The 72,089-nt window shown below is 39.3% G+C and overlaps 3 protein-coding genes and 1 long non-coding RNA gene across 7 annotated transcripts; 3 read left to right on the top strand and 1 right to left on the bottom strand.

Annotated features, from left to right (window-relative positions):
* Positions 1-194: 194 nt before the first annotated feature.
* Positions 195-1,714, top strand: LOC118480852. Of its 2 annotated transcripts, XR_004863866.1 has the most exons (3): positions 195-973; positions 1,044-1,419; positions 1,498-1,714. XR_004863866.1 is itself a non-coding variant. In XM_035975791.1 (2 exons), exons 1-2 carry the CDS (start codon positions 211-213, stop codon positions 1,259-1,261), a joined length of 981 nt encoding a protein of 326 aa, XP_035831684.1. In that variant the 5' UTR covers positions 195-210; the 3' UTR covers positions 1,262-1,714. The 2 variants fall into 2 exon arrangements, 1 of the variants encoding a protein (XP_035831684.1); XM_035975791.1 differs by having other exon boundaries at positions 1,044-1,714.
* A 28,788-nt stretch (positions 1,715-30,502) lies between these two features.
* Positions 30,503-33,742, top strand: LOC110886747. 3 transcript variants are annotated; one of them, XR_002562968.2, is made up of 6 exons: positions 30,503-30,808; positions 30,903-31,339; positions 31,774-31,834; positions 31,927-32,035; positions 32,154-32,921; positions 33,236-33,742. It is a non-coding gene; the product is annotated as an uncharacterized LOC110886747 (long non-coding RNA). The 3 variants fall into 3 exon arrangements; XR_004863865.1 differs by adding an exon at positions 33,027-33,139 and having other exon boundaries at positions 31,927-32,921; XR_004863864.1 differs by having other exon boundaries at positions 31,927-32,921.
* Positions 33,743-44,682: 10,940 nt separating this feature from the next.
* On the top strand, positions 44,683-48,942 carry LOC110886746 (calnexin homolog). The gene is made up of 6 exons (XM_022134582.2): positions 44,683-45,043; positions 45,130-45,199; positions 46,705-47,831; positions 47,918-47,989; positions 48,067-48,180; positions 48,592-48,942. The coding sequence occupies exons 1-6, from the start codon at positions 44,945-44,947 to the stop codon at positions 48,739-48,741; spliced, it is 1,632 nt and encodes a 543-aa protein (XP_021990274.1). The 5' UTR covers positions 44,683-44,944; the 3' UTR covers positions 48,742-48,942.
* Positions 48,943-58,929: 9,987 nt separating this feature from the next.
* LOC110886745 (respiratory burst oxidase homolog protein C) lies at positions 58,930-64,350 on the bottom strand. Its single transcript, XM_022134581.2, has 12 exons — positions 63,339-64,350; positions 62,789-62,951; positions 62,628-62,676; positions 62,216-62,329; positions 61,663-62,085; positions 61,194-61,577; positions 61,015-61,110; positions 60,683-60,798; positions 60,498-60,600; positions 60,049-60,113; positions 59,406-59,950; positions 58,930-59,225 (listed from the first exon to the last, which is right to left on the bottom strand). The coding sequence occupies exons 1-12, from the start codon at positions 63,910-63,912 to the stop codon at positions 59,116-59,118; spliced, it is 2,742 nt and encodes a 913-aa protein (XP_021990273.1). The 5' UTR covers positions 63,913-64,350; the 3' UTR covers positions 58,930-59,115.
* Between the last annotated feature and the right edge of the window lie 7,739 nt (positions 64,351-72,089).

The following is a 72,089-nucleotide window of genomic DNA, read 5'->3' as shown; positions in this document are numbered from 1 at the left end:
AACGTGATGATTTGCTTTCTCCCTCCGCATTAATTGCGATGGGTATATAAGGGGATAACCGTTTGTGGTTTCCTCTCACTTTGTCGAAAATTCAAAAAATTTGCCGTTTGAGAGAAAGTTGTCATCTGTCTTCTCCGACAATTTTTTCTGAATTTCTGGTGAGGTTTCTAGTGTTTCTGTTCATCATCTTCCGTTTCTTTGACATTTTTGATGGCTGAACCATCGAATCCACACAATGTGGAGGGTGAAAACCCTGAACAGCCGATAGTGGCTGAGGAAGAAGACGAGGATGATGATGTGAATGTTCCCGGTGGTGGGTTACCGGTGTTGAAGTGGACAAAAGGTAGTTTTAAAACCCTGATGGCCACTGTTCAGATGGCCAAAGACTGGAATGCTACTTTCCCACAAGTGGGGGACACCGGTGCCGATGCTCCGGCCGGTTATATAACCTTGTGGGCGGATTTTTTCACCCACGGTAACCTTAGGTTGCCGGTGACGGTGTTTGTGGCGGAGGTATTGGAGTATTATCACCTCCATATCTCCCAGCTTAGTCCTTTCGGAATGTTCCGAATTCGGAATTTTGAGTACACATTCCGTGCCCATGGCCTGCCCATTTCAGTGGAGAATTTCCGGCGTTTCTACCAGTTGACGGTGAACACCGGTTTTTTCTCGTTCACTCAAAGGCATGGGAGTCTGAAGTTGATGACACCCCCTAAGGGTGTGACAGGCTGGAAGAAGAGGTTCTTCTACGTGAAAGCCTGTGCGGTCTATGCTAACATGTCTTTCAGGAACGTCGATGTTGGAGTTTCCGATGAAGATATTCCTGTTGCTTCCGCAAAGACCGCGGACTGGTTCTCTAGGCTGCGGCCTATTGAACTCAAGAAGTTGGATAATGACCAACTATGGATATTGCGGATGATGCTCTCTAGACCGGATAGGAAGGAAAGACCCGTGTTGCGGGAACAGGGTGGTGGTAAGTTCGTTACCCTTTGTTATTTTCCTTATTTTCTAAGCCTTTGTGATAACCTGCATGCATGTATCAGCGGATGCGGTTGGCTTGTGGAGGATGTTTGAGCCTGATTTCAAGGGCCAGGTTGAACTGATCGCGGTTGAGCTGAAGAAAGGTTTCAACCTTGAAATTCTGAAGAACTTCCGCGTACCATCAAAAGCGGTGCTGGAAGCCCCGGTTCCGGGGGACGCAAGAGGTACGTCTTACGTGGCATTAGTTTTTTCAGTTTATCTTTTTGACTGGTTCTGTTGATTGTGTGAATCCAGGTGTCCTTGCGGATTTGGGGAAGTTTGAGAAACGCGTCCCCAAAAAGACTGTGGAGAAGAAAACGGTAAAAAAGACCGTGCGGGGTCGTGGTAAGGGGAGTGTTGAAGGCTCAGCTGCCCCTTCTTCCGTTTTCGAAGCCGCAGGTACCTATCAATCTTGTTCTCGGGGATATACCGATTACGTCGTAGTATCTGACACCCTTGAGGGTTTGGGTGTTATAGGTAGTGGTGCGGCCGCGGGTGGAACTGGTGTGGTTCCCCCCGTTGTTGGAGAGAAAAGGGGGCCAGAGCAGAAAGCTGCTGGTGGTGGTGAACCGAAGAGGCGGAGACTGCCGACCAGGAGAGTTGCTCCGGTGCAGAAGAAACCTGCAGTTGCTGCTGGTAAGTATATCCCTTTTCTTTGTTTTGTATGTACCATGGGTGGTAATACTCATTGAATACTCTTTGGATTGCAGAATCCCGAGATGCGGGGTATTCTTATGTTGACATTCCTGCGTCTCCTCCGCACACCGCTGCCGCGGGTGCGGGTGTATTGAAGGAGAAGGTCGCGCCTAAGGAGCCTGCGGCCCCTTTTGCTGGGCCAGTTCGTGACCCCCCTTTGGAGAAGACGGTGGAGGCGACTGCTGACCGGATTTTTGACACTGTGGACTCCTCGGACAATCTGATCTCTCCTGATGAGGGTGACGGATTGAACTTGAGGTTTTCAGATACCGGTAAGCAGAAGTCTGATGCTGAGGTGCGGCAGCAGGATGCTGAGCCGCAGAAGTCTCCTGCTGGGGAGAAAGGTAGCGGCTCGTCTGCCGATGGTGCGGGTTATGACGGGCCTCCAATTCAGCCTGGAGAGTCTGAATTGGAGTATTATTACCGCACCTACTCCCCGGGTCGCAGTATGGTGTACCACCGACCCCCCTGGACTGTTATGCAGGGGGATGATATTTCTAACGACCCTGCGGCATGTAGGGAGATTTTGGGTGGCCTGGGGACCCCGTTTGAAGTCGAGCGTGCCCGTGCCGCGCCCCGAGAGCTGCGTATTAACCAGCTTTCATCGATGCTGGTGGGGACTTCCATTGTGGCTAATGCCATTTTGGAAGATTATAAGGTGCTGGGCCGCCGCGAGGAAGATGCTGCTCGCATGCGGGCAGAAGCGGAAAAGTTAATCGAGGCTGCTCGTGTGGGTGCGGAGCGGCTCGAGAAAGACAAGGCTGCTTTTGAAAAGCAGCAACAGACTTCTGAGTGGGCTGCCACTGCCCAGCTGAAACAGGTGCGTACCCTTGCTAAACTCCTTGCTGATGAGCGCAAGAGTTGGAATGAAAAGTTGTCCAATGAGCGCAAGAAATGGAATGAATCTTGGGCTAAGCAGAATAACGTTCTGTTTCATACTCGGCAGGAGTTGGCGAATGCCAAGGCAGCGAATGCTACCTTGAGCCAAGAGAAGGCTGCGGCTGAGGCCATTTCTGTGAAGGCGCTGCAGGCGAAGGCCGATGCCTTGAAGGCCCTTGAAGAGGCCAAAGAAGCCGGGGCTCGTGCCTCAAAGGCCTATGAAGAGGCCGCAGAGAAGGAGAGCCGTGCTTCTAAGGCTCTTGAAGAGGCGAATGCGGAGCGCATTCGTTTAGGCAAAGTTGTTGAAAGCCTGCAGGTACGTTTCGTTACCTTCGTTTTATATTTCCTTTATTGTTTTGAAAATATTTATCGGGTGAACCGTTTGCTGTTCTTGTAACAGGCTGAGGTGCAGGCGCGGGAGGTCGCGGTTACGGACCTTACTGCCCGCGTGTCTGCTGCGGAGCAGCGGGCCGACGCTGCTACTGAGGCCAAGGATGCCTTGGTGTCCTCTTTTAACCAACTGGAAGCTGACCGTGAGTGGTTGCGGACTCACGGCATCGCGCGTGTAAGTATCCTTTGCCTTTACATTTGCTTGGATTAGCACGCAAGACTTATGATCTTTTTACTGCAGATTGTCGAGGCCATAATGAATGCCCCTGAGACCTCATCAGGTTTGGACCTGGTTAAGGAACGTGCGCGCGATGCTGGCTTCAAGGCTGGTTTTAACCGCTGCATTGGGCATATCAATGTATTATCCGCAGGCGGTTATACTGATCAGGCATCCGGGTTCCGGGATGTAGATACCGAGGGTCGCCTGAAAGCGGTCGTAGCCTCCTTTTATGACACGCCCCTTGCCTGTGTAGGGGAGCTGGACGAGTGTTTGGAGGTTGCGGACTATGTTAACCGCTTGCGGATGCTTTACCCTGATGTGGAAGAGGAAGAACCCGCTGGTGACGTCGGAGGCGACGCGGGGACCAGTGGTTCAAAATAGGGTTTAGGTTGGCTAGTGTGCCTCCTTTTTTGTATTCCTCTTGTGTAGAATAGGAACTTTATGTAAATTCCGTAAGCATCATGTAGATACTTGAATTTTTGAATATAAAGTTTCTTTGTTCAGTTTGTACAAGTGTTTTTAATTCTTGCATGTCTGAACGCGTGTATGCGTAATCTTTACCCATTTATGAACGGGGTCAAGTATACTCCATACTTTTGTTGTATGTGTATGCATCAATTCTGTTAATTACCGTGTGAGGGTTTTTAGAATTGCTTAAGCTTTGTAAAAGCTTGTATTACCGGAACTCTACCCATTTGTGAATGGGGTCGAGTGTACTCCATACCTTTGTCGTATGAGTCCGCGTCAATTCCATTGTTTGCCTTTTTGGGGCTCAGGAATTGTGTTTAACAAAAACTTGTGTATCCGGCCGGATAAAACATGCAAGTCTGTTTGTCTTTTGCTGGCTTATTACAATATTTGTGTGTGGTTACCACTTTGTATGGGTATCATGAATGAAGATTTTGCCAATCTGTTTTCGGGATACCGCAAAGTGGAACACGCATTTGTAATAGTAATAACAAACAATAATGTAGAAAATTGCTTATTTATTTATTTGCAAATGGCCTGCGGCCCAATAGGTTACATAGAGAGTGTAGGAACATAGCTTACATATAGCAGCGTCTAAGCTGTTGTGCGTTCCATGTTCTGGCGATAGGTTCGCCCTCTAGTGTTTGTAACCTGTATGCGCCCTTCCCTAAGACCTCGCTGATGAGGTAGGGTCCTTCCCACTTGGGGGCAAGTTTTCTTGGGCGCTCGGCGTTAGATGCCTCGTTGTCACGTAGGACGTAGTCCCCTGGAGTGAAAGTACAAACGCGGACTCGCGCGTTGTAATACTTTTCCAGTTTGGATTTGTATTTGGCCTCGTTGATGGCGGCGTTCTCGCGCCTTTCTTCTAGGAGGTCCAAATCGATCCTACGTTCCCTGTTGTTGTCTAGCTTTTCGATAGCCAACATTCTAGGAGATGGGAGGCCCATTTCCGCGGGTATCACCGCTTCAGACCCGTAGACGAGGCTGAAAGGTGTTTCCCCATTGCTTGTTTTTGGGCTCGTGCGGTGAGCCCATAAGATGCTTGGGAGCTCATCGACCCAGCCACGCCTGGCTGTTCCCAATCGTGCTTTGATTCCGTCGACTAGGCCTTTATTTATACTCTCGACTTGGCCGTTCCCTTGCGGGTGTGCGACTGACGAGAATATGTGTTTGATGTTCAGCTCTTCTAGCCATTTTTGGAATTCGTCGGCAGCGAAGTTGGTGCCGTTGTCGGTAACAATGTACATTGGTAAACCGAAACGGCAGATGATGTGCTCCCAAATGAACTTTCTTGTTATCATAGCAGTGGTTGAAGCGAGTGGTTTCGCCTCTACCCATTTTGTGAAGTAATCAACCGCCACTATGATAAATTTAACTGCACCTGGTGCGTCCGGGAATGGTCCCACTACGTCGATCGCCCATTTTTGAAAAGGCCATGCAGTAGTGACGGGGACCAGATTGTTTTTTGGCCGCAAAGTTTTTGGTGCATGGCGCTGGCAGTCCATGCATTTGCGTAATTCTTTGACGGCGTCCAGGTGCATGCCGGGCCAGTAATACCCGGCATTCATGATTTTTGCCACGACCATGCGTGGTCCGGCATGTATGCCGCATATGCCCTCATGTATCTCTCGGATAAGGTATGTGGCATCTTGTGGATTAACGCATCGGAGGAGCGGTCCGAGGTATGACTTTCGGTATAAGATACCGTCTCCCATTTGATAGTGGCACGCTTTGTATTGCAACTTACGTGCCTCTGTTTTGCTCTCGGGAGTCACACCTGACTGAAGGTATGCGATAATTGGTGTCATCCATGACGTTGTTCCGTATTGGATGACACTGACCTGGCGTAGAGGAACCGAAGGATTTTGCAAAATCTCGATACGTACCTCCTTTGCCAAGTGTTGGAAGCTGGTGGATGCAAGTTTTGATAGTGCATCCGCAGATTTGTTTTCGCTTCGATTAATGTGTCGAATATTGAATGAAGCGAATTTGGATTTTAGCTGCAGGGCTTGCTCGAGGTAGAGGATCATGATATCCCCTTTGGCGGCATAGTCGCCGCGTACCTGGCCCGCAACTAACAAGGAATCGACGTGCGCTTCCAGATGTTGCACGCCGATTTTGACTGCTAAACGTAGCCCGGCTAATAGTGCTTCATATTCTGCCTCGTTGTTGGTGCTTTTAAAATCGAGGCGTATGGCATATGTAAGCTCTTGGCCGTCAGGGCTGACGAGTCGCAGACCTGCGCCCGCGCCGTCCTCGTTGGATGCACCATCGGTAAATAGTGCCCATACTTCTGAGGAGGGTGGTGGGGGCGCAGGATTTTGGGATTCTTCGCATTCTTGGATGCGATCCGCTGGTACTTCAGCGGCGAAATCAGCTAAGATTTGGCCTTTGATGGCAGGGCGCGGTTTGTAATGTATTGTATGTGCGCCCAGCTCAATTGCCCATTTTGCTAATCTCCCAGAGATGTCGGGTTTGGACAGGATCGGGCCGATCCTGTAATTGGTTAGCACTGTGATGATGTGGTTTACGAAGTAGCGTCGTAACCGTCTTGAAGCATGTACCAGTGCAAGTACCAATTTTTCCATTATTGAGTACCTCGTTTCCGGGTCGTTGAGCATTTTGCTGATATAATAGATGGGTGTTTGAACCCCCGCTCGTTCCACTATTAATACCGCGCCCACTGCGTTGTCCGCAGCGGATAGGTATAAGATGAGTGGCTCATCTTTGCATGGTGCGGTTAGTGTTGGGAGTTGTATCAAACACTCCTTCATTTCCTGGAAGGCCTTTTCGGCCTCTGTGGTCCACTGGAATTGTTCTTTCTTTGAACAGCTTCGCAGGGTCTTGATGAAAGGGTATGACTTGGCTGCGTGGTTAGCCAAGAACCTGTTGAGTGCCGCCAGCCTTCCGGCCAGGCGTTGCATATCTTTCATCGATGCAGGTGATGGCATGCGCTCGATCGCCTGCACTTTTTCCGGGTTTACCTTGAATCCATCTTTGGTGACGATGAACCCAAGGAATTTGTCTTCTTCCATTCCAAACGAGCATTTCCCTGGATTGAGCTTCATGTTGACGCTTCGCAGAGTTTGGAATGTTCTTTCTATATCAGTGAGCATGGTATCTTCCTCCATGCTCATGACGACCAGGTCGTCCATATAGATTTCGACACTTTTGCTTATTTGACCACGGAAAGTGTCGTTCATCAGTTTCTGGTAGGTTGAGCCCGCGTTGCGCAACCCAAACGGCATTTTTGTATAGCAGTAATTTCCGGTTGGGGTCCGGAATGCCGTTTTGTCTTCATCCTCAAGTGCCATTTGTACCTGGTGGTACCCTTTGTAGCAATCGAGGAAACACTTCCACCTAAATGGTGCGAGGTTATCGACCTTTTCGTCGATTTCCGGAAGCGCGTAACAATCCTTGGGGCAGGCCTTGTTAAGGTCCTTGTAATCGACGCACATGCGCCAGCCCCCGGATGGTTTTTCTACCATGACAGGGTTGGATAACCAAGTCTGGTACTTGACTTCCCGCAGTATACCTGCGGAGAGCAGTTCTTCGATCTGCTCTTGCATCGCCTGATTTTTAGCTGACCCAAGGTGGCGTTGGCCTTGGATCACTGGTTTGATACCTGGTTTGGTATTCAAATAGTGCTGCGCTATTTCGCGTGGGACCCCTGTCATGTCTGCGGGAGTCCACGCGAAGATGTCTTGGTTCCTGAAGAGGAGCTCCTTCAGGTGCGCTCTGGTGGTCGAGGATAAGGCGTGACCCAATGTGACCTTCTGTTCCGGATGCGTTGGGTTGAGAACCCATTTTTCCGGTTGGTCGACGGGGGTGGGCCTTGCGACCTTTGTCGGACGTGCTTCGTCCGTCATCATGACGTCCTTGCGGGCGTAGATGATTGCAACCCCCGATGCGGTTGGGAAACCAACCGCGGAGTGGGGGACGGATGTGATCATATTGAAATCTCCTTGGGATTCTCTCCCAAGGAGGACGTCGTAGTTGGAGGTGTGGGGTAAAACCATGAAGTTAACCTCCTCTGTCCGCGTGTGTTTACCATTGGTAAGACGCACGGGAAATGTAATTTGGCCTAGGGGAAAGACTGTTTCCCCTGCGAATCCGGCCAGCGGGTAATCTACGGCTTGCAACCGATCTTTGTCCTCTTGGTCAAATTGATTGAAGCATTGCTCGTAGATTATATCGGATGTACTGCCCGGGTCGATGAACAGACGCTCGGTGCAGTAATGGGCCAGCTGGCCTGAAATGACGACGGCGCGTCTGTCACGCGGTCCGCCTCGGACTTTTGGGAAGACGACTTGCTCGTCTTTCCAATCATTGTCCGGTCTTCGTGCCGCTTTTCGCGGCCTACCCTTGCCTCCGTAGATCATGTGGGTGGAAGCCACGTACATGGCTTTCTTTCCGGAGGAGGTACCTTCGTTGTGAGGGGTGATATGCTTGGTGGGCTTTTGTCCACCTGGTAAAAGGTGTTGCAGTTTCCCCTCTTTCAACGCCCGCTCAATCTCCAGCCGGAGACTGATGCAGTTGTTGGTGGTATGGCCCGAGTCCTTGTGGTACTCACAGTATAGTGTGAGGTCCTGACTTTTCTTGGACTTCATTGGTTGGGCCGGTCGCAAGAATTGTGGGTCCGCGAGGAGGACCTCTCTTGGCGACTGGTTGATCTCGGTCCATTTGCGGTCCCGAGATTCTTTTCTTGGTGCCCGAGTGTCTCGGGCCGGGTTGTAGCATTGTGGGTCAAACGTGTTGGGTTGCGGGAAATACGGTTTAGTAATATCCCGATTGCCCGCATCCCGGTTTCGTTTGTTGTTACGTTTGGACCCTTGATGGGATGTTTCGGCTTGGGGTTTTGCCTTTTTGACGTGCGGTTCGAGCGACCGCTGTGTCTGGGCATATGTCTTGACTGCGGTCATGACATCCTCCCATTTTTTAGGCAAACCCTCCTTGCCAGAGATGGTCATGACCATCTCTCTGTGTTTGACGGCCCGAATAAAATGGTTTCGCGCCATTTGGTCCGCCACGTCGCCTATCTCTAGGCATTCTTTATTGTAACGGATGACGAATGCCTCGAGCGATTCGTCATCTCTTCGCCAGATGTTCATGACGTCCAGCGAATCGCGTTCGTGGCGTCGCTGCTGGCTGAAATGGGCGAGGAACTTGGCGCGCAAGTCCTCGAAAGAATCCAGTGATCCCACTGGCAGAGAATCAAACCATGCCCTCGCCAGACCGATAAGGGTCTGGGGGAAAAAATTGCACCAGGTGGGTTCGTCCCACCTGCCATTGACGCCTGCGCCTGTGAAGATGTTCATGTGGTCGTCCGGGTCGGTCGAGCCACTGTATTTCCCAATGTTGACTGGGAATTTTGTCGTTGTGATATCGGCGTTGGCGATGTGCGGGACGAATTTTGAATTTTCGGCCGCGGCCCTTGGCCTGTATGGTTCGTGCACAGGGCGCTTTGCCGCCCTGAGGTATGTAGTGCGGGGGTGACTGGGAGGAACATAGTTGCGTCCCCCCGGTCTGCTGTTGGTGTCGTGAGACTCCCCGCGGTAGGTTTGATCGTCAGGGTCGGTATGACCGTACCCTTCCGTGGAAGGTTGCGGGCCCAGTCGGCTCTGGATGCCTGGGCCGCGCCTAGAGGCTGACCGCCTCCTATCTTCCCCATAGGGGCCCAGGCGGGTATGCACTGGCCCTCTGGAGCGGGATTCATATGAGGAAGTATCCTCATTGAGTGTATGGACCGAACAGTAAGATGATCCACGGTCGTCATGTCGGCTTCTGGAAGCCGGACGTGAGTGTAACCTGCCATCGTATTGGAGTATACGGTTGGCAGGTGTGTGTTGTATTGGAGTAGGCCCAGCTTGTACGTTTGCTTCCGTACAAGCGCGGTTGTAAGCCGCTATCAGCAGGTCAGTCTGCTGTTGGTACCAGGAGTGTAAGTCCACGCCTGGTGGAAGCACAGTTGGGGCCTGTGATAAGTCATGTCCGAAGGCAAAGGATGGGATCCTTTGGGTGGACGTGCCAATGTGTCCGGGTTGGGGGGTCGAAGGGTGGACCCCTGTTGGGACCGGGGGATTTGGGTTATCCGCATTGGTGTTTTGGTTATCAGTCATGATCTTGAGAGGGAGAGGGATGGATTAAAAAGTGCTAAGAGTAGCGGTGGGCGCCAATGATGAAACAATGGTTAACCGGGCAGGGTTAACACACTGGTCTCGTCAAGAAGGGTTAATCCCTTCCTCTCGGAGATCGCTGGCTGGGTCACCGGTGGATGATCTCCTGCACAAGGAAACAAGCCGTGACTCGTAACAAGGAGGATGGGGTGGGGGGTGCTCCTTGTTACCACTCTCCGGCGTGAGAATCAGTAGTTTGCTTGGGAAGCAAAGCAAGATTATAGTAGTAGTTAGAGAGTTGTGAAGAGATACCTCAAACCTGGTTTGGGGTCGGTATTTATAGCCGAGGAGTGAAGGAGGAGATTGATGGATGGGCTGACGACGAGCTGCACCGTTGCAGGTGTGTCAGTCTCGCCGGCCGTGGGGGTTACGCCACGTCAGCCCATTGCTTTAATAGCTCTGACAGGGGACTGTCGCCGGCGCCACTTGCCTCGTGGTGTCAGCCACTTGCCTGGCGTGTCAGTCCACTTGTTGGATATGCAGGGTGCGGTGCGAGCCGCATCGCTGCATGCGGTAACGTCTGAAGTTACCGCGTCTCCTACTTGTGATCAAGAAATACGCGAGATGCGGTGTTGGCCGCATCATCGTATGTGGAGACTATTTGCTCGCTTCCCTTGTCGTGACGAAAATGGCCATATGATGCGGTGCCAGCCGCATCGATATGTTCATCTTCTTTCGTACTTGGGTCAAGCTATTCATCTTCGAACCGAATGGGTTCGAAGGATGTGACCGCATGGGTGCGGTTTGCTTACTGGTAGGGGTTTGTTTGATGCGGGTAATGGTCGTTTTGGGACCATACCCCTTCAACAACCAATATAGTAAAACTTAAATTGAATACTTTAAAACTTTACTTATGTTATGGGTGAGAAAAAACTATTTAGCAAGAGTTAACTTTTGTTTTGCTCCCTTTAGTTTGGTCATTTTAACGGTTTTGCTCCAATAGTTTAAAATAGTTAATTTCCTCCCTGATTTTTCGAGTTTGTCGTCAGTTTGCTCCTTGGCTCTAACTTAGTTAAAACATTCAATTAAAAGTAGGGGTATTTCGATAGTATACTCCCTGGCTCTAACTCAATTAAAACGTTTAGTTAAAAGTAGCGGTAATCGTGATCGATAGGTGGTAGTTGCAGGTGGTGGTGGATGGTTGTGGATGGTGGTGATCGGTAGAAAGAGTGGCTAGAAAGATAGGAGATCAGAAAAGAATTACTTATATACATGTAAATAAACAAGTTATAAGTTTATTTAGGTAAAAAAACTTATATGCCCTTGTTTTTATCTATAAAATTACCAAAATGCCCTTCTAGTTAATGGATTTTTTTGATGGACTTAGAGACGGGGAGCAAAATGACGATAAGTTAGAAAAATTAGGGATGAAAATGGCTATTTTAAACTATTGGGGTAAGACCGTTAAAATGATCAAATCACAGGAAGCATAATGGAAGTTAACTCTAATAGAAATTTGGTAAAATCCAATTCGTACACACTAGTATGACATAATTTATATTTAAGCAAAAGTTAAATCTCATAGATCTTGGAGACACTTCATAAATCACATATCATAATAGGGGCTATCTTGGAGACAGTTCACAAATCAAATATCATAATCAAGGGCCATAAATTAAAAGGTCGGAGTCTTTCGTATTTCGAATAACAAGTTATTGATGTAACTCATATCATATCAATCTTATCATAAGTTTAATGTAAACGACAATATCAATCTCATCATAAGCTTAATTAATGTGAATGATAGACCAAAACTTGTACACAAGCAATATCATAAAGTAATTTAATTCAGTCTCAGCACTTCAGCAGAGGCTTAATGCCATAAAATATATAAACAACTCAACTCCATCGTCCCTCTCTCATGGTTTCCTATCGACTCTGCGTGAGCAATGCGAATTGCCACCCATTTATAAGAATGGATCTCGCAACCACAAAATTGAGCCATCTTCGATCATCCTAAATCGAGGTTACTGGTGCGTTCGATGTTTATCGAAATGGTAATTTCCTCTCGACTCTACGTGAGGAATGTGAATTGCCATCCGTTTATAGGAATGGATCTTGCTACCACAAAACTGAGCCATCTTCACCCATTGATCACCCTAAATCGACGTTACCGGTGCGTTCGATGTTTATCGAAAATACACGTCAATCAACCTACTAGGAGCGGTGTTTCTCACTCAATATATGTCCAGTCAGCATGAACGTTAACCCATCACACCATGTTTTAGATTATAGAGTAAACTACCATTTTGGTCCTTAGGTTTGTTCACTTTTGCCACTTTATTCCAAATTTCAAACCTTTTGCATCTGGGTCCCTGTAATTTCAGTTTTGTTGCCATTTTGGTCCAAAAGTGAAATCAGGTCAGATTTCTCAAATTAAATCTTGATGTTTTGTCCTTTTCCTTAGGGGTAATTTGGTCGTTATAAATTTACTATAACTCATTATTAATTAAATTATTAAATTAATAAAACTAAATTAAACCTACCCTATAAAAGAACATATATGTCTTCATCTTCCCCAAACCCAACACCAGCAAATACCCTAATATAGCCTCTCTCCATCGCCTCCTCCTCCTCCTCCTCATTCCTCCACCGCCGCTCCTCCACCGAAGACACCACCACAATCACCGTCGAAACCAGCCACAACTGCGAACCTTCGTCGAGATCCGTGGATACAACTCCTAAAGAGCTCATGAGCTTCTTCACTGATATGGCACTCATGCGCCGTATGGAGATCACCGCTGACTCGCTTTACAAATCAAAACTTATCCGAGGGTTTTGCTATTTGTACGATGGATAGGAAGCTGTGTGTATAGGTATTATTAGATCATATATTGTAATTATTAGATCATTGCTGTATAGAAGCTCTGTTTGTCCGATTTGCCGGTGCCGCGAACGGATCTGAGGTTGCAGATGAGTTTGAGTGTTGTTAGAGGATTGTGGCTCCATGCAAGATCTAGACGGTTGATTAGGTGTTCCGGTGGTGTGTTAGGTACGGTGTGGAAGAAGTCGAGGCAGGGGTTTTGAGAGGTTAGGTAGGTGGCGGATGAGTTCTCGGTGACGGTTATTAGAGGCTGGTTGTTGAGAGAGAAAGTGGTTATTAGAGGCTGGGTGAAGAAAGGTGCGGCGGAGCTTAGTGGTAGTGGTGGCTGTGGGTGGTGGTGGTGGAGAGGGAGTGAGGGTTTGGAGGCATCCGGGGAAGAAGAAGATTGTTCAGTTCTTTTATAGGGTTTAGTTTTATTTAGTGTTTAATAATTAATAATTTGTTATAATAACTCATAAAATGACCAATTTGCCCCTAAGGGAAAGGATAAAAAACCAGGGTTTTTTTTTTTTGAAAAATCTGAGTTGATTTAATTTTTGGACCAAAATGGCAACAAAACTAAAACCACAGGGACCCAGATGCAAAAGGTTTGAAATTTGGACTAAAGTGGCAAAACTGACCAAACCTCAGGGACCAAAATGACAGTTTACTCTAGATTATATAATCGGCTTGATTAATTCAACATATAAAATATAAGTTTATTGACAAAATTAGAATAAAAAAGGTATTATTAACAAGCGTTGGTCTATTAGGCGATCTAAAAGTTATAAAAATGTTCTCCAACAAATCCCCTTTTATCTATACACAGAGTTGAGATCCTGTAAAAATAGTGGTAACTATACAAAAAGTAAGAACAAATCTAAATCATCCTAATATTAAATCAAGGGTTGGTATTGATTACAATTAAAACCCTTATACTTAATTACTAGCGGTAAGACCCATGTGCAAACACGGGTCGTTTCTTACAAAACCATGCATAACACATTTTGACATAGTTAAAAAAAATAATTAGTGTATACTTACAAAATTGATATAAATTAATGATCAATAGGTTTATTCAACAGCAATTCCATTATGTTGATAGCAAACTACTGTTGTCTATTAACTGTTAAAAACCTCTGCTGTCCCACATTAAACATGAAGTGGCAAAAGTGCTATTTAGTAGAAGTTAATTGAAAAAAATTAAAACCCCACTAAACCTGCGAACTTCCTGGTTGTCCCACATTAAACATGAATAACCGTCATCTCTTGTTTAATAAACCCAACAACTCACGCAACACCTTATATCTTCATCGACGTATGTGATGCTATTATATAAACATCAGAAGTAGAGACTCAAAACTAGGGATGGGATTGGTATCATACCAGTACTGATACCGAAAATACCGATACCGAAATTGAGGAAAAGTGGATACCGAATACCGTACCACACATATCGGTTTGGTACCGGTACGGTACCGATATCGGTACTGGCTTTTTTGGTACTTTACCGCATTGGTACCGTTTGGTGTTTTTCATTCTTTTACCCAGTGTTGTAAAAGTCGGATTCCAAGGTCTTGTACTCGACGAGTAGTCAGTCCTCAGAATCTCTCCGAGGCGATTTTCTCCTAGGGGGACTCAATTAGTCGTCGACGGTCAACATCAGAATGTAGTCGGTTTAGTCAGGACTAGTCGGGCATAGTCAATAACAACCCTCCTAGAACCCTTAACGTAACCCTATAATGTTCCTAAATATATTCCGTACGCGAGAAACGAACCCGAAACAACCCTATACTTAGAAAAATCAACAAAAACAAAGTTCAGGGGTCTCTCGCGGGGTGCAACTCCCTTGACCCTTGCCTTCGCGGGCCGCGACTAGCCTTGTGTGTTGGTCAAGTAACACTGCCACGTGGCAGGTGACTCAGCAGGCCTATATGTTGACTCGACTAAGCTATAAACAACACGCACTCTCTCGCGGGCCGCGAGAGAGTTAGCCTAGGTTTACGCGGGCCGCGAGCCGCCCTTGAATCTGCCTATAAATAGAGGTCGACGAGTTCATTTGAATTCGTTCAATTTCTAAAACTCTCTCAAACTTTCTGTAGGCTATTACTATACCCGGGCATAATACCCACTATAAGCGAAGCTCTGCCTCGTTATAATAATCAGGAGAATCACCAGGAAGCCATAGTAGTATCACCTAAGCCAACAATGTAAGTACATTCACTTTTTCTCACTATTTGAGAGTACATTTTTGTGAGTCAAAATGTTTTACCAAAACCTCAAATGTTTTCAAATACGATTACAGTGATTAAGTTTTTGAAATTCTACAATTGCTGCTAGTATTATGGGGTTTGTATACATTACTTGATAACCTTCACAATTGGGCATGGGTATCCAATGTGTGATATGACCATAGTCACAGATCCGTCGAGTGACACGTACTGACCGAGTAATTGTGTAGATATAAACATTGTAATCACCCTTAATACTGTAATGTGTAAACAACTGATGCTTTACTAAAATGGAATGCACTTGCCAGTATTTCTTGCTGATAAAATGTTTTCAAAACACGTTTCAGGTAACACAATGTGAAAGCCAAATAGAAGCCAGCTGGAGAGCACTGAAGGCTTGAAAAAGTGACTATAAAAGTTACCTAAATAAACAAGACGTTTTATTTTCAATAATTAGGGTTTATCCCTGCAAATGTATTGTCAAATGAACTTGGGTTTTACCCCAATAAATTATTATTATAATTGTTGGTGTTTTACTCTAATAAACATATTTCCTAACTACGGTCCTGATGTATTCCGCTGCCAAATAAATAAACAACGATACCAGTGAAACTGACCGCTCGCGGCGCCCGCTCCCGGGGTAGGCGTCGGGGGCTGCGACAGAGAGTGGTATCAGAGCTACAGCCACTGGTTTAAGCCAAAGAAGTGTTCTGCTGACACTGAAATTTTAAAATTTTGTGTTAGGAAATAACTTATGTGATTATGTGTTTTGTGTTATTTGACTATTTGTTAGTTTACAGTATGAGTGAGCAAGGAACTTCAGACGCTTATCGTCATTTAGATAGTTCATCAAAGGATGAGGGAACATCATCTCAACCTAATCCCTCAGGATACTCAGCCGATACCAAAGAAGGAATATTTATATTTAAGGCACAGTCGGAGGAACCCTTTACTACTAAGAAAAGAGGTTAGTTTAATAGAGGAGCTCATGAGAGAAGAAAAAGAATGAAGAAGTTACAACAACAGAGGGCGATAGTCAGGGACAATAGGGAAGCAGATGCACAGATTCAGGAGACAGTCAATAGGCCACCTTGGGAAGAGGAACTAGATAGACAGCTGGCCAATTTTCATATGTTAGCCACTACAGCAGTAGATGCTAACCTAAACCAAGTAGCCGAACCGCCACTGTTACCCTTTTTCCCAGACCAACAGATGCTAGAACCCAACCAAGGAAACTAATTCCCAATACCTGCATTTGACCCCAACGTGTTACCTAGAATCCCAACCCCATAGCCTTTACAATATGATCCATGGTTTGATGACAATAGGTTATACTCGACCCTATACCCTCCCGAAGAACCAATGCCTTTAGAGCGTGATCCGTGGCAGGATACTGATAGAATATTTTTTGAGATGAATAGCGCAGACCCTTGCGAGGAACCCGTACCTCAACCTAAACCATTAGATCCCCCAATGAGTCGAAAACAAGTGCAGGAACTCCATTAGTATGGAGAAGATTTAGTGAATGAGGGGAATAGAATCTGACAAATAGGAGAGAAACTAGTTTGGAAATATGATGAACGAGAAATGCAGTACTGGATAAACGACACTTAGAAAATACCTAGATATATGTGTAATTCTGTATTTTGATAATATATATATGTATAGATACGGATGCATAGTTTGATATTTGCTTGTTATGATTATGGTACCCGTTTTAGCTTGTTTTAAAAATATCAAAACTAACTTTTAAGTTGGTTTTGAATGTAGGTGAACATAGTTTGCATCCAGATGATGGTCAAGCCAAGTGTCAAGAACGGAACACTCATCTTTTGAAGCTTCCGCAATGACGTTGTTTATTTATGAATAAAACGACTTATGTAGACAAATGATACTATCTTTTGGAATGTTTAAATATGTAAGTATAATAACTCTTAAAAGTTTTTGAATGGACGCATTTTCATGTAAAATGCTTAGTTTATTATTATAATCTCAATTAAATAAAAGACGGGTGTTACATATACAACCAAGTTCATCACCGTGGGGAGCACCGGTGTTGTTCGTCAAGAAGAAAGATGGATCAATACGTATGTGCATTGATTATCAAGAATTGTACAAGGTTACGGTTAAGAATCGGTACCCATTACCGAGAATCGATGATCTGTTCGATCAACTTCAAGGAGCTCGATTCTTTTCTAAGATCGACTTACGCTCAGGATATCATCAACTGAAAGTATAGGAAGAGGACATTCCTAAAACTGCTTTCAGAACGAGATATGGTCATTATGAATTTACCGTCATGTCATTTGGTTTGACCAACGCCCCAGCCGCATTTATGGACATGATGAACAGGATATGTAAACCATACCTTGATAAATTCATAACTGTCTTTATAGATGACATTCTAATTTACTCTAAGAGTAAAGAGGAACATGCAGCGCATCTGCATACACTTCTGACATTGTTGAGAAAAGAGAATCTTTATGCTAAATTCTTAAAATGTGAATTTTGGTTATAAGAAGTGCAATTCCTTGGACATCTGGTTAATCATGAAGGAATTCATGTGGATCCCACAAAAATCGAGGTGATTATTAAGTGGAAAGTCCCTGAATCACCAACGGAAGTACGAAGTTTTCTTGGACTGGCAGGATATTATAGACGATTTATCCGAGATTTCTCTAGAATAGCCATTCCATTAACTAAACTGACCTGCAAATCAGTTAAGTTTGAATGGGACCAAAACAGGAAGAAGCCTTTAGGATTCTTAAGCAAAGATTAACCAACGCACCGATACTCGCATTACCAGAAGGAACTGGAGACTTTATAGTCTATTGTGATGCGTCTAAGCTAGGAAATGGATGTGTGTTGATGCAACGTCAAAAGGTTATAGCTTATGCCTCTAGATAGCTTAAGAAACATGAAGAGAATTACACAACCCATGATCTAGAATTAGGAGCCATAGTTTTTGCCCTTAAGATTTAGAGACACTATTTATATGGAAATAAATTTGTTGTCTTCACCGATCATAAGAGTTTAATGTATATATTTGGGCAAAAAGAATTAAATGTGAGACAGAGACGCTGGATGGAAATCCTTAGTGATTACGATTGTGATATCCAGTATCATGCTGGGAAAGCTAATATAGTAGCTGATGCTTTAAGTCGAAAGTATCATGAAAAGCCGAAAAGAGTACGTTCTCTCAGATTAAATCTACAAGTAGATTTAAATGAGCAAATCAGAAAAGTACAGGAATCAGCAATCAAGGACGATGCTGAAAAATTAAAAGGAATGATTAAGGAGTTAGAACAAGTAACGGATGGAATTTGGAAGTTCCATAAGAAAAGGATGTGGATACGTGAACAAGGAAACCTGCGCCATAGAATTCTAGAAGAATTTCTAACGAAGAATTTCTGGTGGATAGGAATGAAAAAGGATATAGCAAATTATGTTGCTAAATGTCTAACTTGTTCACAAGTTAAAGTTGGGCATCAGAAACCCTCAGGATTATTGCAACAGTTAGAGATGTCAATATGGAGATGGGAATTGATAACAATGGACTTTGTTACCAAATTACCCAAGACAAGAAAAGGAAATGATACAATCTGGGTGCTTGTAGACAGATTAACCAAATCTACTTATCTCTTACCCATGAAAGAAATTTTCAGTATGGAACAGTTAGCCAAGCTGTATGTAAATAAAATAGTTTCATTACATGGAATTACTCTTTCTATCGTATCCGATAGAGATAGCCATTTTACTTCTCATTTTTGGACAAGTTTCCAAAAAGCAATGGGAACCAGGTTAAATCTAAGCACAGCTTATCATCCACATACGGACGGACAAAGCGAAAGGACAATTCAGACGATGGAAGATATGCTTAGAGCCTATGTAATTGATTTTGGAGGAAATTGGGACTACCATTTACCATTAATAGAATTTTCCTACAATAACAGTTATCATACTAGCATTAATGTTGCACCATTTGAAGCACTTTATGGACGAAAGTGCAGAACTCCATTCTGTTGGGCAGAAATTGGAGAAAGGCAATTATCTGGACTAGAGATAGTGCAGGAAATGACAGATAAGATAATTCAAGTCAAGGAAAGACTAAAAGCAGCACGAGATCGTCAAAAGAGTTATGCAGATAACAGACGAAAACCTTTAGAATTTCAAGTAGGAGATAAGGTACTATTAAAAGTTTCTCCATGGAAATGAGTAGTCAGATTCATTAAGAGGGGAAAGCTAAGCCCCAGGTATGTTGGACCTTTCGAGATTATTAGAAGAATAGGACCTGTAGCCTATCAGCTACAACTGCTAGAAGAAATGGCAGGAATACATGATGTGTTTCATGTATGTAATCTCAAAAAGTGTTTAGCGGACGAATCATTAGTAATACCTCTTAAGGACATAGAGATAAACAAAAAACTTAAGTTTATCGAGAAACCCGTTCAGATTGAAGATAGGAAGATCAAGAATCTCAAACACAAGAGACTAGTTCTGGTCAAAGTGAAATGGGATTCCAAGAGAGGACCAGAATACACTTGGGAACTCGAGTTAGAGATGCAAAAGAAATACCCACATCTATTCCAGTAGATCTCGAGGACGAGATCCAAAACAAGGTGGGGAGGATATAACAACCCTCCTAGAACCCTTAACGTAACCCCAAAACGTTCCTAAATATATCCCGTACGCGAGAAACGGACCCGAAACAACCCTATACTTAGAATAATCAACAAAAACAAAGTTCAAAGGTCTATCGCGGGGCGCGACTCCCTTGACCCTTGCCTTCGCGGGCCGTAACTGGCCTTGTGTGCCGGTCAAGTAACACCGCCACGTGGCAGGTGACTCGGCAGGCCTATATGTTGACTCGACTAAGCTATAAACGACACGCACTCTCTCGCGGGCCGCGAGAGAGTTAGCCTAGGTTTACGCGGGCTGCGAGCCGCCCTTGAATCTGCCTATAAATAGAGGTCGACAAGTTCATTTGAATTCGTTCAATTTCTAAAACTCTCTCAAACTTTCTGTAGGCTATTACTATACCCGGGCATAATACCCACTATAAGCGAAGCTCTGCCTCGTTATAATAATCAGGAGAATAACCAGGAAGCCATAGTAGTATCACCTAAGCAAACAATGTAAGCACATTCACTTTTTCTCACTATTTGAGAGTACATTTTTGTAAGTCAAAATGTTTTACCAAAACCTCAAATGTTTTCAAATACAATTACAGTGATTAAGTTTTTGTAATTCTACAATTATTGCCTGTATTATGGGGTTTATATACATTACTTGATAACCTTCACAATTGGGCACGGGTATCCAATGTGTGATATGACCATAGTTACAGATCCGTCGAGTGACACGTACTGACCAAGTAATTGTGTAGATATAAACATAGTAATCACCCTTAATACTGTAATGTGTAAACAACTGATGCTTTACAAAAATGGAATGTACTTGCCAGTATTTCTTGCTGATAAAATGTTTTCAAAACGCGTTTCAGGTGACACAATGTGAAAGCCAAATAGAAGCCAGCTGGAGAGTACTGAAGGCTTGGAAAAGTGGCTATAAAAGTTACCTAAATAAACAAGACGTTTTGTTTTCAATAATTAGGGTTTATCCCTGCAAATGTATTGTCAAATGAACTTGGGTTTTACCCCAATAAATTATTATTATTATAAAAGTTGGTGTTTTACTCTGATAAACATATTTTCTAACTACGGTCCTGATGTATTCCGCTGCCAAATAAATAAACACCGATACCACTGATATTGCCCGCTCGCGGTGCCCGCTCCCGGGGTAGGGGTCGGGGGCTGCGACATAGTCGATCAACCTCGTTTGTTGACTTTTCGGAGAGTAGTCGGTCTAATTGGGACCAGTTAGGCATAGTCGGCCTAGTCGGTCAACCTCGTTTGTTTACTTTTCAGAGAGTAGTCGGGACTAGTCGGGCGTAGTTAGCCTAGCAGGTCAACCTCATTTGTTGACTTTTTATATTATGCTTATTTTGACTTGGATTATGCTCATTTTGACTTGAATTATGCTCATTTTGACATATATATATATATATACATATAAAATATCCAATAATTAATTTTCTTTATATTTACCTTGTCCGAGTACTCCCCGAGTACTCCGAGTATACCCAACTCCCCTGTTGGCCGACTAGGGTCTGCCTAGCGACTTTTGCAACACTGGTTTTACCTAATCTCCATAATTGATGGATATGAATCATTGTATTACAAATAAGTTTAAATTATCATACTAGAAGATTGTAGGAATGAGTACACTTAAGCCATGCTTTTTACTGATGATTAAGATGCCATGAACAACTTAGAAGAAAAACTGTGGAGATAGGATATTGGTTTGGAATTCAGATCTAAATAGAGAAGTACAATATAATGAAAATTTCATAATGAATGAGTACATGATAATCTAGCACCTATGCATAACTTGTTTTAATCAGTCGACTCTGTCATGCAACTACTATCCAGTTTTACCTATTGTTCATTTCATAAACAATTCAAACACTTATATGTTTAGTTTACAAAAACAATAAATAACTAAATTGATTATAAACAAATATTTAACTGGTTTATAAGAAAAGGTACACTACCTAAGTTAACCCATCTACCATTATTTTAAATATAAATTAAAGGCGCTGTCCTTTTGGCCAAAAGTTTATAGGTGGTGTCCTTAACCTTTCAAAATCTTGCACGTTTTGTCCTTTAAGCCAAACTTGGTTAGAAATCTCAGTTAAAAACTGTCACGTGCAATGCACATGAGGGTAAAATGGTAATTTTCCTCTCAACCCTTACACTTTCCTTTCTTCTTGAATGATTTAAACCTGCAACAAAACTAAAATCCACTTACACGGATTTCATAACATCACAACCCCTCAATCCCTCACCAATCAAAATCTGAATCAAGCTCGTAAATTAGATCATTATTCAGAAACAATCTGAAATTTAGAGAGAGAATCAGAGCTGTTTATAGAGAGAGAAAGCTCTGGCGACCACTCCGTATTTCAAGCGACCACTCCGTCTTTGTAGAGATCGAAGTTTAGTTGCATCATATTGTTGTTTGTGAAATGAAAAAGTGAAAATCTGTCGTTATTGTTTGTTGCTGTTTGAACAAAGAATAACAACCTATCAACTTCTACAACATCTCAAAAGTCGTCATCTCAAGAGTCTTCATAACTCTTTATAATTATTTCATTTACTATCATTTATGTTCTTATTAATTCTTCATTATTTCATTGTCCTTAGGCTAGAGGGTATGGTGATGGTCCTCCAAGGGAGGGTGATCCGCCACGTAGGCGCCACGTCATAGTCCTCCCAAGGATGGTCCATCCCACAAAAGTAGAGGGTATGGAGGATGATCCTAGATGATCCTACCCCACCATTTTTATGTTTTTTTTTATTTTTTTAATCTTCTACTTTTTTTAACATTTACAAATAAACTAACAAAATATTTTCATTAATATTAAAATCCATTACATAAACTTAAAAAAATGAAGTTTTCAAAGAAACAAGGAAACCCAACTGTGGATCAAATTTTACACATAGTTACAATTTTTAATACCTAAATGACACTATTAATTTGTTAAGGACAAAATCTTGAATTTCTTATAGGTTTACGTAAACCACACTATTATAATTATATAGTTCCTTTAAATTTAAATTATATATGTACCATCAAACAAGTATTAATATGATATGATATTAACAAATATTAAAATAATCCCTTAGATATCTCTGTACTTTTTTCTAAAACCATGTAAAAGTTTCCGGCAACTCCGATTCAACCCACAACTCAATCTGATTCCGAATTTTTTTTTAACAGTCAAAAATGAAGGGGGCCCACCAAAAACGGACCGTCGCCAACGTCTTGAGCAGGACGGATAGGACGGGGATGCGGGGTGGGCGGGATGGGTTGCCGGCGTCGCCGGTCCTCGACGGGGGTGGGGACGAACCCCATACCCTGTAGCCTTATATATGTACCCATTGTAATTTGTTGAGATATAGTGAGAGTTATCATTTCCTACATGGTATAGAGCCAAAACCGATCCACCCTCCCTCCCCCATTCTTCATCATCGGTGCTATGGCTGCCTCTTCTTCCGAATCCACCCCCCTCCCTCACTCTCTTGCTAATCTCATCCCTATCAAACTCTCATCCTCCAACTACCTAATTTGGAAATCCCAAATGGAGCCTCTTCTTTCCCTTCAAGGTCTCATATCACATGTTGATGGCTCAGTTGATTCCCCAATTCCCACTTTTACCACTAATGATAAAACCTCCCCTAATCCTGAGTATGTTTCATGGCTTGCTGCTGATCAACGCACTATTATGCTCATCAATGCCATGCTATCGGAGGAAGCGATGACCGTAGTGGTCGGCCAGGCCACCGCTCGTCAAAGGTGGTAGTCTCTTGAAGCTGCCTATGGTAACATTTCTATTGAACGGGTCCAGAACCTCCGTGATCAGCTTCGCACTCTTCTAAAAGGGTCTAAATCTGTGGCTGATTTTGGTTGACAATTCAAGGGTTTGTTGGACCAACTGGCGGCAATCGGATATCCGGTTAATCGGGATAACCAGACTCGCTGGTTCTTTTGTGGTCTAGGACCCTCTTTTGAGTCATTTTCTGCCATCATCAAATCGGTTCAACCCCCCGCCATCTCTTCAGGATCTTATTTCCAAAGCCGAAAGTCATGAAATGTTTTTTCGGTCGTTACATGCAAACAATCAGCCTCCATTTGCTTTCACAGCCCAAGCCGATCGCACATCCACTCCTGTTCGTGGTCGTCGTTCTTCTCGTTTCGCTGGATCCGGTAACCGTGGTGGTCGCAATGGTGGTCGTGGTTATAACAGGCGACTGCCCCATTGCCAATTGTGCCGTCAATCGGGCCATTATGCTTCTGCATGCCCCTCGTTGTCCACTTTTGCTAATCGGCACAATTCGGTTGATGAGAGCATTGCTAATGCTTTCTTATCAAAATGTGTTGTTAATGAATCTCGTCCCGATTGGTTTGCTGATTCGGGAGCAGCGGACCACATGACTCCCAATGATCAAAATGTCGTCAATACAACACCATCTTCAGGTACTCAATCGGTTATGTTTGGGAACGGTCACTCGCTACCGGTTGCCCGAACAGGTTCCTCTACTCTCTCTAATTCATTAAAATTAAATAATGTTCTTGTTGTGCCACATCTTACGCGCAATCTTCTTTCAATTAGCAAACTTACTATGGATAATCCTGTTGATGTCCTATTTTCTTATCCTTCTTTCTTTATTCAGGATCGCAAAACAAGACAGGTTCTGGCTCGCGGTCAATGTGAAGGTGGTCTTTATGTTTTGAAGCCCACTCCTCATGCTTGCTTTTTTACGTCTTCGTTTTCCACTGCTTCTTTTGAACTTTGGCACCCCCGTTTGGGACATGCCCATTTTGATGTTATTCATAATCTAAATAAACGTGGTTGTTTGTCCGTTTCTGCTTTATTACCTAAACCTCAATTATGTCAATCATGTCAAATAGCCAAATCTAAAAGGTTACCGTTTGAGTCAAATAATAATAGGGCTACTAAGCCTCTTGATCTTATCCATTGTGACCTTTGGGGTCCATCACCGGTTTACTCAAATGATAACTTTAGATATTATGTCATATTTGTGGACGATTACTCTCGTTTTTGTTGGTTCTATCCTCTTCGTCTAAAATCGGATTTCTATCATACATTAGACATTTTTTTAAAACTCGTACAAAACCAATTTTCATCAAAGGTTAAAGTGTTTCAAAGTGACGGTGGCATAGAATTTGTTAACCATAAAGTTCGGTCTCTATTTGAACAAAATGGCACCCTACATCGTCTCTCATGTCCATATACACCACAACAAAATGGACGTGTCGAGCGCAAACATCGACATGTGGTTGAAACAGGTTTGGCCATGATGTTCAATGCTCAACTTCCCACGTCTTTTTGGGTTGATGCCTTTTTATCCGCTGTTTACATTATTAATCGTTTACCCACTCAAACTTTAGAAGGTGCATCTCCATATGAGCTTTTATTTCACAAAACATCAAATTACAACACTCTTCGTGCCTATGGGTGTCATCTGTTCCCGTACCTTCGGGATTATGCCGACCACAAATTAGCACCTAGGAGCCTTCCATGTGTGTTCATTGGGTACAGTCCGATACACAAAGGGTACCGTTGCCTTGATCCTAGTACCAATCGTGTATATATCTCTCGTCATGCGTGTTTTGATGAATCCATTTTCCTGTTTCAAGGTAGTTCGGCCACACCAAACCTTTCACAGCTTGATCTTGTTGCATTTCAGGATGATGCTCCTACTCCCACTCCATTGGCCACTCCCACCATGCCTTCGGCTACCTCTCCACCAGTTGATCAACATCAACTGTCTGTTGATGTGATATCTCACACTTCTACCCCACCAATCTCCACACCACTTCCGGTGCACCCGTTTCCGTCGCCACCTCCTTCCCCGGCTCCATCGTTTTCATCTGAAGACACATCTTTGTCCCCTTCTTCTGTGACTCCTCCGTCTGCCGTCAGTCCGCCCTCGGCGGTCTCGTCGGTTCCTACACCGCCACCCTTACCATCTCATCCGATGATTACTCGGGCCAAAGCCGGCATCTTTAAACCTCGCCATTTTGCTGACTTCTCACATTTGGTTAATCAGCCACTCCATCATGCCTTGCATGTGGCTAGTGACCCTAAAACTCATAAATCTGTGATTAAAGACCCTAAATGGCTGGATGCTATGAACAAAGAGCTCGATGCGCTTCATAAAAATCAAACCTGGTCCCTCGTTCCTCGTCCTACTAATCGCCGCATAGTTGGCTCCAAGTGGCTTTTTCGGACAAAATATCTCTCTGATGGCACTATTGATCGTCATAAAGCCCGCCTCGTTGCTCAAGGTTTTTCTCAATACCCGAGACTTGATTACTCTCACAGTTTTAGTCCAGTTGTCAAAGCGTATACAATTCGTATTATTATGACAGCATCCTGTCTTGAATAATTGGAAGTTACACCAACTTGATGTTAATAACGCTTTTCTACATGGGAACTTAAGTGAATCTATTTATATGGAACGACCACCAGGATTTCTTGACCCGCAGTTTCCAGATCATGTTTGTAAACTGAACAAAGCTCTTTATGGGTTAAAACAAGCTCCACGGGCCTGGTTTCGTAGACTAAGTGACTTTCTTGTTCGTAGTGGGTTTACCTGCTCTCGGGCTGACCCGTCTTTGTTTATTTTTAACAAAGGCTCATGTGCTATGTATGTTCTTGTATATGTTGATGATGTTATTGTGACAGGTAATCAAGGACACAAACTACAGGAATTTATTAAAGCTCTCAACACTGAGTTTGCACTTAAAGATTTGGGTGAACTTAGTTACTTTCTTGGCCTTGAGGTTGTTCACATGCATCAAGGTTTGTTTATACATCAAGCAAAATACGCTACTGAAGTGCTTGAACGAGCTCGTATGATGGATGCAAAACCGGCGGCTACACCTCTCTCATCCACGGTCTCGTTTACTTCAACGGGTGACCCGTACCACGATCCGACTTTTTATCAATCTATAGTTGGTGCTCTACAATACTTAACTATCACTCGTCCTGATCTTTCATATGCCGTGAATCAAGTGAGTCAATTTTTACATGCTCCAACAACACAACATTTTCAAGAAGTCAAACACATCTTAGATATGTTAAAGGAACGATATCATATGGGCTCAATTTTACCAAACCAACCAATGTTAACATACTTGGGTTCTCTGATGTGGATTGGGCCAAGTGTCTAGAAACAAGGAGGTCCACTTATGGTTATTCTATCTTCTTCGGAGGTAATCTTGTGTCTTGGAGTTCAAAGAAACAACCAACTGTGTCCCGCTCAAGTTGTGAATCTGAGTATCGGGCCATGGCTAATACGTCGGCAGAAATTATTGGTATAACTCATCTTCTAAGTGAACTTGGTGTCCTACCTACAAAGTGTCCAACGCTTCTATGTGATAACCAGAGTGCACTCTTTATAACTCAGAATCCAGTTGCTCACAAACGGGTTAAACACTTGGAACTTGACTATCACTTCATTAGAGAGCTTGTTGCTTCGGGTAAGTTACTCACCAAGTTCATTTCCATCCAAGCTTCAGGTGGCAGACATTTTTACAAAAAGCTTACCAAAACCGCAATTCAAAAGTTTCCGCTCATTGCTTCGGATCAGTCTACCACCGTCTCACTTGAGGGGGGATAACAACCTATCACCTTCTACAACATCTCAAGAGTCGTCATCTCAAGAGTCTTCATAACTTTTTATAATTATTTCATTTACTATCATTTATGTTGTTATTAATTCTTCATTATTTCATTGTCCTTATATATGTACCCATTGTAATTTGTTGAGATATAGTGAGAGTTATCATTTCCTACAAAGAAGACAAAAATTGCAGATTTTCAGTTTGATATTGTTGATTTGTTGAAAAAGGTTAGTTGTTGGTTTACGAACAAAATAATTGCAGGTTTTTTAAGAAGAATAGTTGTTGTTAAGTAGAGGGTTAGAGTTCGTATAGATTGTATAGATTGGAGAAGAAAGATATTAGATTGTGATTTGATAATTGAAGTTTAGATCATAGTCTACAGGTTATTAGTTGCTGAGTTGAATAGTTATTTGAATCTAATCGATATAAAAAAGAAAAAGGGTTTATTTTTGTTTAGCGGCTTTTGTAGTGAAGAAATTGTTTTGAAATTAACGAATCGATTAAATAAAAATAAAAAAACTTGCAGATTGTGGTTCCAAAATCTGAATAGCTTGTTGTGAAATTGGGTTTGCTGATAAATGGGGTGGAGGTGGAATTCAAAGGTGTGATGTTGTGGAGGCTGTTTATTAGGTGGTGTTTGTTTTTTAGAAAAAGTACTTCACAACCTCTTTTGTCTTCTCCACGCAGACCACGCGCAGACGTAGAGGTCTGCAGCCTGTTTGTTTTTTTGAAGAGGTTTCATTAAAAAAAAACCTCTTCCCCATCACTTCCTCGTGCAGACAAGGCTCAACATCTTCATTCCTCTTCTCCAATCTTTCCCTTTTCTAAACACTGAACCCTAGCACCCCATCTCTTTCTTGCTACCACAACAACAACAACAACAGCAGCACCACAACCCTCAGATCTGACACGAGTAACTTCCAACGAGTCAAAGGGACAACGACAACGAGCGGGTAGTGTAGGGTTTGGACAGAGAGAGTAGAGATGGAGCAAATGGTGATTGGAAAATGAGGGTTTTCTTGTGATGGTTACACGGAGAGAGTGGTTTGGACAGAGGATGGAGCAGATGGTGGTTGGCAGATGCGGGTTTTTGTGGAGGCGGAGAGGGAGGATTGCGGTGGTGGAGGGGCGGCAGAAGGGGGGGTGGTAATGGTGGTGGTGATTAGAGTAATCCGTCCGGCTACGATGGACGTGGTTACCGGTTTTAACGACCTCAAGAGAGGTGTGGGTTTTGTGGAGGCGGAGAGGGAGGATTGCGGTGGTGGAGGGGCGGCGGAACGAGGGGTAATGGTGGTGGTGATTGGAGTAATCCTGACGAACATGGTTACCGGCGATGGTGTAGCGGAAGTATGTAACGGGGAAGATGATGCTGTTGCGGCCGGTGGCAGTGGTGGAGTTTCTAACAGCACTGCTGATTCTTCAGGTTGCTAGGTTTTTGATTTTATTATTTTTTTATCATACTTTTCATCATCATCCTCTATGTTCTTTAAGTTCATTTTTCATGTTCTTATTGCTTGATTTTCATGCTTTACTAGTTGAAATTTGGCGTAAATGCACACCAGTTGTTCGACGATTTGTTTGCTAATTGATTGCTAAATTTGCTGCTATTGAAGATGATTTGTTAATTTTGGTGTTACGCATGCCTGTTATGTTGTTTGATTATGATATTCATCGTGTTAAAATGGTAATTAGAATTTGTATGATGTTCAGCAGCTTGCAGAGGTTAAAAACAAACAGTCTTCTTCTGGCAGACTGAAGAGGTTTGGTCCACCTCTTCTGCTGCAGATGTCTACAGATGTGGTCCGCAGACTGCAGACATTTTACCTCTGAAAAAACAAACAGCACCTTAGTGATTTTGAAATTGTGTGATGTTATGAAATCCGTGTAAGGGGATTTTGGTTTTGTTGCAGGTTTAAATCATTGAATAAGGCTGGAGGGTGTGGGGCGCCACCCCCGCCACCTCACCATGTATAGCGCCCATATGGGCTCCATCACCACACCCTCCAAGTGAAGAGAGGGGCGCCATGGCTTGGGCTCCATGGTGGTAACGCCAAAGTTGAAGCATTCAGGTGGGGCCCACTAGTTTTAAACCAATCAAATGTTTTTTTTTTAATTTTGTTTGATAGGGGCTCCATCCACACCATGTAAATTAAAGGGGGCTCCATAGGTGAGGTGGATCCTAGGTGGAGCTTAGGTGGACTTGATAAAGCCACATGGGGCTCCAACCACACCCTATAGCCTAAGAAGGGAAAGTGTAAGGGTTAAGAGGGAAATTACCATTTTACCCTCATGTGCATTGCACATGATAGTTTTTAACTGAGATTTTTAACCAGGTTTGGTCTAAAAGACAAAACGTGCAAGATTTTGAAAAGTTAAGAACACCGTCTGTAAACTTTTGGCCAAAAGGACAACGCCTACAATTTGATGTAAACATAAAGGACAAAACTTGTAATTTACTCATTAATTAAATAGTGGCAAAAAAAATCCTTGAAATTCCTTAGTAAAATTTGGTACCGGTACCGTTACCGTTATTTACCGATATCGAAATTTGAAAAATCTAATATCGATACTGGTACGGTAAGGTACCGGTATGGTACAGGTATTTCGGTAAAAAGATCTCATCCCTACTCAAAACAAGGAAACAAATAATCACTTTCGTGTGCTACCAAAGTGAACGTATTCAAGTTGATCGAACCGTTGACTCAAAGCTAATCTGTGTTGCGATTCAAGTGCTGATTGTTCAAACTTCAGATTTGGTGACTCTCCAACTATTAATCGTTTTTTTCTTTTGGGGTCTTTTTTGCTGATTGATGAAGCTAGAGGTTAATTGTGGGTCTTTTGGTGCGTTGTGGTGAAATGGGGGGTGGGGGGGGGCATCAACATGTTATGATTGATAAAGCTAGAGGTTAATTGTGGGTCTTTTGGTGCGTTATAACAACACATCTTGTTGTGCTAATTGAAAGGTATACTAGGAAGCGAAAAAATTTATAAGAGAATAAATGATCACACAAATAATCATATATCCAGATCTAAATGAGCACATTGGTTATGATATTAGCACATCCGGTTATGCTAAATGAAAGATTACCATATTGCAAAAAGAAAATAAAATGGATAAAACCATCATACAAAGTCAGCATAATAATTTATATCTCCAGATTGTATCAGCACATTATATAATACTCTAATTTGCAACATTTTGTTGCATTAGAGGTTGTACCACATGCATAATTGGTTTTTGTTGCATTAGAGGTTGTACCACATGCATAATTGGTGTTTCTTTATGAGGATACATTGTTTGCCACGTTAGTCTGGTTTTTCTATCACTTCCTCCTTTTTATCATTTTACCCTAAACTCATAAACACACATTTAGAGAGACAAAGAGAGACGGAGAGAGAACGACATGACAGAGAGCCGATCACCCCAACCCGATGAAGGTGATGATGGTGACGACTCCGACAACCAGATTGGCAACGATGGCAGCTAGGGTTCCAGTTTGGGGGTTTTGAAACCAGATCGTCAAGGTGTTCAGGATGTCTGCAATCTGGTTGTCCAATTTGGGGGTTTTGAAACACGCAGCCGGAATTAACAGTTCATGACTCATTTCGCCGTTGCCAAAGTCGCTCAAGAATCAAATCTTCAATTGAGGTATTATTGGCCCTAAATGCAACTCAAACTTTTCCATTCCCTTCATGTTATTATATGGTTTTCGGGTCTAATAAACGTTTAATTTTGTGAACAGATATGCTGTGTTTTCAAGGACTATTCTTCTGTCCCGAAGTAGCTTCATTGCTCCTTCATAATTTCTGCATTTATCACATCGGTCCACCTGGCTGTGAACGTGCTATTTTGTATTTACGGTTTAATTATGACCACATAATATTCAATAATCAAGTTCTGATATTCATATGTTTTGAATGTTTGAGAGATCATGTTTATTATGGAGGATATTAACTTTTATGTGCCCCTTTAAAATTAATAATCAAATAATCACATGTTTTGAGTGTTTGACAAATTAAAATAAAAAAATTTAAAATTATATTATTAACGTAAAAATTCTCTTCTGGGATTTGTACAAGAGTCGTTGCAGCTAGGAGCAGCAGCCATATGTCCCGATGATCCGGTTCTGTCTGTGGAGGATCTTTGTGATCAGATTCTCGAGGTCCTTAACTATTTTAGGTAAGACGTTTATAGTTGATCTTGGTATTTAATGTTTTTTTTTAATTTAGAGTAAAATGCCATTTCCGTCCATGATTTGGCCAGTTTTGCGACTTTTGTCCAAAGGTTTGTATTTCCGCATCTCGATCCAAAGGGCAATTCGGTCTTTTTCAGGGGTATTCGGTCTATTTACATAAAGTATAAAAAGCCCAAATTACCCTTTAAGTTAGTAAAAAAGGCGGAAATACACTTGGCTTAACGGAGAAAAATGGATAGAGTTAACAAGCCAGATGAAAATAGCAAGATTTCAAACCTTTTAGACCCAGATGCGGAAATACAAACTTTTGGACGAAAGTCGCAAGACTGGCCAAACCTCAGGGACAAAAATGGCATTTCACTCCTTTAATTATCTTAAAATTAATGAAATTTTATTAATCTTATTTCGTTTAATTTAGGCTCGGTGCAGTGATGTGCATGGGGGCAATGGCGGGTGCCTACATTCTTACGCTCTTTGAGGTTAGACTATTCGTTGACCCGTTTTTTAAAATAATCTAGGCTTAAAATTGAGTTTTTTTCATTGTTTAACAAATTATGGTTTTATATTACAGACAAAGCATAGAACGATATGATGCATATATGAATTCAGTGTGAAGATGGGGAATAAGAGAATTATTGTTGATAGCATCAATCACTCACATAAATGAGACATGCCCACTGGTGATATATTGGTTTAGCTAAATTATATAATATCTTGCTAATTGTTAATGTGTTAAAATCTTTTGTACAAAAAGGATGTTCTTTTATCTTAACTTTAGTTTTGGTATGTTTTGTTCAGTACGTTCGTGGACTGGCAGCATGAGGAGTTCTTTTTCATCATCCAGAACTAATTCTTTAAGATACCATGTTCATTCTGCTTACTGTACGCATAACTTAAGGTTAAAACTTGTGATTACGTCAGTTATGTGTGTTAATAGTTATCAGTGTAACGGGTTGATGGCAAGTTATTGGGTCTTACGGCTTACATGCTCAAGGCCGAATTGGGGCCAAATGTCTTAGTGTTGTAGGGAATAAAGTTTTTGATGATTATATTTGTAATCCTTTGGATTTTAGGAACATGGGCAGGAGAGAGCATACGTTAGTGAGAGCGTATTCATGTTTGTCCTTCTGTCTATCCTCTTGGTAATTATGTGTTCTCTTTAATGTGTTGCGAATTTTGATTAGTTATGGTAACTTATTTTGGTGTTGCTTTACTCGCTATGTTATTTTGGATTTATGGTTGTTATGTAAAAATATTAGACTCATCTGGTGTTTTGTACCATGACTTTTTTTCTGTTACAGTGGACATTCCATCCTTTCATATTTAAGAGTAAAAAGATTTACACAGTTCTAATATGGTGAAGGGTCCTCGCGTTTTTAGTTGTATGTGTATGAAAATTGTGAGAGAAAATGTGTAGCTTTTACTAATTTGTTATAACCAGGTTTGATTTTCAGTTTGGGCAACTAGAAAAGCCGCATGACGAGGACGACCGGCTAAATGATGCTAACGACTCAACGATGCTAGCGGCGTGAATCCTCTACGACTTTCGAAGATTTCCATCAATAAGTAAGTGTGTAGGCACACTGTTTATGATTTCGATCAACATTAAATGTGTATCTGTTTGTATTCATTCATTATTGTTTTTTCAAATAAATTGAGCGATGATGGCAGGTAAAAGCCATCAATGATGGCATGTGTAGAAATGAAAGTTTACATTGGTGAAAAATATCAATGACTAATTGATGTTTAATCTTGAGGATTTGCTGACCTCCAAAAATCCACAAGTTGAGCTGTGTTTTTTTCTTATTTTATTTACAACATGATTAATTTCCTTATTTTTTATTTTATGTTGAAATGACATTTTCCTGTTTTGTTTGCAGTTGGAAAAAGAGAAACCTAAGGCGACTTCAAGTGCTAAAAAAACACCAAAACCACCACGATCCCAGGCGCACAAAGCTTTTTAACTGGATGTTGCAGACCCGTAGCTGATTAGGGAGCTTGCCATGATTAAGAGGGCGAGAATGGAGCGTATGAAAGGCTACCTCATCCTCATCATCGCATATTCAAAGAAGGGATGTCAAGATTGATAGGAAGGGGAAACACCTTTTGAACAATTGCCTACTAGGAAACAACCGCAACTGGAAGCCGTAGTTCAAAAAGCCACGTCGCCTAGGACAATGTCTAGCCCCCGCCGCATCGCGGCGGGTTACATTTCTAGTTGTTATTAAATTAGCACATATAATTATGCTAACTGAGGGTATATGGGAAGCAAAAAAAACGCCATTATGCAGAAACTAGACAAATCAAAACACATAAAAAAAGATCTAGCAAAGGTTGAATCTTGTTGGTGAATACGAATCTAACATTTAGACTATTTTTTGGAATAACTTCCGTCGTCAGTGATGATCTTTCCATTGACGTTCCTTGATTTGACATTTAGCAAAGGTAATGATAAAAGAAACAAATTAAATTAAAGGCATGAGTAGCGATTGAATAATGCTACGTTGTTTTTTATGGGGTAGGCTAAATGTATCCTTTTTTTTATTACTTTTTATACCTCTTTTTATAAAATCACATTAAAACTTGTAATATTTACCCCCTATATAAATCATCATTTTAAAAAATATTCTTTTTGTTACAAAACAAATTCAAAAGTGTAAATAAAGACTACATATGTTTTTTTTTTTAAATTGTGTGTTTTTTAAGTTTGATTTAAAAACATATTTTTTTTAAGTTGTCAGATATTGTTTCTAAAGACACTTTCTCAAATAGTATTTTGATTATGATTTTTTATTAAACATCTTTACAAAAAAATAACAACATTTTTTCTTATAAAAACAATAAAAAGGTTTTGAACTCTCTTTTTTTAAAAAAAAAAAGTCTATATTATGTTTTTCCCTTGTCTAGTCTGTATTATAAAGGTCTTACTTTTATAATTTTTAATACGTTAAATGTGTTTAAAAAATAATTAACAAATTTTATTTATTAAAAAAGTAATAAAGTTTTTTTTTAAATGTTTACAGCCCTAGCACATATTAATTATTCAAACCATCTATATAAGTGAACAAATAAACAATAGATACTAAAATAATTTTATCAAACTACAAATTAGCAATCTATATAAGTTTAAATTTAATTAGTGTAAGAAGTATGTTATAAACAAGTTAAAAGCAGTTTAAGACTTCTGATCGAAGTGAACACTTTAAAAAAATATGTTTTTTAAATAAACATAAAAACAAACAAAATTTTGAAAAAAAAGACGTTTATAATATTTTTTAACACTTTTGAATTTGTTATGTAACAAAAAGAATACTTTTAAAAGATGATGACATGTAGAAAGGGTAAATATGATAAGTTTAAATGTGATTTTATAGAAAGGGGGTATGAAAAGTAATAAGAGGGGGTACATTTAGCAGCCCATTTTTTTTATCGTAATTAGCATAAAACAAGGGATATTGATTTGATGATGAAGAATCTATAAAATGTTTAGATTAGGATATTAGAATTTGAATTAATCTTGCATGAATTTTGGAATAATTTAATTATTGTTTTTAATTAGATATTGATAAAGGGTTTAAAAAGTCTAAAATACCCTTAAATCAGATTTAATCATTGGTTCTTACACTTTGTATAAACATATCTGATTGTATATGATCCTATACCTTTATACATAATTGGTTCTTACAATTTATATAAACATATCCGCCACTGTATATGATCATGTACCTTTGTACACAACATCACTAAAGATGTAAAACGTCTAGGCTTCATATGGGTTATTATTAGGCTGGTAGGTGTGGCTTCGTGTCCTTGTCACATCACCTTCGTTAGCGCCCCATAGTGCCCCTTTCCCATTTCTCTGGGCGCCATAGATGGCTTCACCATGGGGTTGGCGGGCGTTAAAGGCTGGTGTACGTGGGGGCCACTTTTCAAGAGCCAATCATATTTTTTGTTCCTTTTTTCTTTATATATAAATGAGACTTTAAAGAAGCTTTAAACCACTGCATGCAAGTTAGAGGGGAGCGCTTTAAAGCCCCTATGTGACATGACACTAATATGACACTGATTTGACGTGATAAAGCCCCTTCCACACCCTCTAGCCTTAGACTATGGGGTATGGGGCGGGGGTTGGGGCGTGTGTTGGCTGAAAACGCCCAAGCCACCACCCCGGGTGGGCTTGGGTTTGGGCCTGGCCCAAGGGGCGGGAGTTTAAAGCCGGGCGTGGGGCGGGTCTATGAATATGACATGGTGGGCTCTCAATGGCCAAACCAAACTAGCCGTTGGGGCATTTAAAAAAAAACTTTTCTTCCTTTATAAATACCTTACCATATTTAACATTTTTCTCACACAATATCAAACACATAAAACACAATCTTGCCATGAGTTCTTTAAGTTCAAGTGAATCGTCATCATCATCTGACGATGGTGCGGAAATATTTCTACAAACGATCGTGACGGTGGTGAAAGCTATCATGGAAGACGATGAGGAAGAGACTCCGTAACCTAAACGGAGGAGGTACATCGCTCATGAACGGCACACCGCTAACAATTTGTTGGTAAGCGATTACTTCTCAGCGGAACCTAAGTATGATGAAAAAAATGTTAGGCGTCGTTTTCGTATGAGTAGAAACTTATTTTTTAAGATATCTAGAGATCTTGAGTATAAGTATGTTTATTTCCAACAAAAACTGGATGTAACCGGGCAATTAGGATTTAGTACGTGGTAAAAGGTCACGGCCTCACTTAGACAGTTAGCGTACGACAATAGTTCGGACATTATGGATGACTATTTAAAAATGTCTGCACGTGTAGCTAGAGAAAGTATTCACAACTTTTGTTCGTGTATTTTAGAACTTTGCAGGAAAAGATATTTGAGAAAGCACTCGTTCAGTGACATGCAACAAATATTGGAACATCACGCAGATTATCATGGGCTACCCGGGATGCTAGGTAGTTTAGATTGTATGAAATGGCCTTGGGAACTTTGTCCTACCGCATGGCAAGGCGCTCACACGAGTGGATTTCACGGGATGCCAGCCATCATGCTTGAAGTGATTGCGTCCCAAGATCTTTGGATATGGCATGTGTTCTTTGGTATGCCAGGTTCACATAATGATATTACCATCATAAACCACTCGCCCCTTTTCAATGATCGGATAAATGGTATAGGACCCAAAGGAACTTTCTTTGTAAACGGGGTTGAGTACGTGTATGGGTACTACCTAGTTGATGGGATTTACCCAGAGTGGGGGGTTTTCGTAAAATCGTTCACAAGACACGGTACCATAGATCCAAAGAGATTAAAGTTTAACAGGGTCCAAATGGCTGCACGTAAAGACGTCGAGCGAGCATTCGATGTTTTGAAGAAAGGGTGGCGAATATTGGAAATGCCTTGTCGACTATGGGATAAGGATCAGATTGGAAACGTGATGTACGCATGTATCATTCTTCACAACATGATTTTGGAGGATGAAGGTAGAGCGGTCGTTACCTACTATGATGACGATGACCCCCCAACCAGGTAACGTAACAGTTACAGACGAAGATAAAGCGTCAAATGAATTTTTGATCAAGTCAAGGGATATACATCACAACCTTCGATCTGATTTGGTGGATCATGTTTCAACGATTTCTGGTTCGAAACCGACGAAGACGACGAAAAATGATTGTTTTTTATTTTGATAATTATTATGTATGTTTATGTAGTTTTCAATGGTTATATCTATTATATATAATAAATGAAAGTTATTTGGGCCACGTGTCACTTAAATAGGGCATCCTCAGTTCTCTTTTCCCGCCCAACAGTACCACTGCCCTTTTCCTTATATATCTCTCTTCTCATTTCTCCTCTTTCTTTACAAACTAGGTTTTTACAAATGCCCAGGGTTCCTTCTCTCTCTATATTCCGGCGATTCAAATTTCACAAACGCTGTAAATTAGATTTTGGCGTACATCCTTCATTTGTTCATCCATTACTTCATCAAAAGGTTTGTTCTTCTTTTTTTTATTGAAATACTTTCATGATTTCCTCTTATTTACAGTAATCCTTTGTGTTTTGGGTCTTTTCATGTAACCATTGCTAGGGTTTCGTTCGAGAGTTACATCAAGAGAAGGGGTGCCGTCTAATGGTTCTGCGGTGTTTCTCTTACAAGATTGTTTTATCTTCAGGTTTTATTTGTATGTTTATAGATCTGTGTTGATTTTTCTTAATGGTTATGATATGAGTACAACATCTGTTGATTATTGATCTGTGAATATGTTCACCGATTATTCTTTTTGAAATTAGGGTTTCATCTGTTGATTTTTATTAAAGTTTTGCTATCTGAGTTCTGACTAAATGATGATTGTCAATGATCTGTTGCAGATGATAATGATGATGATTGTTCTACGGTTGTTTCCAGTATTACTGTTCCAGCATCGTTTAAAGTATGTGTTTTTTGCTACTCCGATTTTCAAATTTGAGTTTTTAATTTTGAAGTGATATACTCTAATTCTCGGTTTATATTTCAGTTTAATCACAGTTGTTTGAAATTCATACAATCTGTTGCGGGTTATTATAGGTTTGTATTCAAAGAAGCATAAAGTTTAATTAAACACAAAGAAAGATTATTAAATTTATAGGTAAAATAATTTTTGCTTATGACTAAATGATGATTCTCATTTTCTTGTGCAGAAGATGATGATGTAGAACCCCCAGTAGTTCCTACTAAACGCAAGAAAGGATCTGCTATTGTTTTAAGATAAGATTTTATCTTACTAGAGTAATGGTGTTTCCTGCCTTTTTTGTATTAAAAGAAGCATAAAGTTTGTTTTAAAAGAGCTCTTTATGAACAAAGTTAAGGATTAAGTATATGAGGAAAGGGCTACTCTTCAACAGCTGAAGAAGCGTTTTCATGTACTGCATTTTGATCATCTGATTATTGCAGATTATGATGTTTTGTTTCATGTTGTAAGAATCAGTGAATTCTCATATAATAGATTGCTTTGCCCGATTAGATTATGTGTTAAATTATAGTTCTTTAAGTCATTGTTTCATTTTCTTGAATTCTATGTAATTTGAATTCTATGCTGAAGGACAAACAGTGGTTTTAACATTTGTTTGCAATTTCGTCAATAGTTAATGAAAACACATGTTAGGTTGAACAGTTTTAACCGAACAGTGGTTTTAAACCACCATTTTAAGCATGTTCCTTCTACAAAAAAAAAACAATATTTTAACCCAACAGTCGTTTCAATCCCCTTCAACCTCCACAAAAACAATTTTAACCCAACAGTGGTTTTCAACCAGCAGATAAACATTTCTTCATGGGCAAACACCTGTTTATGGTCAAACTTCTGTTTATGGGCAAACATCTGTTTAAGGTCAAACTTCTGTTTATGGGCAAACATCTGTTTAAGGTCAAACTTCTGTTTAAGTCCAGACAACTGATATATAAGGCGAAACATATGTTTCTTCAAAATCTGTTGACCATTAACTGTCCAAACATCAGTGTTTAAAAAACTGTTGGGTATCATCTGATAGGAAAAATAGCCACTGCTCACTTTTTTATTGTTGACATCTATTGATATTGACCATCAGTGGTTTTCCTAAAAAAACAGCCACTGCTCACTTTTTTGTTATTGATGGTGTTAATTATTGATAGATTGAAATTATCAAATAAAAACAAGAATTACAATGAAATTACCATTTTACATCATCGTTACATACCAATGAGGTAAGATTTCCTCCAACATTGTTTTGATCATAAAATTTAAAATTATATTAAAAATTAAAAAAAAAATTCTTGATGACTATTTGTTGCAAATCAAATCAGTAATTAATGCTAATTTCTTGAACTTTGGACATTTAAAATATGCAAAATGTGAATTTCAAACTGACGGTTATTATGTTTTAAAAATTAGAAAAGTCATCATGACAGTTGCTTTCAAATCAGATCAGTAATTACTGATAATATCAGTAATTACAGAAAAGTCATCATGACAATTGAGCTTCTCTCTCTTTTTTTTTCCTACTTTGCATAACAATTCAAATATTTAATATTTACTATTTAATATTTTAATAAAGGAGGATATAAGGATATATACTACTGTCGATTACCAATAAATATCTGTTCCCAATAAACATCAGTTCCCAATAAATAAGATAATTTAATAATTATCAGTTCCCACATTCAAAATTCAAAATTCAAACCGTATATTCTAATCCTATAAATAAGATATAATTATCTGCTATCACATTCAAATCTCGCTCGCTCATATATGTGTGCGTATCTCTCTCTCTCGAATGCATCTTTCTCGTGATTTAGGCGGTAATCTTCGATTACACTTCTTTGTTCCAATGTTTGTTGAACATGTTATCGTTCCAGTATCATTGTTCCAACATCGTCGTTTTAATGAAGCTTCCCATCACACATCAACCTTTCAATATCGATGTTGCAGTATCATTGTTGCAACATCGTGAAAAGTTGCATTGTTCGATTTTCGTTAAATCGAAAGTCAGGTTTTCTTGCGTCAGGTTTATCATTGGGATTTCTTCTTTTATAGAAAGTTTGGATAGATTCGTGCAATATCTTGAAAACTTAGATGTGCTACAACAGTTGAGAAGAGACCTTTGCATTTTAGGTTTGTTTGTTATTTGTGTTGTCAGTAATATAGAGTGCGGTGATAGAGACGTGCAGTTCTTGGCGATGCTGAAGTACATACATCTAGAGGTTCAGCAATCGATGGAGTTGAAACTAAAGTTTCTTAATTCTTGCTGTTATTCTTAGATTTGAACTTTAATATTGTTCAGTATGTCATGTAATTATTGGACTTTTAGTTTTAGGTTCATGAATAAATGAATTAATGATTTAATTTTATGAATCTATGTTGTATTTTATTTTTATTTATTATTTAGTGTTTGAGTAAGATTTACATTATGTTGATGTTGATGTTGAATTGTGTCTGAACATCTGTTTGGTAAGACAACAGAGGTTTAATAGTGTCAATGCTTCCTCTCAAAGGGTTATGTTGTGGTTATAACAGCTGATCATGCTAAGGACTGTTTTAATTAACCACTGCTCCTTATAAAGACTGATGTTCTTAAAGGCTTATGAGGCCTATCCACTGTTGAAAGCTATGTTAGATTGTTAGATTTCATATCACTGAGATGTTTATATATAACGGTACTAGGTTTTTATTCGGAATTGCTTCCCGGGCTCGGAAAAGTTATTTAGATTAATTAATTACTATTTGTTTGTAATACGACCACATTACATCAACCATCTTATTCTATTCAACAACATTGTCTTAAAATCACCGAATTAGATCATGAACCCATATTATAGATCTTACAAAAGCACAACAGGATAAGATGTTGAGGACAAAGCCCTGTTAAAGACAACCACTTATGTTAAAGACAACCATATTCAACCGAATTAGATCATGAACCCATATTCAGATGTTCAATAAAGACTGATGTACTTAAAGACTGATGAGAGCGTTCCACTGTTGAGGACAAAGCCCTGTTAAAGACAACCACTTATGTACCTAAAGGCTGATGAACGAAAGGAAAGCCACTGCTCAGTAGCAGCTGCGTTTCAGCAACTACAGCGGATTCAACTTTATTAATTATTTATCAGTGTTTCTTATGTAACAGTGTTTAGTGTAGCAGTGGTTCATAAAGTTTATCTCTGGAGACAAACGCTATACAAACTCAAATACGAACCACTGCCCAATAACAAAAGTGGTTCAAATTAAAAACAGATATTCTACCTTTGTTTATGTTAACATATTTATCACATCAGTGTTTTATACTCTGTTAGATTGTTAAACTTCATATCACTGGGTTGTTTATATATAACGGTATTTATCACATCACCCCAGCATGCTAACTGATTATATGTAATACTTTATTTTAAAAATCTCAACATTCATCCTAAATATAGTTAAAATGAAAATTTTTTATGAATTATAAGCTTTAAAATGTTTTCAGGCTATCCACTGATAACTTAAAGTCTCCCACTGTTTTCATTGTAATTATTGCAACCACTGTTATTATTCCATCAGTGGATTTTTAAAACAACTGTGTTCCATTACTCATCAGGGGTTGGCTCGTGGACAATTCATAGCTGTCAGATCTTTTGTAACCGCTGCCACGTCAGCATTCACTTTTAAAGTTCAAAAACCCTGATCAAAATCCCCAAACAGCTTTTTAACTGTCGAATCGAATTCATTTTTCCTTTTTCAAAGCAGTTATCCTCCATTTCTCTCAAAATTCCTCATCGTCCTTCTTCATCAAATGGCAAAATCAAGGTCTTCATCAGTTAAAAGGAAATCCAGTCAAAAGGTCATAGAAATTCGATACAAAGCTCCCCATAACTACTTAGGTCCGTTGACAAAACCAAGTAACACTGAAACGTTCAATTCCGTCATGGATGCCCTTTCGTCTTCAAAGTACAAAACTTTGTTGACTTCTGATGCTCCGATTTACTTGGCAACGCAGAGGGAATTTTGGAAAAATGTAAAAGTTGAATATCAAGATAAAACACCCATAGCGATCAATTCCTCGATAAAGGGTGTTGATGTTAAAATCACACCACAAACCATCTCTGAGGTGTTTGAACTCAATGATCTTGAAGGTAAGACTTTTTTTTCCCTAAAATAGAGTATCAAACAGATTTTTTAGAAAGAGGGTATGCAAAGCAAATGAAAAAAGACACTTTGCAAAAAGGCAGTTTTCCCCTTGCCCCAAGGTTTTTGTTTCATACCCTCTTAATGTGTGTTTCTAATAAGACTACTGCTTTCAATGAAATTCCATTAAAGATCCAATACCTGGCATATGCTATCTTGCATGGGGAAAACTTTAACTATTCACAGGAGATCTTTAATGACTTGGTAAAAAATGTTGATAGCAAATCTTTTTTTACTATTTCCAAGGTTCCTAAGCTTTTATTTTCAAAAGAAATTTCGAAAGGATGATGCCCATGTACTCATCCAGGGTGAATCTTTTCAAATAAATGGTCTTACACCATTAACATTTACAAAGCTATCAAAAGTGTCCAAAACACAAGCAGAGGCTCCTGAGCAGACTTTAGCAGCTACCACTGTTCCTCAGGCACCTACTGCTGAGCCCACTGCTCAAGGTGATCACAGCAGCAAAACAACTGCTGTGAAACCCACTTCAACACACACTACATCCACTACTTTATCCCCATTACCAAAAATCCCTTCACCACCACCAATACCACCTGCTAAAAGGTAGAAGACAAGAGTTGACACATCATCCGTTGTAATTGCAACAGTGGTTGAAACCCCAGTTGTTTCAACAGCTATTAGTCAAACACACACCATCACTACTCAAACACCACAAACAAAACCATCATCACAAAACTCACCACCTGCGTTAAAGCAAAAGACAACTGTTGATACATCAACAGTTGTATTGACAACAGTGGTTGAGACACCCGTTGTTTCGACAACTGTTAATCAATTACCTACCACTTTTAACAATCCTTCCCAAGCCATAATTCTGTTTGCTCTAAAACCTCAAATAGAAACACCTCCTCCTGAAAATGTGTATACTAGAAGAAAAAATCTTCAAGTGCATGATGATGACATACCAGTACCTGATCCTGTTTCATCTGTACCTTCTAAAATCACCAAACCTGAATCTTTCATTCCTCCAAAATTGGTCAATCCAATCAAAGATCCAATAGCTCTTCAAGGATATGACTCTGCAGATACTACCCCAGCAGCTGCCAGTTATCCACTGGAAGTCCATGCAGTAAAGAATGAAATGAGGCAGTTCTACACAGTGGATGATCCTTCAAAAAGGAAATTCCCTTCTCTGCTTGGTTTTAGAAATCCAAAAAACATGGATGAATATCTAAAACTAAAAGCTAAACAAGCTCAAATAATAGCTAGGGTTGAATGCGAAGGAGAAAATGACAATGTGTATTCAAGTCATTATCAGTTTTTACTCACGAAAGTCAAGCTCATGGAAGACTATGCTAGAGATTTGAGTAAAGAAATGTCAAATGTACCACCAGAACCTGGCCTGCAAAAAGATGTGAGAAAAGACATTCTGGCACTGATCATGAGTGAGAAGTTCTACCCTGCCAAGGAAGAACAATTCCAAGATTGGCCACTTGTTGGTCTCAAAGCAGAACTCAACAGAACTGAAAGAGTAAAAAGAGATCCAAGCATGAAAAGGTCAGCACCAAACTGGCGTAAATACAAAAAGCCTATTGATGATCTTACCTTGGAGTATAAAAGAAAGAAACAAGAGTTGGTTGATGCAAAGGTTGCACCTGCCAAGGTCATAGCAAAATGGACAAGGCAGTACACTGATGAAGCTTATGAAAGGCTGAGAAAAAGGAGAGAAACAGATCCTAGCCTTCCAAAGAAGCCTGATTACAAAACTATTAATATGTCAAAGAAGCAGGTCCACAATTCTGAACCACTGTTCACATCATCAGATACCTCTATCATTATGTTAAACCAAAGAAAGAGGCAAAAGTTGACTGACGCAGAAGAGAAAAAGCAAGAAGCTGTATATTTTAAAGAGGCTATGAAGAAAATGGCACTTGAAGATGACAGCTCAGCAAAGCTTCAACATACATTGGAATCCAACCACCGATGAAGTATAAAAATTGAAGCTCAAACTACTGATGGGATCCAAGCATTGTTGAAGATCAAAGCATTGTCATTCAATGTCTGATCCCCCTTTGAAGATAGCACAATTCAGTGTTTATGTTGAACATTTGATTTACTTTTGGTCAACGTCTATTTGAATTTTGGTGAAAATCTTATTTTGTTAAGAAGTACAAGAACAAACATTTTTACAAAATTCCAAATCACCTGATCATTTAAGTGCATTGAAGTAAAATTGGAAACAATGTTATTCATGTGGTCGCTTTTGTTTGATCTATAATATCGGTTCATGATCTATTTCCGTGATTTTAAGAAAATGTTGTTGAATAGAATAAGATGGTTGATGTAATATGATCGTATTAATAACAAATAGTAATTAATTAATCTAAATAACTTTCCCGAGCCCGGGAAGCAATCTCGGGTAAAAACCTAATATATATATATTAAAAAAAAATTGATGTGGCTTGGCCACGCCACCCCAGCCACGCTCACCATACCCCCTACAACTTGGGTTTGTGTATTAAATGCACCCTAATCCATGTGTCAACCCATGCACCAAACCCCCGCCCCACCATACCCCACGATGTTTTGAGGTTCACAGCCCGAATCCGGCAATACAGCCCGTCAACCCAAGTCAAAAGTCAACACATGAAAAAACAGGCCATTAGTTTCACCCAAAACACAATCCACAGATCATGACCATTGATCTCAAATTTCAACACAAGTAAACAAAGCCATGACTCGACATAACACGTGTCAAACGTCCATTGGCTAGTGAAACGTGGCATGCGATATTATTGGCCAGATCAACTCAACACAACTCCTTGTTAGATCTATATAGCTTCACTAACTATATTGAACTGCATATATATCTTTCTAGATGCTTCTTCTCTAAATCAACAACAATTCAACATCAAAAGCGATTCAGATCAGAAGTTTTGCTGGTGAATTAGGTTATGGAATTAAGCAGGAGGAAGATGTGTTGTTATATGCAGTTTTGTTGTTTTGTGTTGATCGGATGCTTCATTTCGCAGATTTGTGCTTCTTCTGACGCTGTAAGTGAACTGATTTGATGTTGTTTTCATAGATCTGTAACCTGTAATGTATAGATTTGTAACTAGTAATTTGGTATTGTTTGTAGATATTTTACGAGCCGTTTGATGAATCGTTCGAGGGGAGTTGGATCGTGTCTGAGAAGGAAGATTATTCCGGTAAGAGTTGGTTTAATTTGAGATGTTGTTTGTGTGATTAGGTTGATTGAATTGTTGTTAGTGTTTGTGTTGTTAGGAGAATTGGTTGAAGTGCTGATGTTAATAGTTTGGTAGATTGATTGAATTTTGCTTGATTAACTTGTTGTTAGTGTTTAAGTTGTTAGGAAAGTTGATTGAATTGTTGATGTTAATAGTGTTTTTTGATTGAATTTGGTTTGATTAACTTTTGTTAGGGTTTAAGTGGTTTAAGAGAATCAGTTGAACTGTTGCTGTTAATAGCCTGGTGAATTGATTGAATTTAGTTAGATTAACTTGTTATTAGTGCTTAAGTGGTTTACGAAAATCGATTGAACTCTGTGTCAACGGCTATATGATTGGTTATGGAATATGGTCATAGAAGAATCCATGGCCTGTACTGCGATTCTAAAGTTTGTTAATTAGCTCTAGAGATTTGAGTGTGAAAATTGTAGTATGAACTGGTTTGAGTGGATATCATGTTCTGTAGTCTACTTAAATGCCTCATTTACATGATTACAGACATACGATACATTTTGCTATTTAATTTTTCTTTCTCTGTTCACATTTCAATCTGACTTGAGCTTGCCCGTGTAGTACTAATTAACCACCATATACTGAACACTTGATGGTGACCTTTTTGTTTAGAAGTCGTAATATCCATTGAAGATCCCAATGGTTCGTTCTTGATCAGATATTATTAAAACTAGTTATCTAAAATATGGTCTATGTTGTCATGCTGATGTTATGATACTCTTTCAGGTCACCTACCTACATAATACAAATTGATAACAGAACAAAGTTAAAAGTCATCGTCAAACACACGTCAAGTTTTTTTAATGATAATCCAAATTACACATCCCCCTTAACCATACAATAATTACAAGAGATCCAGATGAATATACCCACTAACCTATGAATGTACACAATTTGGGCCTGGGCCAGCCTAGATAACTTAGGTGCTGTGGCCCGTGGGTTTTTTTTTTAAGTACTATGGATCGACCTAGGGTGTAGTTTAAGAGAAAATCACCAGATTGGCCATCTTGACCAATGATTTTGACAAAATAGCCTTGATTTTTTAAACAATTTCTTTACAAAAAAAGTCAGGCTATTTTGTCAAAAAACTCATCGGTCAAAATGAGCATTTTGGCGATTTTCTATTATATAATGACCTAAGTTTATCTCATAATCGATCAGTTAATTCATGGTAGAATAAATAATGAACTTGCAAGCTCTCATTCATTATGTTTATTTCTTCCTAATTTGTTGTTTAGCTGTTTTGTTATCTATCTGCTACAGGCAATCATATTGGTTGTTGTTGACTTTATTGTTTTTTTGTTGTTGTGTTATATGACAAATTGTTTAATTGATCGCTTGTGTACTCATGTGGATGTTCAGATATAAACTTTGTTTCAAGGTTCCCTTCTTATGGTTTTGGTTTTTCCAATATCACTTTCTGAACTTCATTATCATATAATTGTGGTCCATAGGTGAATGGAAACACTCAAAGAGCGAGGGACACGATGATTACGGGCTTCTTGTGAGCGATAAAGCAAGAAAATACGCAATCGTCAAGGAGCTAGAAAAACCCGTCGAGCTCAAGGACGGTACAATCGTTCTCCAATACGAAGTCCGTCTTCAAAATGGTCTCGAGTGCGGTGGTGCATATTTGAAATACCTTCGACCACAAGAAGCTGGGTGGACTGCCAAGGGGTTTGACAATGAATCTCCTTACTCGATCATGTTCGGCCCCGACAAATGCGGTGCAACAAACAAGGTTCATTTCATCTTAAAGCACAAAAACCCGAAAAGCGGAGAGTACGTTGAACACCATCTTAAGTTCCCTCCTTCTGTCCCGTCAGACAAATTAACCCATGTTTACACCGCCGTTATAAAACCCGACAACGAGCTTGTAATCTTGATCGATGGAGAAGAGAAAAAGAAGGCTAATTTTCTCTCTTCTGAAGACTTCGAACCCGCGTTAATCCCCGCAAAAACCATTCCGGACCCTGATGATAAAAAGCCCGAAGATTGGGACGAGCGTGCTAAAATCCCCGACCCGGAAGCAACAAAGCCCGACGATTGGGATGAGGATGCACCTATGGAAATACTAGACGAAGAAGCAGAGAAACCCGAAGGGTGGTTAGACGACGAGCCTGAGGAGATTGATGACCCGGAAGCGGTTAAACCCGAGGATTGGGATGACGAGGAGGATGGTGAATGGGAAGCACCGCAAATCGAAAACCCAAAATGTGAATCGGCACCGGGGTGTGGAGAATGGAGGAGACCGTTAAAGAGGAACCCGGCTTACAAGGGTAAATGGCATGCTCCGCTTATTGACAACCCCGCTTACAAGGGGATATGGAAGCCGCGTGAGATTCCGAACCCTGACTACTTTGAACTTGAAAAGCCTAACTTTGAGCCGATTGCTGCGATTGGTATCGAGATCTGGACCATGCAAGATGGAATCTTGTTTGACAGCATTTTGATAGCGAGTGATGGGAAAACCGCAGCGGAAATCAGGGATACTACATGGAAGCCGAAGTTTAAGGTGGAAGAAGAGAAACAGAAGGCTGAAGAAAAGTCAGCCGGGCTTGATGGGCTCAAAGGAATCCAGGTAACCAACTAACAAATAAAAAATATATTGTTTTTAATTATTACTTTTTTAAACTTTTCTCTAATTGTTCACTCATGTCTTTGCAGAAAGCTGTGTTTGATGTGCTTTACAAGATCGCTGACTTGCCTTTCTTGGGTGACCACAAGGTCAAAGTTTTGGTAAGTCGATAATACTAGAGAAGAATGTTTCGGTTTTCCATGTTGTGTGTTTCTAAAACCTGTTTTTTGTATTGCAGGAACTTATTGAGAAGGCTGAAACACAACCAAACTTTACAATTGGTGTCATAGTTTCAATCATTGTTGTGATCTTCAGCATCTTGTTGAAGTTGTTGTTTGGTGGGAAGAAAGCGGTAAGGACCAAACTTAGGGTTCTCTTTTTCATGTATGATTAAAGGTTGCAATTGTGGTGGGTAACATGTCAGAATAGGATCATGTTGAAATGGGTCAACCCAATTTAAATTTTACTCAAATTGGGCCAGGCCTCTTCGGTTAATTTGATTAAGAAACAATATTAGTATGGGATAATGGTAAGCAACCCATTGATGAAACAAACTTTCTGGATTTGAGAAAAACAAATTTTCAAGGTTGAACAAACTTAGAATAGTCTTTGGGCTCAAGACATTTGACCATATTGACCAATTAACGAGCACACGGGTTGAATCATGATCCATTAACAAGCAAATAGGTCGGAAGCAATGGGTCAAATTAGACCCAATGTTGATGTTGGTTGATTTATGAACCCTGTAATTTTGATTTTACAGGCACCGAAGGTGAATGTGGTACCGGAAAAGAAGGAAGAAGGGGAGGCGTCAAACACAGCCGAAGGCGAAGGCGAAGGTGAAGGTGAAGAAGAGAAAACCGAGGGTGAAGTGGCGGCAGCTCCTCGTAGAAGGACAAGACGCGACACCTAATGAGAGATGGAGAAGCTATAGTTGGTAGTGGTTTAGGTGGTATTTTAAGGATGTTTTTGTTTGGTTAAAACAACACAAGGAGAAGCTTTTTGTATGCGTTGTAAATGGAGATTATTCGTGTAATACTAGCATCCATCATGGCTGGATAATTTTGTAAGTCCTAACAAAATTGTTTGATAAAACTACACTCTTCTCACAAAAGATGCAATATTTGGACATCTCACTTTCCCCCATATAAACAGTTTACATACGCAATTTGGACCTTCATGGCTGCCGCTTCACGGGCTCCTTGATCCTTGTTTTGGCGAACTTACACGATCATTTTCTACATTGAACATTATTTCTAACTTTTTTAGCAACTTCATGGAAAAAATAGAAATTGAAAAGTTTTATGTTTGAATAAGTTTTATCATGACTAATATAAGTATGTAACAAGCCAGATGTTTGAAAATTGCACCAACTCGCGTTGTGTTTGATTGCATAGGTTTCTAGCTAATCAAAAGGAGAAAGGTTGAATTTGATATATATCTAACAAAAACTAAAAATATCATATATGTCCTTACAAAATAATTAAAATATCAAATATACCCAATTTATTAATAACAATTTAATAAATAATTATTTTATTCTTATTTCTTTAACTTCAAGTTTTCATATATGCTCATCTTTCAGCTTCGTATTTTTATATAACACATTTTAAGTTTAAATTTAATTTTACCCATTTTTTTATTTTTTTCATAAGCCATAGTATTTATTCTTCATATATATAATATTTAAGCTATTATAAATTAAGCTAGAAATGAGTAAATATAATATTTGAAATTAGATGTTATATATGAGATCTTAAAGTTTTAAAAACATAAGGGTAAAATTGTCATTTGTTAAATTGTTTTTAATGAATTGGGTATATATAATATTTCAACTACTTTGTAAAGGTATATATGATATTTATAAGTTTGTAGAAGTATATATGATATTTTACAAGTTTGCAGGGGTAGGGAAGGGTTTAAATGAGAATGCTAAATATTGTGAGAACCGTGAGAACAAATGAAAAAACCATGAGAACTTGGTAAAAAACAATTCAAATTTAAATTTTTTTTTCTACACTTATCATTATTATTCGAATACAATGTTAGAAATTTAATTTACACGTTTAAATTTACGTGAATTCGTAAATAAAGAAAATTTACACATGTGTAAGTTTGCCATTTACACATGTGTAAATCTGTTATATTTACACATGTGTACAAATTCTAAAAAAAGTGATTTTGAAAGAAGAAATGAATTATTTGATGTTATAAATTCTTGTTTTGATGTTATATCTTAATTACAATGAGGTTTGTATTAAAAAAATTGGTTTTGATTGGTTTTTTCATTCGTTCTCATGGTTCTCGTAATATTTAGCGTTCTCAAGATAACCCTCCCCTGCAGGGGTATATATGATATTGCCCCTTTTAAGAATATACAACATAAGTGTTTGTACTTCACAAGTTCCATAGTCGGAGGTTTGGGCAAGTAACCTATTATCATAGGGTAGACAGGCGCGATCCTCGAATTGGGATACCGATTGAGGCTATTACAATCTGTAACAGTGAAGGAGGTTAGTCTGTTATAGACCGTAAGACTAAAGACACCTAATCAACAAATCAAAATCGTTAGTATTTTTTTTAAATAACTAAAGATGTTAAAGAGAGGCTTAGTATTTGCATTCCTATACTTGGCAAAAAAGTCGAGCCTTTCGCTATTCTTGATCATTTTCATAGTTTTTATTATTTTCTACACAACTTTCCGTTATCACCTTACATATTTTACTTTATCTTAAGTAGTATATTATTTACAAAACGTTTTAATTGTGACTTGGTATAAAGCCTTAAAATAGATTATATGACAATTTTAGACTTGTGGTAGGGGAGAAGTTATAAAAATACCCCTTATATTACTAATTAATCCACTATATTGATTTGATATTATATGATCTGTCACAAACACAGTATCAAGAAAAAAAAAAACACTTTATTAAAGCACTAGTCGACACAGATTTTACCGATCAAATACAAGAATCAGTCGGCAAAGATTACCGACCAAGAATCACCACATTCTACAAGAAATAGAAACTCTCAACCTATGCAGATCATCACGTTGATGATCTGCTCTAAAAGATGATCAGAATGATCACCAAATCACACAACTCACAAACAAGAAACCCTAAGTACAGAGCGTTTGTAGAGAGAGAGAGAGAGAGAATGAAGAGCAATAATAGAACTGAGAGAGAGATGAAGAGATTGCTTATCTCTGCCCTTATCTCTTGTATATATAACACCGGCTTCAAGACACAAGCCCACACGCTCCAGCAGCATCTACAAGCCCACACATCTTCTTTAATAAGCCCATCCAATACTTCATCATCAGCCCAACAACACTCACCTCACATGCCCATGAAAAATATAAACATATCAAGTAAGAAATAAAATAACATACAAAAGATATAAAAAAGAGTAATATTGAATTGTTATTTTAACATCCCCTCCCCCATAATTCAATATTTGAACTCATCATGAAGTTTAAGCACACTACATACTTTTTCATGAGAGTTTACCAACAAACCTTTGGTAAAGACATCAGCAGCTTGCTCAGACGAAGAAACTCCTCCAATTTTAGTAACACCTTTAGAAACATTTTTTCTTAGAAAAAGCAGATCAATTTCAAAATGTTTAGTCTTGTTATGGAAGACAGTATTAGCAGCTATAGATATGGCTGTTGTATTGTCACAGTAAAGATCCATAGGAAGTTGAATTGGTAGATTCAACTCCTTTAAAATATTTGACAACCAAATGGGTTCACATATAGCAGCACATATTGACCGATATTCTGCCTCAACAGATGACCGAGATATTGTGGACTGCTTTTTGCTTTTCCATGAAATTAAACAAGTTCCTAAAAAAATACAATAACCAGTAATAGATTTTCTTGACTCTAAACACTTTCCCCAATTAGAATCAGCAAAACCTTTTAACTGAAAATTTTCACTTTTTTTCAAATAACACTCCTTTACCAGGAGAACCTTTGAGATACCTTATAACTCTTAATGCAATTTAAAATGTGCACTCAAAGGTTTATGCATATATTGACTCAGATAATGTACAACATACGCAATATCTGGACGAGTGTGTGATAAAAAGATTAACTTCCCTACAAGTTTTTGATAAACTGTAATATCACTTAAAGGAAGGTTATCTGTTTCACCCAAATGAGTCAGCACATGATTGGCCTTAATGAGACTGTCAACAGGTTTACACCCAGTCAAACCATATTCAGACAACAAATCTACACAATATTTTCTTTGGGACAAACACAGACCCTTATTATTTCTAAAAACCTCAATTCCCAGAAAATACTTCAACTGACCCAAATCCTTTATTAAAAACTTAGTTTTTAAGAAATTCTTAACATTGGCAATTTCATCTAAACAATCACCAGTAATAATGATATCATCCATGTAAACAAGTAAAATCACAAAACCAGATTTATTAGTTTTGACAAACATGGAATGATCACATTTACTTTGATGCGGATAGGCCCGATCTCTTTAGTTATCTCTTTATTTGAATTTAATATTTTATCTTATTTTGTTTTCTTTTGAGTTATGATCCATATCTTATAAATAGGAAGTTTAGGGTTATTGTTTTAGTCAGTTTTTATTATAAAAGAACTTTGTTCTCGGAACCTTTTGGTTCGATTTATCGTCTTTGATTATCAGTAGTTTCTTGGAACCTTTTGGTTCGATTTATCGTCTTTGATTATCAATAGTTTCTTAAGCCATTTGATCGCACGCGAAACTGCATCAGGTGGTATCAGAGCTTTGGTTTTCAAATGGCTCAACGTGATAGCGATTATTCTCGTGTCCGTAGAATCGCCGACCGAGGCAACGACAGAGATGGTCCCGAATCACGTGCTCGTGGAGAAGACCGACATCCTACCCACAGAATCGTCGACTGAGGCAGTGGAAGGGTTGGTGCTGACCCATGGGATATTAAGATCAGAAGACTCCGTCAACGAGTTCGAGACCTCGAATTACAACACGAGATCCAACGAATCAAGCAACGGATCCACGATCTTGAGGCACTGTCGACATGGGAGGAAACGGAACTGGAATAATTCGTCGGGGACAAGTTATCCGAGGACAAGGAGTATCCTACAAATGGCGACACTATCTATGATTCTCCTCCCGTGTGTGATAAATACGTGGACGAAGATTGGTATTCTTGGGTTACCGGTGGTGACTTACCGGGTGATGAATGGGGTTTCAAAATTCATAATGTTGAAGGTGATACGATGGTAGATAACGGTGGTGATGTGGTAGCTTCTGGTGTAGTAGAGATGGTTAAGGATTGTGATTGGGTGGCTAACGGTGGTGTTGTATCGACCACGGAAGATACAAGATTTGTTAAGCCGCAAATCATGGATGAATTGAAAATTTCTACGGTAAACAAGGAAAGTAGGGATATGGTATCTCCATTTATTAGTTTGAAAATTCAATTTATTCATATTAGTGAGGTTGAAGATAAACCGACTGAAAAGATGAAGTTTTATTCAATTACGGGGGACAATCAAAAGTCTATAGTGGGCCCCATTGTTGGTGATTGCATTGACATGAAGGTTGCACCTGGATGGGGCATGCATGGTTTATCCAAAGTGGCTAATGGTGAACACATGAAAAAACAAAAAAATAGAGATGCATTGCATGTGAATGGGCTGAATAAGAAAAGTCAACATGATAATGGCTTTGGGTCAAAGAATTTAAGTGGTATAGTTGATGGGCCACAAATGGGTGGATCCGTTTCTGAATCGCTAGTGAAAAAGAAACGGTTAAGTGCTCCTTTTGACCCAGGTGGTACAGGCCTAGAGTCGGGCGACACAACTGGTGAAGTTGAGTTGTTAAGGCTGGTCGTTATGATAACAAATCGGAATCGGGTTGATGTCCCTTTCGACCCAGGTGGCTTTGTTTGAAGACAAAACTCGAGGACGAGTTTTTTTAAGACGGGGAGAATGATGCGGATAGGCCCGATCTCTTTAGTTATCTCTTTATTTGAATTTAATATTTTATCTTATTTTGTTTCCTTTTGAATTATGATTCATATCTTATAAATAGGATGTTTAGGGTTATTGCTTTAGTCAGCTTTTATTCGAATTTTATAAAAGAACTTTGTTCTTGGAACCTTTTGGTTCGATTTATCGTCTTTGATTATCAATAGTTTCTTGAGCCATTTGATCGCACGCAAAACTGCATCATACTTTGTTTAAAATTGAACTCATTCAAAACAGTGACAAGTTTCTCATTCCACATTCTAGTGGCTTGTTTAAGGCCATATAAAGACTTTTTAAGCCTACAAACCTTAGAACTGGACTGAGACACATACCCTTCAGGAAGTTGCATGTAAACTTTCTCATTTAGATCAAAATATAAAAAAAACATTGTTAACATCAAGTTGGCAAATATCCGAATTATTTTGAACAACAAAAGAAATAACACACCTAATAGTGCTTGAACAACAAAAGAAATAACACACCTAATAGTGCCCATTTTTACAACAGGAGAAATAGTATCAAAAAAGTCAACCCCTTCTTTCTGACTATACCCTTTAGTTACAAGCCTAGCCTTGTATCTATCAATTTCTACTATTGACTTGTATTTTATTTTATAAATCCACCTACAACCTATTACCTTTCTATTTGGAGGCAAATCAACAATTTCCCAAGTATCATTTCTATACAAGGCTTCTACTTCATTATTCATGGCAACAATCCAGTTATTATCAGTTATAGCCTCATGAAAACTCCCAGGTTCAGAACTCTTATTAAGCACAGAAGTAAAATATAAGTTATCAGGAGAAAGATTAGCATAATTCAACATTTTCAAGACCATATTTGACCTTCCCTTCAACAACAAAATCATCAAGTTTAGAAGGGAATTTAACATTTCTAGAAGATCTCCTAGGAACAGTGCTAGTTTGCTCTAAATTATCTCCCTCAAAATTTATATTTCCCTCATTTCCAATGACATGCTCAGCCCTATCTAATTCTGGAACAGAAGTGCTTGGCCGCTGATCTTTAGCCATGCCTAAGTCACTATCTATTTCAGAACTGGACTACTAAGTCTTATGTGTAGATGGGGTATTAGACGTATTCTCATCATTGGGAGTAGAGTCAAACTTAGGGTTTTGGGTGGCATTTTGATCAAACACATCAAAGAAATTCAGGGTATTAACTTCAATTGGAGAATCTGAATAAGATAATATTTTCTTATCCTTAAAGGGAAACACAATTTCATAAACCTAACATCCCTAGAATAAAACATCATCCTATGATCCAGACACCAAAGCTTATACCCTTTTTCTTATTAGAGTATCCAACCAAAACACATTTCAGCATGACTAATAGTATTATTTAACACAGTACTGAAACAAAGATAACCTATAACCCTAAGTTGACTCAAAACAGGTGCAAAACCAAACACAAGATCATAAGGAGATTTCCCATTTAAGACAGATGAAGGAGTCCTGTTAATCAAGTAAGTAGCAGTTAGAACATATTCAGACCAAAACTTTAGAGGAAAACCCCCTTGGAATAGTAAATCCAAGCAACCTTCAACAGATGCCTATGTTTCATTTCTACAATTCCATTTTGCTGTGGGGTATGAACACATGAAGTTTGATGAACAATACCATTTGTATAACAAAAATCAACCATTTATTTATTTATGAACTCTCTACCATTATCACTTCTGAAAGTTTTAATAGATTTTCTAAACTGAGTTTTAAGCATATTATAGAAACCTTTAATATGATAAAAAAACACCTCATCTTTTGGCTTTATGAGATAAACCCACACAACTCTAGTAAAATCATCAACAACAATAAGGAAGTATTTGAAACCATCTCTACTTTGAACTCTATAAGGACCCCAAACATCAAGATGAATTAACTCTCCCAACATTTTTGTTTTATGATTGCTTAAAGGAAAAGGTTTCTCTATGCTGTTTAGCTTTATGACAAGTTTCACAAGGTTCTAACAAATTATCAGCCTTAATATTTAACTTATCTTTTAAAACATGTAAGACAGGTTCAGCAGGTGACCTAACCTAGCATGCCAAAGACTAACATCACAACTAGCTTTACACACCTTGTTAGAAACAGAAGAACTACCACAGAAATGGAGACCATCAAACTGATTACCGGTCACCTGGACTTTCTTTGTTTAAGAATCCTGAACGTAACAATTATGTTCATCAAAAGAAACAGTAAGTTTACAGTCTTTAGCAAGCTTATGAACAGAAACCAAATTAACACAATAATCAGGCACTACAGACACATCATACAAAATGACTTTATCACTTAGTTTAACATCACCAATTGTAGTAACTAAGGCACTAATGCCATTAGGATGCTTAACCTTAATATTATAATCAGTGACACCCATTTGATTTATAAGACTATCATCAGTCATTACCATATGTTGATTAGCCCCATAATCAATTATCCACCCAATATTTTTTCTATTATAAACAAAATTAGAAAAACAGTAAATAGGTTTTACATCATAAGTAGGTTTAAAAGACGTACTAACAAAACTATTCGAACACATAGAATTAGCACACCTACCAGCAAAACCACTATCCTGAGGATCACCTTTGGACTTATCATTCAAGAGACTAAGCAACTGAGCTATATGATCATTTGTCAAAGAACTCACAGCAGAAGTAGTATCAGTATTATCAATAACAACATTATTACCAACCCTGTTACCCTTGTTCCCACCATGTTTTGACTTCATCCAAGAAGGATAGCCAACAAGTTCAAAACATTTCTCAATAGTATGACCAGTCTTATTGCAATGAGAACATTTGAGATTAGGATTAGGAGTTCTAACACCTTTTTTCTTTGAATTAACAAACTGATTGGTTTTAACAGCAAAACCAACAACACTAAGGTGTTTTTTCAAAAAAACTTTTAGTATGAAGATGTGATTCTTCCCTAGAAATTATTGAAAAAGCATCCTTCATAGAAGGAAGTGTTTCCGTGGTTAAAAGAGTAGTTCTTACAGACTGGTATGTACGATCAAGACCCATTAAGAACTACATCAGTTTAATAAGATGATTAAAATCATTAAACTGTTTAGATGCATCACAAGTACAAGCATGCAAAGCAAGTAAGTGATCCGACTGTTTCCACATACAATTTAACTTATGATAATACTCAGAAACAGGCATCCCATTTTGACTAAAAGAATTTATCTTCTGGTACAAGTTAAACGCAACTGACCCATCAACCTTATCACAAGTTTCTTTTAAATCCTTCCACACCTTAGGAGCAAGTTTGGAATATACATGGAAAAGATACAATTCTTCAGACATAAAATTAAGAATCCAAGTAAGAACAATAGAGTTGCATCTATCCCATTGTCTACCTAACACATCATCAGAAGTAGACCTAAGACAGGATCCATCAACAAACCCTATTTTATTCTTAACTTGTAAAGCAAGGTTCATAGCATTTGCCCAAACCCTATAATTTTCAGTGCCCTTAAGTTTAATGTTAAATATAGCCAGATTCGCAGAATTACTAGGATGAAGAAACAAATGATCACCAACATCAATCTTCCTAACTAGAGTAGCACTAGTAGGAGCAATAGTAACACTAGTAGTAATAAAAGTATCACCAGCCATATAAGCCAACAAGAATCAATCAAGAAGCAAGTAAGAACAAGAAAACATGACAACCACAAGACAACCGAAGAAACCAGGACAAAGGTTCGATCAGAGTTCATCACTCAAAAGGTACCTCTGTAGACAATATCCAGGAAGCCACAAACAAACAGAACCACACAGACCTGAAAAAAAAAAACAAAACAAATGCAACAGAGTGAACCCTCTCTGTGTCCCAACAATCAAACCGATATGTCTAAACCCGACAACAATATGCCTAGACACAAAGACTTTTATGAATGCAAAAAATAATGAAGTAAATATATAGAGAGAGATAGAACAATGTCACAGAAGCGTATAACTCCAGCAAATCAGACTTGTAACCTTCATTTAGACAAGCACCAGATAAGAAGACAAATAATCAAGTTCTATTGGTTTGCCCTTCAATAGAGACCAACAAGAACCCTTTTTGAAATACAAGAAACCCTAGAAATTAGGGTTTCAGTCTTCTTGCCGAGCACAAACTCCAAGAAAGCGAGAAGCACACAATATGGAATCGGCAGAAGCACAGAACCACCAAGACTCCTAAGATCGCCAACAATCAACTTAGATCTAACCAGATCTGGCAGATCAAACCCTAGAAAACCACAACGGAAGAAGATAACCCCAAGAGCACTACCATGTCACAAACACAATATCAAGAACAAAAATCACTATATTATAGCACTAGTTGGCATATATTTTACCGATCAAATACAAGAATCAGTCAGCACAGATTACCGACTAAGAATCACCAAATTCTACAAGAAACAGAAACTCTCAACCTACGCAGATCATCAACGTGATAATCTGCTCTAAAAGATGATCAGAATGATCCCCAAATCCCGCAACTCACAAACAAGAAACCCTAAGTATAGAGCGTTCGTAGAGAGAGAATGAAGAGCAATAATAGAACTGAGAGAGAGATTGAAGAGAGTGCTTATCTTTTGTGTATATAACACTGGCTTCAAGACATAGGCCCACATGCTCCAACAACATCTATAAGCCCACACATCTTCTTTAATAAGCCCATCCAGCACTTCATCATTAGCCCAACAGCACTCACCTCACAGGCCCATGAAAAATATAAACATATCAAGTAAGAAATAAAATAATATACAAAAGATATGACAGATTAATGTTGAATTGTTATTTTAACATGATCATACGGGGGTGCAAGAATTGTTGATATATGCCTTTATATGGCTTTGTATGAAAGTGTATGTACCCTATAGATTGTATACGATACTTACTACAAGGATAAAGTAAGCAATATCGGCATAAAATATGTAGATATAAATCAAGTATAACAAGCATTGAATTTTGCATTTACACAAATAAATATATATTAGAAAATCAATGTATTCATCTACCAAAAAAGGAATTATACCCATACAATAGCAATTTAAAGTTCAATCATTTTCGATCTTGAAAACGACCTCACCAACTCTAGAACGTCACATATTATTAGAAAAAAATAATTGATAATGATTAACATATTTATTATACAGATTTATAAACGTACAAAGAATCTTTTATCTAAATAAAAATATACAATAAAAAAATTAAAATGCCTTAGTATTGGATGATATACAAAATTTCTATAAAAGTTCATTTGACTTTTCTTTTTGAGGTCAAAAGTTCTCCTTGTGAAAGTCAAATTTGGTGCTAGTCTTGTGCGAAAAGTCTGAAGCAAGTTGTTTCAACTCTTTGACTGGTGCAGGTGCTCCACAATAGAATACCCCTGTAATTTTAATAAAAATTCTAATATCAGAAAAATAACTATTTAAAATAAACATAATTTTATGAAGATTAGTATAGAAAGTTCATTTTTTTTGACACGTTTGGGATAAAAGTCATAGCACGGCCTGTTTACAAGTAAACGGGTCGATATATGAAATAACAATAATAAAAGAAAACTCACCAATACGTTGACCGGTGTGAGTAAGAGCGATACGCTTATAAACACTTCTCCAGTTGGGCTTTGCAAAATGCGACTTGACCCGAGTACCCGAAACAACATCAACACCATTTTTGGCATGATTTAGCGACTGAAGCATGGTGATCAAAGCTGACCGAGCATCACCTTCTTCATAAACACTTGTGCAGTAATTATGCATCTCGATCACACCGTTATGATCTGTTTCCGCAACCTCATTCATGACCCCTTTGAACCAGTCAAACGACCCTTGTTCTCTAGTTACCCAATAGAAGTAAGCCCGAGTTGTGTTGAAGTTGTTTGAGGTGTTCTTTTTCGCCAGCGGTGATGCTGGCGGCATCGCGCTGTTGCCACCGCTTTCCAAGGCCTCGTCTGCCTCCTGTTTCGCTTTCATGTTATTCACGATGTCCTTAACGATGCTGATCATTGGGGTGGCACCAATGCCTAAGCCCACTAGCAACACGACGTCGTATTTCTTGTAGTCTTGTGCTGGTGCACCATATGGCCCGTCGATTAGAACCTTTGGGAAACTGTGGATATATTCGATAAAAGAAGATTAGAAAGCGGGTCAGGTTTATTTTTTCATTTTAAGAACGAGAAGTTGTTAAACGAAAAAGAGGTAGCTTACGGGTTGTCTCCTTGGTAATCGGCTCTTAGGAGTCCGCTTTTGCCATTAGCGGGTGGTTGACATACCTGAACACGACAAACATAAGGTTAGCCAAAAAGAAAACAGGTAAAAACGAGTTATTTTATCGCTAACAAGCCAAACACGTAAATCAAATAAACTAGCTAAAAAGGAAACAGGTTAACAGAGAGAAAGTCACCCATAGTATTTTTTTTAAAAACATACAACTAACAAAATCATTTTATCCCTAAAATTATTTTATTACCAAATTATACAACATTTTTAACAATATTTTTGACCCGTAAAAAAGTTACCCATTTTGACCCGTAACCCAATTTTCCCAAACTGTCCATTTTCCCAACATGGTTGATTCTATTACTCTCTGGGCCGGTTTTGATCCTTAACGGTCACGAATGAAAACATCTTAAAAGTTTCAAACTAAGAAACTGTACCTGAGAGAAGACGGTTTTTAGTTGTCGGGTCCAGTCGCCGAGTGTTCTGATGTGCACACTTAGGTAGTCATCTCCGGGTGCAGAAGTTATTGAAAACGGATGCCTGGACCATAGTTAAGTTAGTTTATACAACATTTTTGATACAAACACTAGTGTTTTTAACAGTTAATATGCACAAGACCCACCATTCAAACGGAGAAACCGCCTTGCAGTTCACGAACATGTATTGCCCGCTTTTGTATTTGAATCCTTGAGGCTTTGACATGTGAAGCGCCAACACGTTTCCGGGGTAAACAGCCACCTTCAATACGCAAATCATATCAGTAAAACGTAACACCAATACACTAATAACAAACGTGTCGATTTAGATTATGTTTTCTCTTAAGAGTCAAACGAGTCGATAAAATTTCCAAAATCATTTTACTTATAAATTTAGAATACTTTTGGTTAACCCAACTTGACCCGTACCAAAACATTACCCGTTTTGACCCGTACGGTACACGCATGTTTTTATTACCTTCAACATCTGGACGGGCTTGACAGTAGATCTTAACGCCCTGAGTAATCTCTCGCCTGCGTAAAGCAAAATTGGAATTGCGATGTACATCCAAGTCTGTCATTACAAATGAAAACACAATGTTAGCCCGATAACCGCCAAAAGATTCACACAACATATCTTTTAAAGCTTGTACTCACCGTCTTCTTGTACCATTCTTTCGTGAGGTAAATTTTGATCCCGTGAACTATAAGCATCGCGTAAACAATAATAAACAGGTGGTGGGAGTACCAAAAGGCGTTAAAGCCCGTAAGCTTGTTTAGCGGCTTTGGTAGGTTGAGTCTACCACGTCTTAGCCACGGGGTCGCTAAAGTAAAGGCTATTGCCATCAAAACCACCATTATGATCCCGGTATACCCTACGGGCTCCTTCACAAAATGCCAATAGCTATCGGGTTGTTCTCCAAAATATTGAACCATGGGCTCGTATTCCTCTTCGGTAGCTCTTAACAGTCGCGGGAAATCACACGTTAAATGTGCAATTCCATGGAGCGTGACCCCAACCACGATCCCAACCGCAATCACCTAATATGCACAAAAAAGTTTAGTGCAAAATGTTTGAACGTTAACGGGGTACAGAAAACCAAACGTTAAGGACCGCGATACTCACTTTGTGGAAATTGAGATTATCATCAAAAGGAACCACGACACCGAGCTTGGTCTTGTTTCTAAGCCATGTGATGGTGTTTCGACACACGGGTAATAAGATTAGAGCCATGTTTAACTTGAGAATCTCGGCTCCACCTTTAGCCACACAAACACAATGGCCCATTACATCAAATGCGGCCCGATTCTTGTACTGAATATATTTCCAAGTAAACAAACCCCCCATCGCCCCGATCCAAAGTGCAAGCACCCAAACTCTTTGCCAGTTATCGTCTAGAAAGTACTTGAATCTATCGTACCCTCGTTGTATTATGTTTCTGTCATCGGCGTTTCTAAGCTTTTGGCTCAACATCACGCTCAAGTTCTTGCTTTCGCCTCTCACAGTTTGTGTCGGGGATTGCAATAACAATGCCTCCAAGTTTTCGATCTGGAAATTAGAAGAAAATTTGTATATTAGAAACTACTGTCGATAGAAACGCACTTGTAGATATGTATTGAACGTGACAGTAAAGAACTGTGTCAAATGTTGTTGAAACAAAATATGTAAGATAGTATACCATGATGTAACCGAGATTGTCCGGGTCCAATTCTTCCATGATCAATGCCGCGTATTCATCTGCTTGTTTTTGAATGTTCGATAACTTGTTAGCCGAAGCACTCAAGCTTATAATCTGAACAACATAAATAATTAGCGTGTTAGATATGACTTGAAACTCATCATTAACATAATGATCTAAAAACACTTTCATTTAATGCTACATGCAACTACTTTATAATTAATTAGAACCAAACTAACTCACAAACTCAATCCACCGGTTCAACTGGTCTGGTTGGCTCGCGGTCCAATAGCTTGCAGCCGAACCACTTGCACCCGAACCACTTGCACCTATGGTTCTCGGTTTAACCAGTTGGACCGAGGGCCGACCAGATAAACACAAGCAAACGAGTTAGATACTAATTATAGCATACCTCTCGAACTTCTTCTTCACTAATCCGACCATCAGCGTCCTTATCAACCCTGAATTAATATTCTTGAATCAGTCAAAGTGTTCTCATACCAACAATTCAAATTCAATGAAACACTTAATGAATCAGTCAAATCGTCATAAATAAACATAATCAAATCTTACATGTCAAAGAAAGTTTGAAGCCTTGAATCAAAACTTTGATCAGCAATTTGGTCCCAAAACTCCTTCAACTGAGCCTTGTTAATCATGTCACCGGTGTAATTCCGCCTCCGGCTAAGTGCATCAAACAATTCTCCCGCAAAGTCGTTCGAATCCTTGTTCATCCCTGCAAGAATTTTACAAAAACAATAAGAACAATATTATGGTATAAGTTTTGTTCACAACGAAGTTGTATTCCAAATAAAGTATTTTTCTAGCGTCATAAGCCACTACCATACCGGTACCGTGACGTTCCGACCGAACAATATCGGTACTGGTTCCAATATTATCATCAAACCGTTATTGGTATTCATTTTTATGGTTTTATTGATACAAACATGTGTGAATATCACAACTCTATTTTTTGGATTTTCCCTTAAGTACTTTGCTAGCGAGTGACATACTGTAACAAACCGAACTGATATCCATGGGCGAAGCTTTAACCGGTACCCACTCGTTAAAAAACTAAACCAAATAAAAAAGCAAATCAATATCGACCAAACCATAAACTTACCTATACATTCTCCGAACAGTGATCGGGGAAGCAAACCGGTGGTGCCAGCGGTCAGGTCATCAAACCTCTTCTCTAACGCGGCCCACGCAGCCGCGCCATCAGTTTTACTAATAAACTTCAACCCTTTAAGCGCGTGAGTCGCGGCGGACTTCGACCGGTCATAATTCCCGACCTGTGGCCGCCGCGAAAACGATGTTAACTTCCTCAGCTCCTCGGACACCTGCCGAATCCTCGACGAAGCATTTCGCACCACCGATGTCGTTAAAGACGTCCTCTTCTCCAACCCTTTAGCCAACAACGACAATTCAGGATCCTCCACGTCAGCGCCGCCAGCAGTCTTTACAGAATGTACGGCAACAGAATCGTCGCCGACATCTAACGTAATTTCCACGTAATCATCGTTGTTTCTGGAGCGTAGACTTCCGCTGCTGTTGCTTCCGCCGTCTTCTGGGAGGTTAAACCGCGCGCTTTTTCGGGTTGTTCGTTTGTTTAACGGTCCGCTGAATGATTTCCTGTCGGCTCCGTACAGTTCTGTGTCTGGGTGGCTGACGTCATCCGTACTTGTTTTTCTCATTTTGTGGATTTATAAAAGTTTTGAAGATAGAAAAACCAGAAGTATCGAACCCAACAATAATAATATACAAAGTTATGATAATTATGAAGAAGAAACAAATATCCAACAACTGTAAACAGCTAGCAAAGTTATGAAGAAGTAATTATATTAATAATAATTGGTTTAGATGAAGTTTGGGTTGTGTGAGATCTGGATGAAGTTTTTGAGAGGATCTATGTATGAAGATGGCGTTTGGAATTAGAGTTTATATAAAGGAAGAAATAGGGATGGCTTTTGGAAGGTAAAAGAGTTGTTGAAACCAGTCCATTTAGACAGGCTTCTGTATCTATCTTGTTTCGTCTTTTTGTTCGGGAAGGGAAGAAGGCTCCGAGTTATTGGTGTGTGTTTGTGGGAGAATAAGTCAACGGTGTGCTTGGGTAATTTTTTTTAATTATTAACGATACAAATGTTCGTAACGAGGGAATTACAAAATTATATGTGTTAATTAGTATTCTTGAATACGTTTAAAGTAATAGCCATGATCAATAATGAGTTAGTTTGGATAAATAATAAATTATTGGTGATTATTTTATTAGATAGTGTACTTTAAGGTTTATAGTTAAACGTGTTAGAGCTTTTATATTATTAGTGGTAAGAGCTGTGTGCAAACACGGATGGTTTTTAGAAAAATATAAATAACACATTTTAATAGAAAGTATAGATACGTGTATACATATTGTACCAAACTTTGTTATCTATTATAGATAATAGACAACTATAAACATAAATCATCTGTTAATATATCAGTTACTAATAGATAATGTATTTATGGTAGTAATTCTGTATAATATTGTTTCCCATTTATCATTGTAATCATCCCTAAAATTACAGGATTGTATTTTCTATATAATGGAAACCCATTCAAGGGAGAGGATCAAGGATCTTATTGTTTCATGGTATCACGAGACCAGGAACCCTAATCCTCCCTCTCTTTCGGCTGCCGATCTCCTCCTCTCTTTCTTTTGGTTTTCGGCTGCCTCCTTCTACCTCCCTAACCCACCGGTTTTTCCTTAGCTTCTATTTTCCATATCCTCTTCCTTATGGATACCAAACTACACCCGGTCGTCACGGTTTCTAACATCAAAACCTCCATCCCTGTCACCCTTGAGATGGAAACCGGCCACTGGGCTACCTGGTCGGAACTTTTTAAACTCCACTGCAAAGCTTTTCAAGTGTATGATCACCTCCTACCACGCCCACCACCCGCCGCAAATACCTCCACTGACAAAGACAAGACCTCAACCGACTCATCCTCTACCACCAACGAAGTCTGGGAGAGACTTGATTCCATGGTCCTTCAATGGATTTATGGAACAATCTCTTAAGACCTCATCCACACCATCATCAAACCCGGTACCACTGCACATCAAGCATGGACCACTCTCGAAAACCTGTTCCAAGACAACAAGAGTGCCCGTGCTCTCCACCTCCATCACCGATTCTGTCACACCCCAACCGATGGCGGAAACATCGGGGTGTGACACTGAGCAAAACAGATTGTCCAAGAGAATCCATAACAACTATTAATGACAATATATTTAACGTTAATGTCCCATACCACTAACATATAAAGTAAAAACAGTTATTACAGACAGCGTGTCTCAAAAACAAATAAACTGTTCCGACAACTCAGATTTATTATTTGGTGGGTTTCTAGACTTCTTACTTGATTCGTCACAACATGATTGTCACACCCTGATTTCCGGTGGGCCCGGATGGGTACAATCGTGACGGTTGGATAACAGATATCACAGTATAATAATATGCAGCGTAAGTATTGAATTGAAATTATTAAAATAAAGCTTGAATGTATAAAAGTATTGCAAGTGTTCGATACAAGCCCACAGGCAGGATCTAAGTAAACAGAGCTTTTGACATCATAGGCCTTAAGCTTCAAAAGTGCAAATTCCTTAGCCTTCAATCTAGCCGACCCGTATTCCCAGCCTATAATAAGGTTCGGTACCTGCTGTTCAATCTTTTGAAAATACGTCAGCCAAAGCTGGTAAATACAATTAACTGACTCTTTTAAAAAAATGGTTTTTCAAAAAGAGTTTATACATATAGAAAACTCGTAGGTGATCTTTTAAATATATATTGGGATTAATCTCATTACGAGATTATGTACTTGATTAACCCAATGGGTTGTCCGGACATGGTATCATTAACCCCCAATTATAATAATTATCAAGTAAACGGATTAAACCGTATTCTTACATTTTTGCGCAATCATACGCGACTTACTTATGTAATAACCGCCCCAAGAGGCATATTTTCCATCCCAAGTTTACACCAAAATAAGTCAAAAGTATTTACCTTTTTGCTAGCTTCCAATCAACAAGACTATATTTGGCAAAAGCCGCAAGTCTAAGTATTATTGACCCAAGTCCGATTATCTGGGGGGTACTATAGTCTGGAATGAACAGATTTATTATCTGTTAGAATGTATACGGGCCAAAGGTAGTTCCTTTAGATATGACCCGATACTTAAGAATATGTTCGCTAGATTAAGCGTATACCGAATAGAATGTGATTTAAATCCAAAAAGTACTAGGCCTTGTATAATATGGGTAAACAAAGTACATTCTGGATTTTGAGATCAAAACGATTAGGTTAAACCCGTTTCGGTAAACTTATGTAAACTAGTTATGTAAGTCTAACTGTACACGTATAAGCAATAACGGGTAACCGGATGAGTCATGAACAAGTTCCATATGCCAATACACTTTAAACAAGTTATAATATCAGTAGGATATCAACTTGTATGCACGTTGAGGTTTTAAAATCAAACTATGCCTCATAAGGGCATTTTAGTAATTTTACAACTTATAAAAGGAGCTTGCAAGTAAAATGATGTCATGGTCATAAAAATTCTGTAAAAATGATTAAATTATGATATCATATCATATCAGTAGGATATCAAATATATGTGTGGTTTACGCTCTAAGACCAAACTATGCACCGTAGGGGCATTTCGGTCATTTCACACATAGTTTTGAAAATATATTTGGGATTCTGAGTTCATGACTTATACCTACTATAAAAGTATTTAAAATGGTTTATAAAATCAGTAGGTAACAAGTCTTGGTTCATAAATATGGTTTAAAACCATACTACGCGCCTAAACGGCGTTAATGTCGTTAAATGACGATTTATGTGATGGTTTATGAAATCTGATGTTATGACCAGCTTTGAATAGTTAAAATATTTTATTTGTCATAACAAATCAGTAAGCAAAAGGTTTTGTTTGCTTATTATGCTTAAAACCCATTTTATGTGCCATAAGGGCATCATCGTCATTTATCGGCATTGTACCAGAATTTGAAGTTAACTCAGTTTAGAATCTGACTTAGCATCCCAAAATAATCCTAATTATAATATCATATCAGTAGGTAATGAGTTTTAAGCTAAAATGATGTTTAAAACTCATTTTAGACTTAAAAGGGCGTTTTAGTCCTTTTAAAAGCATAGTTTACGCTTATACGTGTAAACTCAGTTTATGACCAAGTTATAAACATCAAAATATCCTAAACATGTTTACTTATCAGTACATAACTCATTTGAATGCTCGTTTGTATTTAAAATCTTATTTTTAAACAAAAGGGCATAATAGTCAAAGTACGAGATAATAACGGAACATGCGCATAAACTCAGATTACTAGTCCGATCGTGTAATATAACCTTATAGGGTTATACTACATTATGTTACGATCATAACGGAACCTAATATCAGTAGCATACTAGTCTAATTCAGTTTATAATCGAAAGTCAACGCAGAAGTCAAACTACGCGACTTTCGGTTGCGAACCGACCCTAAAACTGGAATTTGACGAGTCGAACATGTTTATACATCTTCTAATAATTATTACCAAGTTTTTTAAGTGATAAAACATATTTTAGAAAACTTCTAAACTTATATCGCAATTATTTTAAAAACTGACCCGTTAACTTTTTAAAGTAATATTACGTTGACTCGTCAATTGACCAAGCAAACGTGATTCTTAGAAGGTGCCCTTTTGAGGGATTAACACCTACCTAATTACGATCACGTAGCCATGTTCGTTATGAACAATGGCTTGACCATTTAAGGTCTAACTAAAAGTTAAAGCGTTTATCGTAAATACTTGACTTTCGGCTTTAAAAGCCTAATAAACGAACTAGCCACGAAAGGAACACTTACAAGTGGTCCTAGGGACTGAAGAGAACTCAGAGGTATGCTCCCAATTGCTCAGGAGCTTCCATAAGAGAAGGAGAGAAAGAATGAATGAAAGGTGCAAAGAAAATGGCTACCAAGAGTCCCTATTTATACTTGAACATGACTTCCTAGGATCATGCCATGTGTTAGAGGGCTTCTAGGATCATCCCAAGTGTCTAAACAAGTGTTAAAAACCATTAAAAGATCCATGGTTTCGAGTTTGTGAGTGAAGGAGGTTTGTGTGGTGAATAAGGAAACAAACCAGCAGCTGTACAAGGAATTCTGTGAAAACCACGCCGTCGCCGTATGCCACGGTGAAAGCCTTTCGTCGTCACGCGACGCCATAGCTCCAAGTAGGTTTCAAAGTTTGGCAGATTTAGTCCCTGTACTTAATTTGTTGTGTTTTGACACTTTTAACCCCTTTTAACCTACTTTCTAGGTTGCGTAAAGGCGTTAAGGCATAAGTAACTTGGTTTATGCCTGAACATGTCGTGGATGTCGGTTCGTTCGATCGTACGGTCCCGTTTTTCGCTTAATTGGGATGAACGCTTTAACGCACGTGAAAACAACCCAATTTGTGCAACGAATGATATTTCCGCATCCTTGTTAATAACATACAAGATATTAGGTATACCCGGGATATGACCAAGCATCATAAAACTCTCGGTTCGTTAAAAGGTCACTCAGAGGTAAGAATTAACATGTTGACGCTTTTAACCCTTCGTCGCGCAAACTTTCAAACGATTACGCAACTTTCAAACAATTATGTAAACGGCTCCTCACGTCCAACAAGTGGCTCATATGAGAATACGGACACCGTATACAGTCACTCAGAGGCTTAGTTTCAACATGTTGACACTTTTAGTCCTTTCATAAACATAGTTTTCGTTTTTTACAAAAATAGTCCCTCTTAACCAACTTTTGACATAATTAGGATTAGGGACACGTGTCAATACATTATTGGACACAATTTTACGAGCTGTTACAATGACATAGCATCCTATCAACCTGTCACATATGTTAAATAAAGTCAATACATGAAATGTAAAAGTGAGTACACAAGTTTGAGTAGCATATCGTATAGCGAAAAGCGTTTATGCATAACCAACATGTAACACGTAGAAATGTGAATCAAGTAAGATATCGACAATGACGCATGCAACCGACATGACTGCGAGTTGTTGAATGCGCAACACATTTTCACAACTGTGAACATGTGAAGTAAGGCCATTAACAACCCCTGAACAAACAGGAGCTGAGTCGAAACTATAGTACTATCGTTGCTAAGGTGTCAGGCAAACAATCACTGTGTAAACATAACATACAAGCATTCATCGAATCACGTATAACATGCGAGAGCGGTTAGCGTTTATAAGAGAGTTTGCGTTGTGTGTTGTTGTGTTTTGATATAGAACGTATGTAATACCCAAAAGTACGTAAAGAAAAAAAGGGTTCGAGTATACTCACCGTATGTGTTTAACAAATAAACACAACCTTGAATTTGATTGAAGGGAGCGCATTGGAGTTAGCGAGCATAGAATAGTAGCGTAAGCATTGAACAGTGCGTAAACAGCGTATCGGATGAGATAAGTGTCGGATGGCGAATCGAACGGATGAATACCCATTCGATCGGATGGTCATCCGAGCGGATGACCATTCGATCAGATGGTCATCCGAGCGGATGACCATTCGATCAGATGGTCATCCGAGCGGATGACCATTCGAACGGATGGCCATTTGAATAAGGTATGAGTGTTTGTAAATGGTTTTGAAAACTTTTGAAGTTTTTGTTGTAGTATTTACACAAGCCGTAAATGGTTTTGAAAACTTTTGAAGTTTTTGTTGTAGTATTTACACAAGCCACCCGGACGTATGGCCATTCGATCGGATGGCTATTCGATCGAGAGTTTGGCAATTTGAAGTTTTGGTCAAATCGTTTGGACATGGAATAATTTAAGAGACAGGTCACCTGGTCGAATGGTCATTCGATCGAATGGGTATTCGGTCGGATGGTCACTCGAGCGGGCGATCTAATTGTTTGAAAATTCCACAAAAGTTTTCTAAGTTCAAAAGTTTAAGTTTTAACGGAGACGGCGTGATGACATGTCAAACAACGGAAACCATATCAGGTCCAGCTCATTCGATCGGATGGGAATCACCCCATTCGATCAGGTTCACTGTTCTTGAAGGAGTTTCATGTCTGACCCGTTAATCGGTCATCTCTCCGGTGGAAATCCATCTTCAAGCCGGTTCTCAACTAGAGAATGAGTAGAGAGCCTAAATGAGTCTAGATTCCATCGGTTTTGAGTAAAAAGTGAAGAAAAGTTGAAGATAAGTTGTAAACAGTTGGAGAATGTTGAAATCTTGCTATGATTTGTGTTTATAAGTGTGGAAATCTTTTAGATCTGAACCAATCTTGATGAGATGACGTCACACAACCGATTGCATAAGCAACTGAGATGATGTCACCTTCAAGGGGTCCAAATAAGGTGATTCCAAGATGAAAACCAGTGATTTTGATAGAGAAGATGATGAAGAAGTGTGTAGTGATGATAATAGTACAAGATTTGAGGAGAAACACTTACGGAATAGCCTTGAATCGAGGGAAATAGTGCTTGAAAGTGACTTGGGAGCGTTTGGGTCGAATGGAGCTGTCACATCAGTGATGGGACGTATATGGCGGGTATTTATAGGGTGAGATAGGAGATAAGGCGGTGGACAGTGCGAGGTGTCGGATGGCCTGCCGGTCGAATGACCATCCGATCGGATGGCCATCCGAGCGGATGGTCATCCGGACGGTAGTCCATTCGATCGGTTGTTTATCTGGACAACCTAGTTGTGCGAGTTAGTTTTCCAACTTTCGTTTCGTGCGTTAAGCATTGCGTTGCGTTTAAGTGAGTTGCGAGTAAGCATTACGTTGAGATAATCACATAACATTAAACAAATAATCACACAAATAACACACATGACACATAAAATGCGTAAAAGTAAATCTGCGTTTCGAGTCTGCGTTGCGATAGCGTTTAGTATAAACATGCGATAGTATGTGTTTGTAAATAGCGTTAAAGTGCAATAGCTGCGTTTTGAATAGCGTTGTGAACGCGTTGTAAAATATAGTTTAAAAATGTAGCAAAACTCTTAGCGATAATTGGAATCTCGAGAGTACAAGTTAATTAAGCAAGAAATGACAGATATAAGTAATGATCCAAAAAGTCGGGTTGTTACAGCCTCCCCTACTTTAGGGAATTTCGTCCCGAAATTAAGGCGCAGGCGTAACGAAGAGATGTGGATATTTAACTTTCATATCACTTTCGAGTTCCCAAGTGAACTCGGCGCCGCGTTTTCCTTCCCAGCGAACCTTCACTATAGGAATGCTAGAGCGTCGAAGTTTCTTGGTCTCTCGATCCATGATTTCTACTGGATTTTCCACGAAGTGTAGAGTATCGTTAACTCGCAAATCCTCAAGAGGTACATGCAGGTTTTCTTCGGTTAGGCACTTATTAAGGTTCGAAACATGGAAAGTCGAATGTACGTTGCTGAGTTCCTCTGGTAATTCGAGTCGGTAGGCCACCTTGCCAATTCTTTCCAGAATCTTAAAGGGTCCAATGTATTGAGGCGCTAGCTTTCCTTTCTTGCCGAATCGGATCACCCCCTTCCAAGGTGAAACCTTTAGGAGTACGTGATCACCAACTTCAAACTCATGGGGCTTGCGGCGTTTACCGGCGTAACTCTTTTGACGACTCCGAGATTTCAGGAGATTGTCTCGTATCTAGAGAATTTTGTTAGTCGTTTCTTGTAATAACTCAGGACCGGTAATTTGCGCGTCTCCGCTCTCGTTCCATACGATAGGCGATCGACATTTTCTTCCATATAATGCCTCAAAGGGTGCCATTTGAATGCTAGAGTGACAATTGTTGTTGTACGAGAATTCGACTAAAGGTAAATG

Source organism: Helianthus annuus, chromosome 8, assembly GCF_002127325.2.
Source record: "Helianthus annuus cultivar XRQ/B chromosome 8, HanXRQr2.0-SUNRISE, whole genome shotgun sequence".
Classification (NCBI taxonomy): domain Eukaryota; kingdom Viridiplantae; phylum Streptophyta; class Magnoliopsida; order Asterales; family Asteraceae; genus Helianthus; species Helianthus annuus.
The sequence above is the reverse complement of the archived record's forward strand: the minus strand, read 5'-3'. Positions and strand labels throughout refer to the sequence as shown.

Bases quoted from the DNA above. Each gene is read 5' to 3' on its own strand.
- LOC110886746 (XM_022134582.2), top strand. From the start codon at position 44,945: ATGGAATTAAGCAGGAGGAAGATGTGTTGTTATATGCAGTTTTGTTGT. The intron at 47,832-47,917 runs GTAACCAACTAA...ATGTCTTTGCAG, and splicing joins ATGGGCTCAAAGGAATCCAG to AAAGCTGTGTTTGATGTGCT. The intron at 47,990-48,066 runs GTAAGTCGATAA...TTTGTATTGCAG, and splicing joins ACCACAAGGTCAAAGTTTTG to GAACTTATTGAGAAGGCTGA.
- LOC118480852 (XM_035975791.1), top strand. From the start codon at position 211: ATGGCTGAACCATCGAATCCACACAATGTGGAGGGTGAAAACCCTGAA. The intron at 974-1,043 runs GTAAGTTCGTTA...TGCATGTATCAG, and splicing joins GTTGCGGGAACAGGGTGGTG to CGGATGCGGTTGGCTTGTGG.
- LOC110886745 (XM_022134581.2), bottom strand. From the start codon at position 63,912: ATGAGAAAAACAAGTACGGATGACGTCAGCCACCCAGACACAGAACTG. The intron at 62,677-62,788 runs GTAAGATTTGAT...ATATTAATTCAG, and splicing joins CTTCAAACTTTCTTTGACAT to GGTTGATAAGGACGCTGATG. The intron at 61,111-61,193 runs GTGAGTACAAGC...TTGTAATGACAG, and splicing joins AAGAATGGTACAAGAAGACG to ACTTGGATGTACATCGCAAT.